This window comes from Ranitomeya variabilis, chromosome 4, assembly GCF_051348905.1.
Source record: "Ranitomeya variabilis isolate aRanVar5 chromosome 4, aRanVar5.hap1, whole genome shotgun sequence".
Lineage (NCBI taxonomy): Eukaryota > Metazoa > Chordata > Amphibia > Anura > Dendrobatidae > Ranitomeya > Ranitomeya variabilis.
In genome coordinates, this window is record NC_135235.1 from 398953340 (window position 1) to 399025428 (window position 72089).

The 72089-nt window shown below is 44.1% G+C and overlaps 1 protein-coding gene across 2 annotated transcripts; it reads left to right on the forward strand.

Annotated features, from left to right (window-relative positions):
* The first annotated feature begins 23731 nt into the window (after window positions 1-23731).
* On the forward strand, window positions 23732-49746 carry LOC143764886 (uncharacterized). 2 transcript variants are annotated; one of them, XM_077250959.1, is made up of 9 exons: window positions 23732-23976; window positions 26368-26500; window positions 26586-26732; window positions 26807-26930; window positions 34567-34656; window positions 39336-40012; window positions 44543-44669; window positions 45675-45769; window positions 47563-49746. In XM_077250959.1, the coding sequence occupies exons 2-9, from the start codon at window positions 26408-26410 to the stop codon at window positions 48976-48978; spliced, it is 2769 nt and encodes a 922-aa protein (XP_077107074.1). In that variant the 5' UTR covers window positions 23732-23976; window positions 26368-26407; the 3' UTR covers window positions 48979-49746. The 2 variants fall into 2 exon arrangements, with proteins under 2 accessions (XP_077107074.1, XP_077107075.1); XM_077250960.1 differs by lacking the exon at window positions 34567-34656 and having other exon boundaries at window positions 23836-23976.
* Window positions 49747-72089: the final 22343 nt, after the last annotated feature.

The window sequence follows — 72089 nt, forward strand, 5'->3', positions numbered from 1 at the left end:
AGAGAACAGTGAGTTCTTTTCCTTAAGCCTCTTGGGGGGTGTAGTCATAGAAAGTGAATGGAATACAGCATTTAAAGGCAGGCTACATTCAGAGATGTCAGATTCATCATCGCAATTGTCATACTCCCCTACTGCTGCTAGCACCTTGTTAGGCCGTCTAGGACACTTAGGACAATTGATCAAGAAGTGGTCAGACTGGCCGCAGTAGAAACATAGACTTACACGAAAGCGATGCTCCCGGCGCTCATTGATCTCGCGCCTCTGAACGGAATCAATTTGCATGGGCACCTCCTCCACCTCCCGAGATGTTTTACCTGCAGGCTCTTTGGAAGAAAGGGAAAAGTTAAAAATACGGTTATATGCAGCAAACGTCTCCTGCCTACGCTCAGTAAGGCAAATGTCAATGCGCACACAATGCTGTATAAATGTCTCTAGCTCTTGTGGTGACTCAGAGCGAGCTAGTTCATCTTTTACAATACTAGACAGACCCCTTTTAAAAATAGGCAATTGTGCATAACTGTCCCAATTGGTATCTACCGCTAATCTCCTGAATTCAGTAGCATACTCAATAACAGAACGTTTTGCCTGGCATAAAGACAATAAAGCAGATTCAGCGGTTGCACGGCAATTAGGATCATGAAACATTAATGCCATAGCGGCCAAGAAATCATCCAAGTTATTTAACCATGGGTCACGAGACTCAATCATCGAATTCGCCCAGGCGAGCGCTCGTGCGGTCAGCAGCATTATTACACACAATACTTTGGATCTATCATTAGGAAAATGGTCAGCATGCACATCAAAATATAGCATACATTGATTCACAAAGCCACGAAATTTGTCGCGATCACCATTAAATCTGAATGGGGGCAACTTAGGTGGGCTAGCTGGTGGTGGTTGCCCAGAGGGAAAAGTCGCTTGTGCAGCTACTTGCGTGCTTATGTCCTGAAAAGCCCGTCCATACTGGGACTCAATGCCAGCAAGTTTGTTTTCCTGGGCTGCCATGCGGGTGCTTAAGTCCTGCAAAGTCTGTCCCAACACTTGTTGATTGAGTTCAAAGCTTCCAAACTTCTTTTGCAGACCTTCCACATCTTTCTGCAGTGATCGAATTATGGAAAACGCCTGCTCTAGTCTGCTTTCTGCAGTCATTGTTCCAGCAGTCTCCTTTTTTTTAGGCTAGAGTATCCAATAATAAATATAGGGGATAACTCAGGAGACTCTTTGTGTGGAACAAGACAACTACAGGACACAGTTTTATAAGTGGTAAAGTCTATATTATCAAACGGTGATTCAAACAGGTGCAGAGAGAAACTCAAGTCCACAACACTTGGTGCAAAAATCAAATGCAGAACAGCAGTCTATAGGAAACTTCAGAGGAAAATGCAATCACGCAGAAAGTCTATGAAGCACAATTATCCTTGAGGATACTTGACACGAATAAGTCCTTCCTTAGTCCACAACACAGATAGATATCCTTATAAGGCAGTTCAAATAATATCTTAGCTCAACCAGGGAGGTCTGGGTAATAGTCTCAGGTTCTTGCAGAGCAGAAACTGCTTACATGTCCAGCAAATGCAGATGGAAGTAAACACAGCAGCAGATGAAGGAGGATTACTGGAACTGGTGTATGCAGCAGGAACTCAGAGCAGAGTAGCAGGATAACCCCACAGGTTCACAGGAGCAGGTATGTAGCCAGGGAGTCACCAGAGGTCAGGAGCTGGATGCAAGACAGAATACTCTAGCACAGACTGAAGGCTGGGGTGGAGTTTTATAGCAGGAAGACACAGTGCACATGAGACCAAAGATGCCATCTTGGAAAAGGGCAGTAATGCACAAAAAGGTAATAAAAAATGTTCAGAGTCCTGACAATACTACTGTATGGGCAGTGCTGTATACTACTGTGTGGGCAGTACTGTATACTACTGTGGGCAGTGCTGTATACTACTGTGGGCAGTGCTGTATACTACTTTATGGGCAGTGCTGTATATTACTGTCGGCAGTGCTGTATACTACTGTATGGGTAGTGCTGTATACTACTTTATGGGCAGTGCTGTATACTACTGTGGGCAGTGCTGTATACTACTGTATGGGCAGTGCTGTATACTACTTTATGGGCAGTGCTGTATACTACTGTGGGCAGTGCTGTATACTACTGTGTGGGCAGTGTTGTATACTACTGTGGGCAGTGTTGTATACTACTGTGGGCAGTGCTGTATACTACTGTGGGCAGTGCTGTATACTACTGTGGGCAGTGCTGTATACTATGGGCTGTGCTGTATACTACTGTATGGGCAGTGCTGTATACTACTGTATGGGCACTGCTGTATACTACTGTGGGCAGTGCTGTATACTACTGTGGGCAGTGCTGTATACTACTGTATGTGCAGTGCTGTATACTACTGTATGGGCAGTGCTGTATACTACTTTATGGGCAGTGCTGTATACTACTGTGGGCAGTGCTGTATACTACTGTATGGGCAGTGCTGTATAGTACTGTGGGCAGTGCTGTATACTACTGTGTGGGCAGTGCTATACACTACTGTGTGGGCTGTGCTATACACTACTGTGTGGGCAGTGCTATACACTACTGTGTGGGCTGTGCTGTACACTACTGTGTGGGCAGTGCTGTACACTACTGTGTGGGCAGTGCTGTATACTCCTGTGTGGGCAGTGCTGTATACTACTGTGTGGGCAGTGCTGTATACTACTTTGTGGGCTGTGCTGTATACTACTGTGTGGGCAGTGCTTTATACTACTGTGTGGGCTGTTCTATATACTACTGTGTGGGCTGTGCTATACACTACTGTGTTGGCTGTGCTATATACTAAGTGGCTGTGCTATATACTACTATGTGGGCTGTGCTATATACTACTATGTGGGCTGTGCTATATGCTATGGGGGTATATTATATTCTATAGGGAGGCTGTGTTATATATTATGTGGCTGTGTTATACATTTGGGGGTACATTATACATTATATTCTATGGAGGAGGCTGTGTTATATACTATGGGGGCCTGCATTATGTTCTGTGGGGGGCTTTATTAGATTTTATGAGGGATGATTGCATCATACCCTTTGATGGGGCTACATTATATTCTATGGGGAGGTAGGCTGTATTATATCTTGTTCGGGGCTACATTATATTCTATGGGGGGGCTGTATTACAGTTATATGAAAAAGTTTGGGCACCCCTATTAATCTTAAGCTTAATGTTTTATAAAAATTGTTTTTTTTTTGCAACAGCTATTTCAGTTTCATATATCTAATAACTGTTGGACACAGTAATGTTTCTGCCTTGAAATGAGGTTTATTGTACTAACAGAAAATGTGCAATCTGCATTCAAACAAAATTTGACAGGTGCATAAGTATGGGCCCCCTTATCATTTTCTTGTTTTAAATACTCCTACCTACATTTTACTGACTTACTAAAGCACTTTTTTTGGTTTTGTAACCTCATTGAGCTTTGAACTTCATAGCCAGGTGTATGCAATCATGAGAAAAGCTGCTTAAAGTGGCCACTTGCAAGTTGTTCTCCTGTTTGAATCTCCTCTGAAGAGTGGCATCATGGGCTCCTCAAAACAACTGTCAAATGATCTGAAAACAAAGATTATTCAACATAGTTGTTCAGGGGAAGGATACAAAAAGCTGCCTCAGAGATTTAACCTGTCAATTTCCACTGTGAGGAACATAGTAAGGAAATGGAAGAACACAGGTACAGTTCTTGTTAAGGCCAGAAGTAGCAGGCCAAGAAAAACATCAGAAAGGCAGAGAAGAAGAATGGTGAGATCAGTCAAGGACAATCCTCAGACCACCTCCAGAGAGCTGCAGCATCAACTTGCTGCAGATGGTGTCACTGTGCATCGGTCAACTATACAACGCACTTTGCACAAGGAGAAGCTATATGGGAGAGTGATGCGAAAGAAGCCGTTTCTGCAAGCACGCCACAAACAGAGTCAGCTGAGGTATGCAAAAGCACATTTGGAGAAGCCAATTTCTTTTTGGAAGAAGGTCCTGTGGACTGATGAAACCAAGATTGAGTTGTTTGGTCATACAAAAAAGCGTTATGCATGGCAGCAAAAAAACACAGCATTCCAAGAAAAACACTTGCTACCCACAGTAAAATTTGCGCTGTAGATTAGTTCAAAATTAGTTAGATGCATTAACTTTAAATAATATACAATGGATATTAGTATTTACCGGGTGATGGCAGCCTCAGTCCCCTGGATGGAACCCACAGTTAGCCGCATGTAGCACAATCAAGGTCTTCTAGAGAAGTGAGCAGCAATAATAATATTTCCAGCGTTCTTTTCTTCCAGAAACCTATGAGGAGCGGGTGTGAAAATCTGTCCCGGCCGGTGACAGTCACCCCTTACCTCGTGAAGAGTGCAGCTGGGTCTTCAGCGTGAAACCGCGCTTCCACACGCTTGTTACCGACGAGGCGCAGAGAATCTGCAGGACCTCGTGTGACGTCACCTGCACGTGATCGGACACGTGAGCGGCTAGAACTTGCACACAGAACCAAAAAGGATCTATCCTATCCTTTGGATAGGATAGATCCTTTTTGGTTCTGTGTGCAAGTTCTAGCCGCTCACGTGTCCGATCACGTGCAGGTGACGTCACACGAGGTCCTGCAGATTCTCTGCGCCTCGTCGGTAACAAGCGTGTGGAAGCGCGGTTTCACGCTGAAGACCCAGCTGCACTCTTCACGAGGTAAGGGGTGACTGTCACCGGCCGGGACAGATTTTCACACCCGCTCCTCATAGGTTTCTGGAAGAAAAGAACGCTGGAAATATTATTATTGCTGCTCACTTCTCTAGAAGACCTTGATTGTGCTACATGCGGCTAACTGTGGGTTCCATCCAGGGGACTGAGGCTGCCATCACCCGGTAAATACTAATATCCATTGTATATTATTTAAAGTTAATGCATCTAACTAATTTTGAACTAATCTACAGCGCAGATATATATTAATATTTATTATTGGTGTTTACTCACTTTATATCGGACTTTTTTGTAGTTTGGCCCGTTTATCTGCAGCAGTAGGAATACCAGTGTGAATACACTGTGTGCAGCGCCAGCAGTTTTTATATAATTTAATACCACAGTAAAATTTGGTGGAGGTTCCATCATGCTTTGGCACTGTGTGGCCAATGCCGGCAGCGGGTATCTTGTTAAAGTTGAGGGACGCATGGATTCCTCTCAGTATCAGCAGATTCTTGACAATAATGTTCATGAATCAGTGACAAAGTTGAAGTTACGCAGGGGATTGATCTTTCAGCAAGACAATGATCCAAAACACCGCTCCAAATCTACTCAGGCATTCATGCAGAGGAACAATTACACTGTTCTGGAATGGCCATCCCAGTCCCCAGACCTGAATATCATTGAACATCTGTGGGATAATTTGAAGACGGCTGTCCATGCTCGGCGACCATCAAACTTAACTGAACTGGAATTGTTTTGTAAAGAGGAATGGTCAAAAATACCTTCATCCAGGAACTCATTAAAAGCTACAGGAAGCGACTAGAGGCTGTTATTTTTGCAAAAGGAGGATCTACTAAATATTAATGTCACTTTTCTGGTGAGGTGCCCATACTTATGCACCTGTCAAATTTTGTTTGAATGCAGATTGCACATTTTCTGTCAGTACAATAAACCTCATTTCAAGGCAGAAACATTACTGTGTCCAACAGTTATTAGATATATGAAACTGAAATAGCTGTTGCAAAAACCCCCCAATTTTTATAAAACATTAAGCTTAAGATTAATAGGGGTGCCCAAACTTTTTCATATAACTGTATATTTATATTCTATGAGGGATGATTGCATCATACTCTATGAGGGGGCTACATTATACTATATGGGGGGGGCTGCATTATATTCTATGGGGAGGTTACATTATACTCTGGGGTGGCTGCATTATACACATGAAAATGAGGATAAAGAAAGAATGCGGCACTCACCCGGTTTCTTCCACTGTAGTTCATTCTTTATTGAGCGTGGCAATCCATGTTAAACACGGCACAATACAGGCTAAGGCATGAGGAGGGAGCAGTGGGGGAGTGTGCAGAGACAAGACGGACCGAAGAAGGTCCGTCTTGTCTCTGCACACTCCCCCACTGCTCCCTCCTCATGCCTTAGCCTGTATTGTGCCGTGTTTAACATGGATTGCCACGCTCAATAAAGAATGAACTACAGTGGAAGAAACCGGGTGAGTGCCGCATTCTTTCTTTATCCTCATTCTCATGTGAATCATTGACTTTAGCTGCAGAGCAGCGCCCCCACTTCACTAGTAGCTGACTCCGTCTGACTTTTGAAGAAGCTATTAGCCTCGCAGCTGGATTGCTTTATGACAGCTCGTTCAGTGCCGATCTGATACTGTCTTTCTTTCTTGCGCTTGTGGCTGCATTATACTCTGTGGGGTGGTGGCTGCATTATACTGTGTGTGGGATGAATTGTACTGTATCGAGGACTATGGGGAATACATTATACTATATGAAGAACTATGGGGTGCATTATACTATTGGAAGGGAAAAGGGAATTGTACTACATGGATGACTATGGCGGTGCATTATGCTATATGGAGCAAAGTGAGGAGTGTATTATGCTATATGGAGGACTGAGGAGTATATTTTAATATATGGAAGACTTTGAGGAGTGTATTATACTATATGGAGGACTATGGGAAGTGTATAATATTATATGGAGGACTATGGGAAGTGTATAATACTATATGGAGGACTATGAGGAGTGTATTATACTATATGGAGGACTATGGGGCACATTACATTATATGGAGGACTATGGGGTGTGCATTTTACAATATGGAGGACTGTGGTGCACATTATAATATGTGGAGGACTATGGGGTGTATTATACTGCTCAAGCAAAATGCTGCATGTTCATTGGGTGATTGGATTGTTTATGCCAGAATAAAAATCATTGTTCTCAGCAGGACATCGCCGGTGTAAACTGTAGATGTGCTGCTGATAACATGATACTGTATGGTGATCTATTAGTGATCGTTCTGTCCCCTTCATTCTTTCTCAGACGGTGGAAAGAGGCCGGGAAACAAGCGTCCAACGACTTCAGTATTGTCGATCAAACTCATTTAGCGGCCTGAGATCAGCGCATGTAAATACAACCGAAATGCTTCCGTATGATGTGCAATATGTTAGGATTTGGGGCCCCATTTTAAACTTTGCCTAGGGCCCCACTTTGCCTAAAACTGGCCCTGATCGGCTAGAATGGAGTTGCTAAAATGAGGTCCTCAAAAAATCCACTACTATCCAATGTTGTAAATTATGAGGACTCTGTTGCTGCCATCGGTTATGTTTCTCCCTGTGAAGTTCCGCTCACTCTTTGAAAAACTTGATTCCAGTGACCTCAGCACCAAACTGTACAGATTGGAGGCTAGAGGGAGATCCACAAAAAATCCACTCCGATCTAGACGGCTCACTAATGAATCAGCTAGAATGGAGTTGCCAAAATGAGGTCCTCAAAAATCCACTCCGATACAATGTTGTAAATTATGAGGACTCTGTTACGTTTTTCCCCTTGAGGCTCCGTCCACTCTTCCAATGTCAGTGCTGCGGCCAGGACTGGTGGTAATAAAGTGAAAGTAAAATTCGGGCAAAAATAAACAATCAGCGCTATGTGTAATTATTTATATCATAAAAAGCAATAATAAAATGCAAGTTTAATCATGAAAAAAAAAATTGCCCTTTGGAAATACATAACAAATATAACAGTTTAAGCAAGAATCTAAAAAATAAAAATATTACATTATTTCAATTATACAGCTGATATATACATATATATATATATATATATATATATATATATATATATATATATATATATATATATATACACAATGTGAGTGTATATAGTCCAATTCCACTACATTGCAGTCTATGAGGCTCCTGGACTCAGCTCCATTCTGAACATTGGAGTTGATTTTTTGAGGAAGGTCACTGTGGAAACTGAACTGTCTAGAATGGAGAAGCTGCAGAGAGATCATCAAAAAATCCACTCCGATCTAGTCACCTCACCAGTGAACCGTCTACAGTGGAGTGGCTGGAATGAGGACCACAAACTATCCACTCCGATCTAGTCACTTCAGTAGTGAGCTGCCTAGAGTGGAGTTGATAAAATGAGGACCACAAAAAATGAACTCCGAATAGACGCAACCATGTCTGTTCTAGCTGCTCTATGGAGGAAGAAGCACCGCCCCTTCTGGTCACATGGGCATGACGTCAGCAGAGGTCCTTCAGCCGACTTGGATTTAGCCTCTACCTTAAGCCTAGCTCCCCCACCTCAGAATGACACGCCCCCGGAAATGACGTCACACCTGGAAGGAGCCCATACAGTCTAGCATTTGCCGTCCTGACAGACCTGGGGCTGCCTCTTCTCTGTTAAATGTCTCCTCCGGTCCACGGGTCGTAAATAGCGGCGGCTACAGGTGAGTGTGGTCGGGGTCTCCTCTGCGCACGGCATGTACAGGCTGTAATGTGGCTCCATCACACTGGCGGACTTGGTACTGCACATTGTCAGCACAGCGGGGGCTGTACAGGTGTCTGTGTGTGAGAGTGTCTGAGTGTGTGTTACAGAATGTGTGTTTCCCTGACCATTCTTATTGCATGGGTGTATAATGAACATTATCTATAATATAATGCTGGGAGCGTCACTCTGTCCGAAGCCTTTATAGACTGCGCAAGCGCCCGCGCAGTCTGGATCCCACAGAGTGACGCTCCCAGGAGATCGCGGTATGCGTAAGCACTGAACGCACACCGCGATCTCCAACGGAGAAGCAGGGACGAGCCAGGAGGGGGTGAGTATGCTATATTTACCTGACTGTCCCGTTCCACCCGTTGCACTCGGCACCACCACGCACAGCCGTTGGCACCGCCACGCACAGCCGCCGGCACCGCCACGCACAGCCGCCGGCACCGCCACGCACAGCCGCCGGCACTCGGCGCTGCCACGCACAGCCGTCGGCGCCGCCACGCACAGCCGCCGGCACTCGGCGCCGCCACGCACAGCCGCCGGCGCCGCCACGCACAGCCGCCGGCGCCGCCACGCACAGCCGCCGGCGCCGCCACGCACAGCCGCCACGCACAGCCGCCGGCACTCGGCACAGCCGCCCTCGGGCAGTAGAGCCGGAGAGAGAAAGATGAGAGCAACATATGGCAGAATGGAAACAGGAACAGGCAGAATGGGTGCAGCACATTACAACAGAATGGGGGCGCAGGATGGGAGCAGCACATGACAGAATGGGGGCGCAGGATGGGAGCAGCACATGACAGAATGATTGCGCACGATGGCAGCAGCACATGACAGAATGGGGGCGCACACATGACAGGATGGGGGTGCAGGATGGGAGCACATGACCGAATGGGAGCAGCACATGACAGGATGGGGGCACAGGATGGGAGCAGCACATGACAGAATGGGGGCACAGGATGGGAGCAGCACATGACAGAATGGGGGCGCACACACATGACAGGATGGGGGTGTAGGATGGAGCAGCATATCACAGGATGGGGGCGCAGGATGGGAGCACATGACAGGATGGAGACGCAGGATGGGAGCACATTACAGGATGGGGATGCAGGATGGAGCACCACATGACAGGATGGGGGCGCAGGATGGAGCAGCACATACCAGGATGGAGACCATATACCAATATAAATGCTCGCCACCCGGGCGTAGAACGGGTTCAATAGCTAGTACATATATATCTCCATACACACAGTATACTGCTCCCTTACATGTGTATATACTGTGTTATTATATGTGTGTATACAGTGTAGGAAACATTATATATTTCTTCATACACACATTATACTGCTCCCTTACATGTACTGTATATACTGTTATTGTATGTGTGTATACATTGTAGGAAACATACAGTATATGCCTACATACACACATTATACTGCTCCCTTACATGTATTTACTATGCTATTATATGTGTGTATACATTGTAGGGGACTTTATATATGTCTCCATACACACATTATACTGTTCCCTTACATGTATATACTGTTATTATGTGTATACAGTTTAGGAAACATTATATATGTCTCCATACACACATTATACTGCTCCCTTACATGTGTATACTGTGTTATTGTATGTGTGTATACATTGTAGGAAACATTATACAGTATATGTCTCCATACACACATTATACTGCTACCTTACATGTATATACTGTGTTATTATGTGTGTATACATTGTAGGGGACTTTATATATGTCTCCATACACACATTATACTGTTCCCTTACATGTATATACTGTTATTATATGTGTATACAGTGTAGGAAACATATATGTCTCCATACATACAGTATACTGCTCCCTTACATGTATATACTGTTATATGTATGTGTACAGTGTAGGACACATTATATATCTCCATACACACAGTATACTGCTCCCTTACATGTATATACTGTTATGTGTGTGTATACCGTGTAGGACACATTATATATCTCCATACACACATTATACTGCTCCCTTAAATGTATATACTGTTGTGTGTATACAGTGTAGGACACATTATATAATAATAATAATTTTATTTATATAGCGCCAACATATTCCGCAGCGCTTTACAACTTATAGAGGGGACTTGTACAGACAATAGACATTACAGCATAACAGAAATCACAGTTCAAAACAGATACCAGGAGGAATGAGGGCCCTGCTCGCAAGCTTACATCCTATGAGGAAAAGGGGAGACAAGAGGTGGATGGTAACAATTGCTTTAGTTATTTGGACCAGCCATAGTGTAAGGCTCGGGTGTTCATGTAAAGCTGCATGAACCAGTTAACTGCCTAAGTGTGTAGCAGTACAGACACAGAGGGCTATTAACTGCATAAAGTGTATAAGAACATGATGCGAGGAACCTGATTATGTTTTTTTTTGTGTTGTTTTTTTTATTAGGCCACACAGGGATAGTTAGGTTAATGCGTTGAGGCGGTAGGCCAGTCTGAACAAATGCGTTTTTAGGGCACGCTTAAAACTGTGGGGATTGGGGATTAATCGTATTAACCTAGGTAGTGCATTCCAAAGAATCGGCGCAGCGCGTGTAAAGTCTTAGAGACGGGAATGGGAGGTTCTGATTATTGAGGATGCTAACCTGAGGTCATTAGTGGAGCGGAGGGCACGGGTAGGGTGGTAGATTGAGACCAGAGAGGAGATGTAGGGTGGTGCTGAGCCATGGAGTGCTTTGTGGATGAGGGTAGTAGTTTTGTACTGGATTCTGGAGTGGATGGGTAGCCAGTGTAATGACTGGCACAAGGTAGAGGCATCGGTGTAACGGTTGGTGAGGAATATGATCCTGGCAGCAGCATTCAGGACAGATTGGAGCGGGGAGAGTTTGGTAAGAGGGAGGCCGATTAGTAGAGAGTTACAATAGTCCAGACGAGAATGAATAAGTGAGACAGTAAGAGTTTTTGCAGAGTCGAAAGTAAGAAAAGGGCGAATTCTAGAAATATTTTTGAGATGCAGATAAGAAGAGCGAGCCAGTGATCGGATGTGGGGGGTGAATGAAAGCTCGGAATCAAGGATGACCCCAAGGCAGCAGGCATGTTGCTTGGGAGTAATGGTGGAACCGCACACGGAGATGGCAATGTCAGGCAAAGGTAGGTTAGTAGAGGGAGAGAACACGAGGAGTTCAGTTTTTGACAGGTTCAGTTTCAGATAGAGGGAGGACATGATGTTAGAGACAGCGGTAAGACAATCACTGGTGTTTTCTAAGAAGGTCTGAGTGAAAGCAGGAGAAGAGGTGTATAATTGGGTGTCGTCAGCATAGAGATGGTACTGGAAAACAAATCTACTGATTTTGTCCAATAGGGGCAGTATACAAAGAGAAGAAGAGGGGGCCTAGGACTGATCCTTGAGGAACCCCAACAGTAAGGGGAAGGGGAGAGGAGGAGGAACCAGCAAAACATACAGTGAAGGATCGGTCAGAGAGATAAGAGGAGAACCAAGAGAGAACGGTGTCCTTGATGCCGATGGAGCGGAGCATAGTGAGGAGGAGCTGATGATCCACAGTGTCGAATGCTGCGGAAAGATCCAAGAGAATTAGCATGGAGTAGTGACCATTAGATTTAGCTGTTAGTAGGTCATTAGAGACTTTAGTGAGGGCAGTTTCAGTAGAGTGTAAAGAGCGGAAGCCAGATTGAAGAGGGTCGAGAAAAGAGTTATCTGAGAGATAGCGGGTAAGACGGGAGTGGACCAGGAGTTCCAGGAGTTTAGAGATGAAGGGAAGATTAGAGACAGGTCTATAATTAGCGGCACAGTTTTGGTCGAGGGAGGGTTTTTTAAGTAATGGATGTATGATGGCATGCTTAAATGAGGAGGGAAAAATACCGGAAGTGAGGGAAAGGTTGAATATTTTTGTTATGTGAGAGGTGACAGCCGGGGAAAGGGACTGGAGGAGATGTGACGGAATGGGGTCACTGGTGCAAGTGGTCGGGCGAGAAGATGCAAGGAGCCTGCTTACTTCTGTAACTGGTTCAAAGTCAGAGAGTGAACTAGATGCAGTGGGGGAGGGAGGACAGTGCCTGGTATGAAGAGATTGGGAGATGATTTCCTGTCGAATGTGGTCAATTTTTTCTTTGAAGTAATCGGCCAGATCGTCAGCGCGGAGATCTGTGGTTGGGGCCTGCTCTCTTGGGTTGAGTAGGGACTGGAATGTGTCGAAGAGACGTTTAGGGTTATTGGACAGTGAGGTGATGAGGGTGTTTAAATAGGTTTGTTTGGAGAGGTGAAGGGCAGAGTTGTATGTTTTTAGCATGAACTTATAATGGATGAAATCTTCGGGTAGATTAGATTTTCTCAACAGACGTTCGGCGCACCTGGAGCACCGCTGCAGGAAACGTGTTTGCAGCGTGTGCCACGGTTGTCGCTGTCTGTGCCGAGTTGTTCTATGTATAGGAGGTGCAGCTTCATCCAGGGCACTTTGCAGGGTTTCATTGTAACGCTTCAGAGCAGAATCAGGACATGAGATGGAGGAGATTGGGGCCAATGAGGACTGCAAGTTCATAAGTTTCTGGTTGTTACTGGCCTGTATGTTTCTATAAGTGTGGAAAGTGGGGGTGACCTGAGCGGGATGGCAGTTCTTGATAGAGAATGAAAGAAGGTTGTGGTCAGAGAGCGGGAGAGGGGAGTTTGTGAAATCATCCACTGAGCAAAGCCGGGAGAAGACCAAGTCAAGGGAGTTTCCATCTTCATGCGTTGGAGAGTTAGTATGCTGCGAGAGGCCGAAAGAGGAGGTTAGAGATAAAAGGTGAGAAGCAGATGGGGAGAGGGGAGAATCAATGGGGATGTTGAAATCACCCATGATAAGGGTGGGGGTGTCACAGGAGAGAAAGTGTGGAAGCCAGGTGGCAAAATGATCCAGGAACTGATGAGAGGGGCCAGGAGGACGATACACCACTTCCACTCGCATGGAGAAGGGGACGTAGAGTCTGACAGCATGGACCTCAAAGGAAGGGAATACAAGTGAGGGTACTTGGGGGATAATTTGGAAGGTACATTTGGGTGAAAGGAGCAGACCAACTCCTCCACCTGCTCTGTTGTCTGTTCTTGGGGTATGAGAAAAGTGTAGTCCACCATATGAGAGAGCAGCAGCAGCGGTGGTGTCTGACTGCTGGATCCAGGTTTCAGTAAGAGCCAGGAGATTAAGAGAATTAGAAAGGAAGAAGTCATGAATGACGGAGAGTTTATTACACACAGAGCGAGAATTCCAAAGAGCACAATTGAAAGAGACAGAAGGCATGCATGGAATATTAATAAGGTTAGAGGGGTTTCTGGGTGTAGCAGTTGGGAGGTTTGACTGGCTATAACATGGGGGGCCGGGGTTTGGAGAGATGTCTCCAGCGACTAGGAGAAGGAGGATAGAAAGAGTGAGCAGATAGTTAAGTGATTTGTGAGAGCGTCTCTTGTGTTGGATGGTGGGACTGAATGGATCTGCACTGTTGAGCAATGTGAACAGAGCATGAGTGCTATACATAGGAGAGGCAAGGACAGAGGGGCCGATATGGATGGAGTGTAAAGCGTTTATGCAAGGGCGGTGAGTGAATGCAGCAGTCAGGATATAGATTATACAGATACAGGGAATGGAGCAATAGACATGCAGGATATTTCAGTTCAGGGAATGAATTATATGTTTACCATCCAAGCCGCTTGCTGTCAGGGAATGGAGCAATAGACATGCAGTATATTTCAGTTCAGGGAATGAATGATATGTTTACCATCCAAGCCGCTTGCTGTCAGGGAATGGAGCAATAGACATGCAGTATATTTCAGTTCAGGGAATGAATGATATGTTTACCATCCAAGCCGCTTGCTGTCAGGGAATGGAGCAATAGACATGCAGGATATTTCAGTTCAGGGAATGAATGATATGTTTACATGTATGAAGAGAAGAGAGATGCTTGTTATATTCTGCCATGTTATAACTGCCGCATACTTAGAAAAAAATAAATAAATAAATATATATATATATATATATATCTCCATACACACAGTATACGCTCCCTTACATGTATATACTGTTATGTGTGTGTATACAGTGTAGGGCACATTATATATATCTCCATACACACATTATACTGCACCCTTACATAGATATACTGTGTTATTACATGACGATGCTGAATTTGGTTTCTTATTCATCAGTTTATTTGGCAATTTTTTTTCTTTTCTGTTTTTTATAGGTTTAACAACAAGAAATAAGCATCACAATAATAACATACAAAGCAGCGAGGTGCCCTGATGTGAATACACTTAAACTGCTACAAAAATTATAAATCTGGCACAAAAATGGACATCTAAGTGGGCACCGAAGGGCATTAATGAAAGGGTTAAATAACTGGGCCACTGGTATCACACTGCAGACATATAGAACAGGGAGCCCCACATCAAAACCAGGTCTTTTCAGCCTGGCCCAAATAGGTTCTGGGCATCAGAACTATCATCAAAGTGGCCAGACTGTCTATTTTGGCCATTTTAGTAAGTAACTGATGTTTTCAGGAGGTTAAATGACTTTGTTCCACTGATCTCACACCAAGAATACACAGTGTCTCAGGGTGCTTTAGATCACTGAAATCAATCTAACACCTGTGACAATTAATTTGCCACGTGAGCCTAATTAACGGAAAGCTATTTAAGAAGGACGTTCCGCATTATTAAACAAGCCACAGGTTTCAAGCAATATGGGAAAGAATAAGGATCTATCTGTTGCTGAAAAGTGTCAAATATTGCAATGCCTTGGACAAGGTATGAAAACATTAGATATTTCACGAAAACTTAAGCGTGATCATCGTACTGTGAAGACATTTGTGGCTGATGCAGAACACAGACGTGTTCGTGCAGATAAAGGAACAACGAGGAAGTTTTCTTCTGGACAAATTCATCAGATTAAGAGAGCAGCTGCTAAACTACCATTACAAAGCAGCAAACAGGTATTCGAAGCTGCTGGTGCCCCTGGAGTCCCGCGCACCTCAAGGTGTAGGATCCTCCAGAAGCTTGCAGTTGTGCATACACCTACTATGCAGCCACCCCTAAGCAGTGTTCACAAGCAGAAACGGTTGCAGTGGGCCCAGACATACATGAAGACTAATTTTCAAACAGTCTTGTTTACTGACGTGTGCCGTGCAACCCTGGATGGTCCAGATGGATGGAGTAGTGGATGGTTGCTGGATGGCCACCATAAGCAAGAAGATGGTGGAGTCATGTTTTGGGCAGGAATCATGGGGAGAGAGCTGGTTGGCCCGTTTAGGGTCCCTGAAGGAATGGAAATTACCTCAACAAAATATATAGAGTTTTTGAGTGACCATTTTCTTCCATGGTACAAAATGAAGAACAGTGCCATTCGTAGTAAAATCATCTTCATGCATGACAATGCACCATTTCATGCTGCAAAGAATACCTCTGAGTCATTGGCTGCTATGGGCATAAAAGGAGATAAACTCATGGTGTGGCCACCATCTTCCCCTGACCTCAACCCTATAGAGAACCTTTGGATTATCATCAAGCAAGAGATCTATGAGGGTGGGAGGCAGTTCACATCAAAACAGCAGCTCTGGGAGGCTATTCTGACTTCATGCAAAGAAATACAAGCAGAAACTCTCCAAAATCTCACAAGTTCAATGGATGCAAGAATTGTGGAGGTGATATCAGAGAAGGGGTCCTACGTTAACATGTAACCTGGACTGCTAAGATGTATTTGATTGTGAAAGCTTTTGATTTCAGTAAATGTGACCTCTTAATGCTGCAAATTCAACAAATAATTATTTTCAGTTCTCTACAACCTATAAAATGTTTGGAAACTCTGTGGTGCATAATAATTTGGAACCATGTATTTTGAGGTTTTTTTTAGTTTTGAAGTTGATGAATTGAACAATACTGACTCATTTGCATAGACCATTTAGGAAAGTCAGAGAAAAATATAATTTGCATAATAATTTGGAATGTGGTTTATAGCAGGGTGGATAAAAATCAATGTTTTTTTAAAAAAATCAAAAAAATCGGATTTTTTTGATTTAAATCGGATTTTTTTGATTTAAATCGGATTTTTTTCAATAAACTGCTTTTTGAGGAAAATATTTTACCATCCAAAGGTTCTTCCATCATGAGATAAAGCTGAGTTGTTTAACTCAGTAGAATAAAGGCTGTATATGTGTAACATTCACAATGCCATGCTCTTCCAGAGGTTTCTGTAGGATGCTGACTATCCAACAAGTTTGGGCATGTCAACTGAATGGAAAAAGAAACTAAACCAAAAGTGAAACCAAGCTAGAAGTGTGGAATTAAAGGGGCAGTATGAACAAAATGTGGAGGCTATTAATAGTTTATACAATTAAGACATGCTGCTTTTAAACACCTACCTATTGCCATATAGTAAAACAAAAAAGATTTTTACTTACTTTGGGGTCCCCCCCTCACCCTGGCGTTAGATCGTTGCCCCTAGTTTCGTCCGTGTAACTATGGGCGCACATGCGCACTGCTCTCACTTCTCATTTTAATCGTGATTTATATTAAAAAAACCTTTTGATTTAAATCAGTGATTTAAATCATGATTAAAATCATGATTTAAATCGATCCGATTTAAATAGAAAAAAATCTTTTGATTTAAATCGTGATTTAAATCATGATTTAAATCGGCGTGATTTAAATCAATCCACCCTGGTTTATAGTTCACATTGTAACATGTGCACATTATTACATGTACAGTGTTTTTTAAACTATAAATTTGGTAGGAAAATGGGGTGGGGGGTGTCTTACAGTCTTACAGTCAAAACTTAGTTTACTGGGGGGAGGAGTTGGCGGCGGTGGAGCAGGGTCACAAGAGGCAGAGTCTCCGGCAGGATTGGGGCGATGCTGCTGGCCCTGGTAAGAGGGAGGTGTCCCAGTGGTGTGAGGCAGGAGCCATTGATCTCCCGGTGGCGGGCTATAGGAAAACGCTGTGGCACATGCCCAGATCTAGATCTCTGCTCAATGACAAGCCGAGATCTCAATCTGTGCATGAAGCCCACTGCCAGGATATCAATGTGCGCAGCGGGGACTCGGATCCTGCCTCACACCGCTGACATTTTCCTGAAGCCCACCGCTGGGAGGGCTCCTGCTTTACACCGCTGGGGAACCCCCCTCCTACCAGCCCAGGGATCACAGCATCGCCCCATTTCTCCCGCTGCCGACTTCCTGCAGTGGCGACCCGTCTCCTGTGACCTCATTCCACCTCCAACCACCCCCCACCCACCAGTAAGCTTAATTCGGACTATAAGACAGACCCCCATTTTCACATAAAACTCTTTTTCTTTTTCCTCCTCTAAACTTGGAGCGAGTCTTATATGCCAAACAAATACGGTGTATATATATATTATTATAAGTATACGTGCTCATTTTATGTTCATATACTATTCAATCTTTATATAACACTTTGGTATTTCATCTTCATTACTATTGGTCACCGTAGTATACTATTCATATACGATGGGTCACAGGTCCTTCGTTGCACATATAACCTGCCTGCATCTTGGATATCATCCGGCCCCTCGGCGGGACCCGGAATTCAACACATGCACCATTGCCCTGGCATCGGTGGTGTGCTTGCATGTCGGCCCTTAGTAGAATTGAGGCACCCGCCTAGGGATTTCTATGCACTATCCAATCCACTATGCACAGTCGTGTGACTAATGGTACACACCACCTTCCACGTGATCCACACACATCCCCATATCATGCCCGTGATTGGTTTAACTACACCATAAATATGTGGCTTTCCAACACATGCCTTCTAAGGAATAGGAGTGTAACGCACATTGGGAAGGTGAGGACGCTACATTTAACCAGCCACTTATCCCATATATTAGTGCCACACTATATTGTTATTTTCAATAGTCGAACAGCCAGGTTAACTTGTGGGGAAAGGTTCTATCCACTTGCATTACAAGGAACTGAATGTCGTCAATGTTACTATAACATGGTGTATATTAGACCAGCTGGTTGATTTTATTAAGCGCCTTGCTTTTATGTATTTTTATGTAATTTTTAATAAAAATGTTGAGCTATAACCTACTTCTTGTTTTGGTCTGTTGTCCTTATGCCTACATGTTGTGTAAACTTTAGTAGTTTGAGTTCAAGCTGATGTTGATGTGCATCTGTAGTGGGAAATTCTTGTGCACATAATATAGGCGTATATGTTATAGTGCACATTATTAAAAAAAAGGTTTTAGTACCATGTTAACCAGTTGGAAAAAAGAGATTGCTCTCAGTGGGAGACACAAAATAATAGTTTTGTAGTGACGATACCTTTATAATGATCAACAAAAATGAAAAAAAGAGATGCTACAAAGCAAGCTTCCGAGACTTCTTAGGCCTCTTCATCAGGCATGGTAAAGACAGAAAAGAGGGCCCCATCCTTAATATAGCCAAGGGATCGACATGTTGCATAATTCAAAATGCACAGAAAATGAGAAGAAAAAGGCAATATGAAAAAGATAGTGATCACCAAATAAAGAAAAAATATTTGACAACACAAACCAAACAAGAAAATAATAAAAACAATTAAAAGGCATACTTGGCTATGCCGATATACAGGACCCAAAGTCAAATACTAAATCTGTAGGAGAATGGGTCAAAATGGTATCGCTGTAATCGCACTGACCCAAAGAATAAAGTCGCATAATCACTTATAACGCATGAGGAATGGCGTAAAAAATAAAAACAATTCTTCACTTGCTGTTTTTTTTTTTTTTTTTTTCATTCTGAAAGAGAGACTGACTTTTTCTTTTCCGGACTTGAAAAATGGTTCCAGGCATGCTCAGAATGAAAAAACGTGATATGTCACTGGAATACTGTGTTTGACCGTCAGCGACGGATCCTGCGTCCATAGGCTTCCATTATAGCCAACGATGGACAGCGCAGGACCCGTTGCTGAGCAATTTTCGTGCAGAAAAAACGTTCCTCTAAACGTGTTCTCCGCCCGACGGACCGCTATTTTCCAACGGATCCAGTGCACGACGGATGAAACGGATGGCCATCCGTCACAATCCATCGCTAATACAAGTCTAAGGGAAAAAGCAGGATCCTGCAGAAAAATTTGCAGGATCCTGTTTTTTTTTTTTTGTTTTTTTTTTCTTTTTCAAAACTCGACTTATTTTGACGGGAGGAAAAAGACGGAAGTGTGAAAGAGACCTTAGGATTGCATAAAAGTGCTGTCAGCCACAGTTTGTGCACGTCTGAAAAGGACACCGCTGAACAGAGTCCAGAGTAACTCTGCTGCCTCATTATAGTGAATGCATCCATCACGGGTTTCATCTGTCACGTTACTCTGACACAGAGATTTAGATGGAAACCTCAAAGCAAGTGGTCAGCGTAGAGTGCTGGATAAAAGCTTCAACTCAATCCACAAAAAAATCATATCCCCACTCAGGTCTGTCATCTATTGGAAATACAGGGCGCTTCCACGTTACTGGTAGCACAAAGGCTCTGGAAAAGTGAAATGACTCCTTGCCTCTATAAAGAAATTCAGTAAATTCTGCGCTCCCAAATCCAAATGCCCCCTCCATTCTGAGCCCTACAGTGTACCTAAACCACACTGAGGGTATGTGTCCACGTTCAGGATTGCATCAGGATTTGGTCAGGATTTTCCATCAGTATTTGTAAGCCAAAACCAGGAAAACCCCAATGGAGTCAATCGTCACTACACCTGTAGATAAATTCCCAAAGGGTATAATTTCCAAAATGGGGTCACTTGCGGGGGGGTATTCTGCAGTTCTAGCAATTAGGGGCTCTGTATATGGAGTCTGCAATCTGATCCAGGAAAATCTGTGCTCCAGGAGGCAAATAGTGCTCCATCCCTCCCGAGTATCTCCGTATGGCTAAGTAGTACTGTACAGCCCCATATGGGGTATTGCCACGTTCAGTAGAAATTGTGGGATAAATTTTGGTGCCATTTTTACTCACTTGTGTGAAAATGTAAAATCTGGGGCTAACACAAAATTTTGGTGGTAAAAATGTAGCTATTTTTCCTTCACTGCCTAATGGTATAAAATTCTGTGACACAATCGTGTTGTCAATATGATAACTGCACCCCTAGATGAATTTGCTGAGAGGTGTAGTTTGTAAAGTGGGGTCACTTATGGGGGATTCTGCTATTCTGGCAACTCGCGGGGCTCTGCCAGTGGGTCCTGGCACCTGCAAACCATAACAGTAAAATCTGCACTATAGTACGGCGCTCCTTCCCTTCTGACCTTTGCACTGTGCTTGAAAAGTATTTCATGATTACATGTAGAGTATTGGGGGAATCAGGAAAAAATTGACCTGTTGGGGGGCGGGGGAAATCCTATTAGCCCTTAGAAAAATTAAAAACCTGGGGCTAAAACAACATTTGTGGTAAAAATGTAATTTATTCTTTCTTCACTGCTCAATGGTATAACATTCTCACTGCACCCCTAGATAAATTTATTGGGGGTGTAGTTTGTTAAATGAGTTCACATATGGAGGGGGTTTCTGTTCTGGCTCCTCAGTGCTCAGTCTGCCAATGTCACATTGCACCAGCAAAATCTGAACTCCACAATGGCGCCTCTTCCCTTCTGAGCTTTGTACTGTGCCTCAAAGAAGTTAACATATGGGGTATCAGTGTACTCAGAAGAAATTGATCAACAAATTGTATGGTGCAATTTCTTCTGTAACCCTTGTTAAAATAAAAAATTGATTCTAAAATAAAATGTTTGTGGGGACAATGTGATTTTCACTATTTTCACGGCGCAACGTTATAAACTGCTCGCCATACATCTAAATACACTCCTTGAGGGGTCTACTTTCCATAATGGGGTCACTTGTGGGGGTTTCCACTATTTAGGCACAGCAGGGGCTCTCCAAATGGGATATGGCGGCTGCTAGTAATTCCAGGAAATTTTACATTCATAAAGTCAAATGACACTCCTTCCCTTCCGAGCCCTGCCATGCGCCCAACCAGTAGTTCTCTCCTACATATAAGGTATCTGCATGCTCAGAAGAAATTGTACAACACATTTTGTGGTCAGTTTTTTCCTGTTACCCTTGTGAAAATAAAAAATTGTGGTCTAAAGTTAATTTTTTTGTGAAAAAAGGTAAATGTTCGTTTTTTTTTTTTCCACATTACAAGACTTCCTGTGAAGCACCTGAAGGGTTAGTAACCTTTTTGAATATGGTTTTGATCACCTGGAGGGATGCAGTTTTTAGAATAGTGTAACTTTGGGTATCTTCTTTCATATAGACCTCTCAAAGTGACTTCAAACGTGAGATGGTCCCTAAAAAAATTGTTTTGTACATTTTTTGGAAAAGGGAGATATCACTGGTCAACTTTTTAACCCTTATAACTTCCTAAAGAAAAAAATTGTTCTGATGTGACGTAGACAGGTGGGAAATGTTACTTATTAACTATTTTGTGTGAAATAACCCTCTGATGTAAGGGCATAAGAATTCAAAGTTTGAAAATTGCAACATTTTCGCCAAATAAACGCAAGTTATCTTGAAGAAATGTTACCATTATCATGAAGTAAAATATGTCATGAAAAAAACACTCAATCACTGGGGTCCGTTGAGGCGTTCCAGAGTTATTACCTCATAAAGGGACAGTGGTCAGAATTGTAAAAATTGGGCTGGTCATTAACGTGCAAACCACCTTGGGGGGTAAAGGGGTTAACGAAGCCTATAAAAAAAAAAAAAAAAAAAAAAGTACAATGAGTGCATGTTTATGTCAATAAATGTAAGGCTGTGAATTATAAGCTGTAAATAAAGCCTATTATAAGGTGCAAATAAATGTATGCATGCATTATAAAAAAAATGGAAGAATGGAATGAGAGACGTTTATATCACTGGCCATATGTACTAAGTGTAATGGGAACAAAAAGAACATGCTATATAAGATGAGTAGGGATACACAGATATATGTATAGAGTCCAAAGTGGCAATAGATGTTAGAAAAAAAATAGTCCTCCAACTCCGTACTTTCCCACAACCCCGTATCTCACATTTATCCATCAGGGAAAATTCGGATGTTGAAATGAGAAAGGGAATAGGAAGCACAAGTCTGTGATCTTTGAACAGCATTTCCAGGCATACACACCCGACCTTTGAGAAAAATCCAAAAGGAAAAAAAAAAATAAGTCACTGGTCTTCGCATGTAAGTTATTCTGACAAAGTGCTTTGTTGCTAGCTTGTAATTGCTGATGTGAGCTGGCAACAGAGTGCGCGCTGTCATTGTGCAGGGTCTCGCCCATCCCTGAAATGGGCGTCATTGATGCCACTTCGTTTCAAGGAGTGGATAGGGGCTGTGGCAGTGACTGCATCCTCTGCCTCCTGATGATGATTCAGTATCCCAGCATGCACTGGGATTCTCAACATGTCATTGAAAAGAAAGTGGAACAAAATAGAATAGCAGTTAGTGTAGATAAGGAAAAATGGGACATTTTTAACGCAAGTATATTAGAAATTAGTTTAGATTATGGTAGTAAATAGGTAGGGCTTTAGAATGGAATTCACTTTGACATTGGACCACCCCTTTAATCCAAGCGATTAACACCTTAAAGAGAAACAAACATTGAAAAGCCAGAACTGCTGTTTATTAATCACTCGCACCTGTGTAAAAACTGCAATAAAGTGAATGAAACATTATACATAAATGCTGCCAATAAAAACACCAGTGTAAGACACAAATAACGAGCCGTCACACATCTCCACTGATGGAAATAAAAAACGACGGGTCTCGGAAAATGGCAACAGACATTTATTTTCTTACAATTTTCCACATTTTTCTTCACCTCTCAATAATAAATGTCTGGAGAATCCTGGTGCCAGGTGGTGCACAAAGAGCCCGCGCTCCCCAAACACATGGCCCAGTCACCAGCTGCCATGACATTTACTGATAAGAATTGCATCTTTCAAAACCACAACTCGTCCCACAAAACCCTCATACAGCGATGTCAATGGAAAAATGAAAAAAGTCATGGCTCCTGAAAGAAAAGAACAAAAGCACAAAGACAAAACAAAAACGCCTGTGTGAGAAGGGGTTAAGCTCACAAGATCTCTAATTCCTCTGCACAGTGTTGAACTATGAGGTAAAATCACAACTAATCTCTTCAGAGATGAGCACAAATCAGGGGCCACACAGTGCAGGTCATGACCCTGACAGGTCAGGTCACTAGTGACTCAATGGCCTTACATGTTACCACAGTGCAGCAGCACGGCCAGGAGTCTGGCTCCGCCCACACAGGTGACTAAACACAGTCCTGACGTCATCAAAGGTCCTTCAGCCCAGCCGCCGTTAGTGGTGGTGAGGCTTGGAACGCAGACAGGAAGTGTATGATCACCTAACATCCGGTGTGTAAGTCCTGACAGACCTGGGGCTGCCTCTGCTCTATTAAATGTCTCCTCCGCTCCAGGGGTCGTGAATAGCGGCGGCTACAGGTGAGTGTGGAGGTCTGCAGCCACCGTACTATGGGCGGGGTCTCCTCTGCACACGGCATGTACAGGCTGTAATGTGGCTCCATCGCACTGACTGGCGGACTTGTTACTGCACATTGTCAGCACAGGGGGGGCTGTACAGATGTGTGTGTATATGTATGTACAGCGAGGAGTCTGTGTGTGTGTGTACAGCGAGGAGTCTGTGTGTGTGTACAGCGAGGAGTCAGTGTGTGTGTGTGTACAGCGAGGAGTCTGTGTGTATATGTATGTACAGCGAGGAGTCTGTGTGTGTGTGTACAGCGAGGAGTCTGTGTGTGTGTGTACAGCGAGGAGTCTGTGTGTGTGTGTACAGCGAGGAGTGTGTGTGTGTGTACAGCGAGGAGTCTGTGTGTGTGTACAGCGAGGAGTCTGTGTGTGTGTACAGCGAGGAGTCTGTGTGTGTTCATCGAGGAGTCTGTGTGTGTGTGTGTACAGCGAGGAGTCTGTGTGTGTGTGTACAGCGAGGAGTCTGTGTGTACAGCGAGGAGTCAGTGTGTGTGTGTGTACAGCGAGGAGTCAGTGTGTGTGTGTGTACAGCGAGGAGTCAGTGTGTGTGTGTGTACAGCGAGGAGTCAGTGTGTGTGTGTGTACAGCGAGGAGTCAGTGTGTGTGTGTACAGCGAGGAGTCTGTGTGTGTGTGTACAGCGAGGAGTCTGTGTGTGTGTGTACAGCGAGGAGTCTGTGTGTGTATGTACAGCGAGGAGTCTGTGTGTGTGTTCATCGAGGAGTCTGTGTGTGTGTTCATCGAGGAGTCTGTGTGTGTTCATCGAGGAGTCTGTGTGTGTTCATCGAGGAGTCTGTGTGTGTGTGTTCATCGAGGAGTCTGTGTGTGTGTGTTCATCGAGGAGTCTGTGTGTGTGTGTTCATCGAGGAGTCTGTGTGTGTGTGTTCATCGAGGAGTCTGTGTGTGTGTGTTCATCGAGGAGTCTGTGTGTGTGTGTTCATCGAGGAGTCTGTGTGTGTGTGTTCATCGAGGAGTCTGTGTGTGTGTGTGTGTACAGTGAGGAGTCTGTGTGTGTGTACAGCGAGGAGTCTGTGTGTGTGTGTGTTCATCGAGGAGTCTGTGTGTGTGTGTGTACAGCGAGGAGTCTGTGTGTGTGTGTGTACAGCGAGGAGTGTGTGTGTGTGTGTGTGTACAGCGAGGAGTCTGTGTGTGTGTGTACAGCGAGGAGTCTGTGTGTGTGTGTGTGTGTGTACAGCGAGGAGTCTGTGTGTGTGTGTGTACAGCGAGGAGTCTGTGTGTGTGTGTACAGCGAGGAGTCTGTGTGTGTGTGTACAGCGAGGAGTCTGTGTGTGTGTGTACAGCGAGGAGTCTGTGTGTGTGTGTACAGCGAGGAGTCTGTGTGTGTGTGTACAGCGAGGAGTCTGTGTGTGTGTGTACAGCGAGGAGTCTGTGTGTGTGTACAGCGAGGAGTCTGTGTGTGTGTACAGCGAGGAGTGTGTGTGTGTGTGTACAGCGAGGAGTGTGTGTGTGTGTGTGTACAGCGAGGAGTGTGTGTGTGTGTGTGTGTACAGCGAGGAGTGTGTGTGTGTACAGCGAGGAGTGTGTGTGTGTGTGTGTACAGCGAGGAGTGTGTGTGTGTGTGTGTACAGCGAGGAGTGTGTGTGTGTGTGTACAGCGAGGAGTGTGTGTGTGTGTGTACAGCGAGGAGTGTGTGTGTGTGTACAGCGAGGAGTGTGTGTGTGTGTACAGCGAGGAGTCTGTGTGTGTGTGTGTGTGTACAGCGAGGAGTCCGAGTGTCTGTACACAGCGAGGGGTCCGTGTGTGTCAGTCAGTGTGAGTGTCCTTGTGATAGAGAGAATGTGTAATGAGGTTTTCTACAAACGATTGTTAAGATTGGCCTTTGAAATGTTGTTCTTGATAAATTTTCTCTTTACATTGGAACAAGGAAGATAGTTTTGGGGTTCACAAATCACACTTGGTGTATTCAACAGACTCCATCCACCAGGCTAGTATTTTTAGCATCCCTTTTTTTACCTATATAAACTGTATAAAAAAGTATAATTTGCTGTATTTTTCTGCACAGATGGATGATGTAAGAAAATGTATACCAAATACAGTATTTAAAAGGCTATGCCTGCTGATACGGTGGCATGTGTTGTAGGTTTTATTGGAGTTCCTTCCTACATATATTACACTGATATGTGAACAGTGACTTACATTGTAGTTGTCAGTCTATACTTGGAATAGTTTCTTCCCGCCTCTGAGAGTAAACTGAATTCCCTTGTGCTCTGTGATCGGTTTACATCTGAGGAAGAAAATGTTCCTCGAATCATTTGTATGTCTGTTGCCGCAAGAAAATGTAGTAAAGGAGGATTTTATATCATCATTAAGTGACAAATTTCTGTTCACAGGGATCGGCTCAGATCTGAAGTTGCATCCTGAATATATCTTATGTGCCCACTGATAATGGACAAGGATGGGAATCATGTGACTAAGAGGATATTGAAGCTCACCTTGGAGATCATCTGTCTGCTGACTGGTGAGGTGAGGGATTCTCATTGACCCAGTGTTTTCACTTACCTTCTAAAATGTAGTGAATTGTACTGATGTCCTTTACCTCTATTTATAGGAATATACACTTGTCAAGAAATTTGGGGAATATGTGTCACTTAAGTCCATAATGGATCCTGAACTTCAATCGTGGGCACATGAGAGGAAGAATGATCAGAAGATCCTGGAACTCACCAAGAAGATCACTGAGCTCCTGACTGAAGAGGTGAGTGCCACAAGGATTGTTCCAGACAACAGTAAGAAAAGTGCCTAAATGGTAATTCTGGTTTTATGTGTCAGGTTCCGTTAAGATGTGAGGACATCATGGTCTGTTTCACTATGGAGGAGTGGGAGTATGTAGAAGGACACATGGATCTGTACAAGAGTGTCATGATGGAAAAACCTGAAACCGTCCCTTCTCATGGTAATTTTTCCCCAATTTAGATCTTTGTAATTGAAGCATCTGCAAACAGAAAAACCTTAAAGGGAACCTGTCACCTCGTTTTTTCGGTATGAGATAAAAATACTGTTAAATAGGGCCTGAGCTGTGCATTACAATAGTGTAGTTTGTGGACCCCGATTCCCCACCTATGCTGCCGAAATACGTTACCAAAGTAGTAGTTTTCGCCTGTCAATCAGGCTGGTCAGGTCGGATGGGCGTGGTGTCTTCCCCCAGATCTTGCGTAGTTTTCCGTTGGTGGCGTAGTGGTGTGCGCATGTCCAAGGTCCCGAATCCTGCACAGGGGTGTGAAAATAGCAGCGATGTCCGTTATTCCATTGGTGGTCGGTGGGCGCGGCCATCTTGCTTTGGCCGCGCGTGCGCAGAAGCGGCGCTCTGCTGGCCGCGGCTTCAGGAAAATGGCCGCGGGCATCCGCGCGTGCGCAGATGGCTATCGCGGCGGCCATTTTCGTGAAGCCGAGATGCGAACTCTGCTTCATGAAAATTGCCGCCGCGCTAGCCTTCTGCGCACACGCGGATGCCCGCGGCCATTTTCCTGAAGCCGCGGCCAGCAGAGCGCCGCTTCTGCGCACGCGCGGCCAAAGCAAGATGGCCGCGCCCACCGACCACCAATGGAATAACGGACATCGCTGCTATTTTCACACCCCTGTGCAGGATTCGGGACCTTGGACATGCGCACACCACTACGCCACCAACGGAAAACTACGCAAGATCTGGGGGAAGACACCACGCCCATCCGACCTGACCAGCCTGATTGACAGGCGAAAACTACTACTTTGGTAACGTATTTCGGCAGCATAGGTGGGGAATCGGGGTCCACAAACTACACTATTGTAATGCACAGCTCAGGCCCTATTTAACAGTATTTTTATCTCATACCGAAAAAACGGGGTGACAGGTTCCCTTTAAGGCCGGCGTCACACTGGCGAGTTTTACGGACGTAAGAGCGCAGAAACTACGTCCGTAAAACTCGCATTACATACGGCACAATTATTCTCAATGGGGCTGCTCCTATCAGCCGTATATTACGGTTCAGTATTATACGGCTTTCTACGGCCGTACAAAATCGCAGCATGCTGCGTTTGTCAGCGTATTGCGCAAATAATACGCCAATGAAAGTCTATGGGGGCGAGAAAAATACGGATTCCACACGGACCAGCAGTGTGACCTGCAAGAAATACGCAGCGGTGTTAGTGAAAAGTCGGTAATTCAATTGCCGGCTTTTTCCTTCTCCTTCACAAACCCGACATGATATGAGACATGGTTTACATACGGTAAACCATCTCATATCCCCATTTTTTTTGCATATTCCACACTACTAATGTTAGTAGTGTGTATGTGCAAAATTTGTGCGCTGTAGCTGCTAAAATAAAGGGTTAAATGGTGGAAAAAATTGGCGTGGGCTCCCGCGCAATTTTCTCCGCCAGAGTGGTAAAGCCAGTGACTGAGGGCAGATATTAATAGCCAGGAGAGGGTCCAGGGTTATTGGCCCCCCCGTGGCTAAAAACATCTGCCCCCAGCCACCCCAGAAAAGGCACATCTGGAAGATGCGCCTATTCTGGCACTTGGCCACTCTCTTCCCACTCCCTGTAGCGGTGGGATATGGGGTAATGAAGGGTTAATGCCACCTTGCTATTGTAAGGTGACATTAAGCCAGATTAATAATGCAGAGGCGTCAATTATGACACCTATCCATTATTAATCCAATTGTAGGAAAGGGTTAAAAAACACACACACACATGATTAAAAAGGATTTTAATGAAATAAACACAGCGGTTGTTGTAATAATTTATTGTTCTCGCAATCCATCAGGAACACCCTCGCTTGGCAAAATAATAAACGCACAAGATACATACCTTCTGATGTCAGATCACGTCCAACGAGGTAATCCATCTGAAGGGGTTAACTAATATTACAGGCACGAGCTGCGATAAACCACTCGCTCGTACCTGTAATCCCCGGGTGCTGAAAGGAAAGCAGGATCTGTACTTACATTGAGTCGCGGTGAGGCGCCCTCTGGTGGATATTCTCATGAACTGCAGCCTGGGAACTTTTTCCCACGCTCCAGGTCATATGAGGACATCCACCAGGGGGCGCATCACCGCGACTGAAGGAAATGTAGGTCATTGACCTACATTTCATTCATTCGCCGGGGATTACAGGCACGGAGCACAGCTGCATTTAGCAGGGCTCCTGCCTGTAATATTAGTTAACCCCTTCAGATGGATTACCTCGTGGGACGAGACGGTTCACCAGAAGGTATGTATCTTGTGCGTTTATTATTTTTCCAAGTGAGGGTGTTCCTGATGGATTGAGAGAACAATAAATTATTACAACAACCGCTGTGTTTATTTCATTAAACTACTTTTAAATCGTGTGTGTGTGTTTTTTAACCCTTTCCAACAATTGGATTAATAATGGATAGGTGTCATAATTGACGCCTCTCCATTATTAATCTGGCTTAATGTCACCTTCCAATAGCAAGGTGGCATTAACCCTTCATTACCCCATATCCCACCGCTACAGGGAGTGGGAAGAGAGTGGCCAAGTGCCAGAATAGGCGCATCTTCCAGATGTGCCTTTTCTGGGGTGGCTGGGGGCAGATGTTTTTAGCCAGGGGGGGGCCAATAACCATGGACCCTCTCCTGGCTATTAATATCTGCCCTCAGTCACTGGCTTTACCACTCTGGCGGAGAAAATTGCGCGGGAGCCCACGCCAATTTTTTCCGCAATTTAACCCTTTATTTCAGCAGCTACAGCGCTGAAATTTTGAACATACACACTACTATCATTAGTAGTGTGGAATATGCAAAAAAAATGGGGATATGAGATGGTTTACTGTATGTAAACCATGTCTCATATCATGTCGGGTTTGTGCAGGAGAAATGAGAAGCCGGCAATTGAATTACCGGCTTTTAACACATATCGCGCTGAATGAAATCTAAATACAGAATATATATATGTGTCTCAATGATATATATATATATATATATATATATATATATATATATATATATATATATATATATATATATATATATATATATATATATATATATATATATATATATATATATATATATATATATATATATATATATATATATATATATATATATATATATATATATATATATATACTGTATACTGTATATATGTTTTCCCGAACATTTGAGCACATAAATCCATTAGATGTCGGTTTTGCAAGCCTGCGCGAAAATCTCGCAGTACGGATGCCATACGGATTACATACGGAGGATGCCATGCGCAAAATACGCTGACACACCCTGACTACGGATCAATATTTTGGGAACATTTCTCCGTATTACGGCCGTAGTACGGACGTATAATACGTGGCGTATTGTCTTACGCCCAGTGTGAGGCCGGCCTAAAGGTGAAGGGATTTTCTAGTCTGAAAATGTGCAATTAAATGATGTATAGGGGTATGTGTTAATGATGGACCAAGAAGTACCCCTCATTAATATCAGCAACTAACTGCACTCAAATGTCCCATTAACCCTTTAATGAAATTAAGTTGGTTGCTTTTTCCTGCTCTATGTTGTACATTTTTGTCCTTGTGATTTTGTTGGTGCACCCACTGGATCAGCAACAGGAGCATAACAATATTAACCCCTTCACGGCATGCGCTGTGCTAGTACTGCTCATGTCGTGTATCCCCCTTTGATGTGGGCTCCGACGGTGAGCCCACATATTTCCCGGCACATGTCAGCTGTTTTGAACAGCTGACATGTGTCCGGAAGAGCCGTGGGTGGAATCGCGATCCACCCATCGCTATTAACACATTAAATGCCGCTGACAGCGGCATTTAACATGCGCTTCCGGCAATCGCGACAGAAATCCGCCCATCAGTGACCCCGTCACGTGGTCGTGGGTCACCGATGGGTTGGCATAACAACCAGAGGTCTCCTTCTGTCCCGCAAAATACAAGCCCTCACATGGGCCATATTGATGTAAAAATAAAAAGTTAAGGCTCTGGGAAGCAGAGGAGTGAAAAACAAACGCAAAAATGAAAAAGGGCACCGTCTTGAAGGGGTTAAACAGCTGTATTTGGCATAATTGACCTTCCAGTGGTCTGATCAAAAAGTGTTGATAGAGTGCGATGACAGCTAGGGGTGTAATAATGGCCCTTTGATCTTCCACCCTAAACATTTGGCCGGGCCTAGTACGATGCAATACAGAAGTACTGCAGTGTATTTAATACCAGCATCCTTGTAGATCAAATATGTAATTCCTTAATGGGTTTAAAAAATAAAATATTGGAATTGGACAGTCCATAAGACCTCAAACTATACAATAATCCTGGGATTTAGCTTTTATTATGGGAAGCAGTGCATGACCACCTGTCCAGTCCATGCTAGCACTTTTCCACTCCATATTCTATGTGTACCCTCTGCAGCTGAAAAAAAAAAAACCTGTCATTAATTAGTGACATACACCCCAATTCTAGAGTGCAATTCGACAAGAAAAATATCTTCAGCTCATCTTAAGTAGTAAATCCATGGTAGTGAACTTCCAATGGGTGGTGCACGGACTACAGTTTCCTATTGGTATCAAGCAGGAGAGATCCAAGTGAAGTGTAAACATCGGGAATCACATCATAATGTACACTACTCTCAAAAAGTTTAGATATTTGGCTTTTGAGTGAAATTTATGGAAAACGTAAAGAGTTCACGCTACAGTGATCTTTTATCATGAAGGTAGTGCACTTAAGTAGAAGCATGCAATGGTGATTTCCTCATCTTAAAAAATTTATTGAAACAAAAGCCAACAATGGTCTGTATACGCCAACAAAAAAGGTGAATATCTAACTTGTCATGTGGCATGGAACATCAATTACAGCTTGACAACAACATCTCATGCTGTTCGCAAGTCGAGTTATTGTCTACTGAGGAATGGCATCCCACTCTTTTTATGAAGGGCGGTCATCAGGTTATTGAGGTTCTGGAGTACAGAGTTACGAGTCTCTACATGGTGACTCAGCTGGTTTACTATGGGAGTCATGTCAGGAGAAAGTGCAGGCCACTCCGTTTGATGTACCACAGTCTCCAGCATCCATTCCCTAGTGATGTGACCTTGAGCTGAAGCATTGTCTATGAAGTTGAAATTAGGTCTGTGTTATTCATGTAGAGGCACAATGACTGGGTTAATTGTTATTCTCTTAGTAGGGGCTTGTCACTGTACCATTCAAAAAGTGTAGGGCTGTTCTGTATTGACCAGACACACCTGCCCACATTAACACCACCACCAAAGGCTCGTCTGGCGACAACAGTGGCTGATGCATAGTGTTCTTGACATCTCCAACATCATTGGCGGCCATCATTCATGCTCAGTGTGAATCGACTTTCCTTCGTGAACAACACTGAGCCCCACTGGTCCCTCATCCAGCATAGATGCTCACTGTGCCTGGTGGTATGGTCAGGTACCCTTATAGGTCGTCTAGCATTCAGACCACGCTGATGTGTTTTTGGTTTGATGTGACATTTGAGTGCCTCTCACATCCCTTAAATGTGTCTGGAGTTGTTTGGCTTTCATCAATCAGTTCCGAAGGGCTTTGTTCACAATGAAGCGATCATTAGTGTGGGATGTGGCCAAAGGATGTCCACTTGTCTGCCTTTCTGTGACTCTTTCAGTCTCTGTATCTATGTTGCAACCTGCCGATGACTCTCTGTGACACTCTAAGCTCAGTGACCACTATCATCTGAGGACATCCTGCTTGAAGCCTTACAATGGCGAGGTACTGTTGATCAATTGTTAGGTGTTGTCTTGGTCTCATGATGTCAAAATGTGAACAGTGTGATGTGGAGGACTGTTTAGATACCAATTCTAATTGTGCCCCAAACTTTATTGACCAATTCATGGATCAAACCCCTGTTGTGAATTTTGCCATTAAACTCCTTGTGATAGAACAGCAAGTTGTGCAAAAACTACTGAAACATTGAAGAGTTGGACATGTGCATTCAGGAGTTTAGAGAAGCTCACATTAAGTTCAACTGAAAGTGTTACAGTACTTTTTATGTTCATCCTGAAATTTCACCTGAAAGCCAAATATCCCTCACGTTTTATTATTGTATAATTTAAAAAGAAGCATAGTAGAAAAGTCTGGGAAACTGGGCTGCGCGTTTTGAACTGAATGTTTTTACTCATAGCACTATTTTATGGTTATAGACTCCTTTTTATAAGGCTAGATGCAGGAAATAACGTTGAGAAACAGCTAAGTTACTTCAAAAACTTATATCAAATACCCACATCAAAGCATCTCTAACCAGAAACAGGTTAATGATATACATCTCATCCAGTTTTCTGTTCATGCCTGTCAACACACGTTTCCAATTTAAAGATCCACAAAGCTTCTCAGTTCCGAAGAATATGGCATCGATCTTCTCCCCTTCTGCGTTGAGGTATTTTATCAATAGCATTAACCCTTAGATGACTGACATCACCGGTATGCACACGTAGAAAGTGTTGTGATGCACCAGATAAGCTGCAAGTAGTAGGGTTCTGTTCATCACAGATATTCTCGGCAATGAAGAGGGGCTTACTCTCCCCAGCTTCTTAGGTGCACTGCACATGTCCGGGGGCACATCGTAACAATGTAATCTGCCATCCACTGAAGACAGTACCCAAAAGGAGAACGCTAAGCATGGCTGTGCTCCTTGGACATGCGCGGTCTGTTTCTGAAACTGGAGAACGCATACCCAGCTTCATTACACACGGATATCAAAGGACGAAAGTAGAAGTTTTAAGTACGGTATTTGCAATAATGTATTGTTATATTATAATATAGTTTCCTGCCTCTAGTCTTATAAAAAGGAATCTGTATCCATAGACCTAGTGCTATATTCAGTTGGAAACGCGTAGGAATTTTCCCTTGAATTTCTTTTTATTATGGTTTTTTTTTAATTATATGCTAGTAAAGGTTATTTTTCTACTGAATATCATGTCTGGACGCGATGCTGGAGTTTTACACTTTACCCCATTCTAAACTGGTATTACTGGTAGTTTTTTTTTTTTGTTTTTTTGTTTGTTTTTTTTTTCCCCCAGTTTTCATAAAATCCCTAGTTATCTCCTGCAGGATTTGACTCCTCATATATTCTCAAGCTGTGTTTCCAGCCGCCCACACCCCTGCAATCTGACAACCATACTGTACATAAGGAAAACGCTGGAATGGTGAGCACCAGCTCATGAATTTCAAAGACTTCTCGGTTTTTGCTCATAATGGAGAGGACTGGTCACTGCAGCTAATAACAACCAAAATGACAAAAAAAAAATTCAGTGTTGGAAGCACTTCTGAAACTTATTTTGATAGAGTACCTTTTAGCTACACCATGTGCACAGGTGCGACTGAGTATGGAGGGACAGCTGACAAGGATATGCTAGAAGATATGGTCATCGTGAAGTAAGCAGAAAGTTGGCATCATGTGCAGACACACAAATTTCCGAAGTGCTGCTCTAATGAGGGCAGCAGTCCATAGAAATACAGCTCCATTGACCCAAGCATTGTATTTTGGTGCTCTGATTTCTGAAGTCATAGTATGGAAGGACTATCTTTTACTCTGGTTATCGTTTTGTGTATTGATAGTGAATATAACCTCTGTGGATACATCTGAAACATTGAAGGCAGTTCCTCCATGCCCAAGCATCAATGACAAGGAAGGTGCTACTATAGAGGGTAAGAGTTCAGGGATAATGTGTGTCTAACGAGCTTTGTCGCCAATGTACACGTTAACTAACAGGTGCTTACTTACATTCACCTGCGGCAATTACTGTTTGGTTTACATCTGAACGATTGTTGGTACGGACATTGTTTCTGAAAATGGAGGTCTTCAGTCTGCTCTTTTCTAGGCGATACGTACCACTGTAGGATACTCCTTTATTGCATTTTCATAGACTTTTTGTCACTCTGCACTATATTTGAATAGAGACAATTCATGTTATAGTAATACATGCCTCTTTTTTCTTCCCCTATACAAGCAACACTCCCCTGATGACCTCTCATTATTAAGAAAAAAAATGCCTTGGGAGGGATTCTTTTGGGGTGGCTATCAGAGCCATATTTGGGGACTACCCTTGTTAGAGCGGGAGCAAATATATGGGTCACGATAGGGTAAACTAAGGTGAAAATGGGATCCTGCTATCCCTAGAATTTTGCAGAACTGGATGTCCCTTGGCTCAAATGGGTGAGATATGAATATTTTATGTACACTGGCACTTTTTCATTTAGTTTGTCTTATGTATTTATGGCACTAGATAACTATGTGCAGAATTTAAGTGACAGGTGTACTCATTATTGTTGGTTGTTTTTATTACAGAAGCAATAAGTTATGTTTTTAATAGAGTTTTTATATGCTGGTTATAGGACATTATCCATTATCTGGATGGTTTGGTCTTTGCTAGGAAGGCTCTGCATCCACCTTACCCTGGTATTGCTCCTGCATATATAAAAACCTACCTATGGGTAGGTTGTGGTCTTCTTTCAAGTATATCTCACTTGTCACGGGCTTACCACAACATAGAAGAGCCAGAAGACCGCAGCGTCTTTTTTTTCTTTTCCTCCTACTCCAGCACTGGTTAGAAGCACTTCACCGTCGTCTAAAACAGTGTAAATTTCTTCTGGCAGTGCAGGAGTTAATCTTTCCTGTTGAGAACTCCCTGGAGCTAAGGCTCTCAGCTGTGCAATGTTAGCCACTACCATCTCCTATGTAATCTGTTTCCTGGCTAGCTCTCATTGTCAGACCTAGCTTTTGCTGCATGGTTGGTGGTTGTTGGTGGTGGTTATTAGGCTGGGGTCACACATGGCGTAAGACAATACGCCACGTATTATATGTCCGTACTACGGCCGTAATACGGAGAAATGTTCCCAAAATAGTGATCCGTAGTCAGGGTGTGTCAGCGTATTTTGCGCATGGCATCCTCCGTATGTAATCCGTATGGCATCCGTACTGCGAGATTTTTGCGCAGGCTTGCAAAACCGACATCTAATGGATTTATGTGCTCAAATGTTCATTAAAACATATATACAGTATATATATATATATATATATATATATATATATATATATATATATATATATATATATATATATATATATATATATATATATATATATATATATATATATATATATATATCATTGAGACACATATATATATATATTCTGTATTTAGATTTCATTCAGTGCGATATCTGTGAAAAGTCGGTAATTCAATTGCCGGCTTTTCATTTCTCCTGCACAAACCCGACAGGATATGAGACATGATTACATACAGTAAACCATCTCATATCCCCATTTTTTTTTTGCATATTCCACACTACTAATGTTAGTAGTGTTTATGTGCAAAATTTCAGCGCTGTAGCTGCTAAAATAAAGGGTTAAATGGCGGAAAAAATTGGCGTGGGCTCCCGCGCAATTTTCTCCGCCAGAGTGGTAAAGCCAGTGACTGAGGGCAGATATTAATAGCCAGGAGAGGGTCCATGGTTATTGGCACCCCCCCCCCCCCCCCCCGTGGCTACAAACATCTGCCCCCAGCCACCCCAGAAAAGGCACATCTGGAAGATGCGCCTATTCTGGCACTTGGCCACTCTCTTCCCACTCCCTGTAGCGGTGGGATATGGGGTAATGAAGGGTTAATGCCACCTTGCTATTGTAAGGTGACATTAAGCCAGATTAATAATGGAGAGGCGTCAATTATGACACCTATCCATTATTAATCCAATTGTATGAAATGGTTAATAAAACACACACACACATGATTTAAAAGTATTTTAATTAAATAAACACAGCGGTTGCTTTAATAATTTATTGCTCTCTCAATCCATTTGCAGGCCCTCGCTTGGCAAAATAATAAACGCACAAGATACATACCCTCAGCTGAACCGTCACGTCCCACGATGTAATCCATCTGAAGGGGTTAAAATAATTTACAAGCAGGAGCCCTGCAAATGCAGCTGTGCTCGTGCCTGTAATCCCCGGCGAATGAATGAAATGTAGGTCATTGACCTACATTTCCTTCAGTCGCGGTGATGCGCCCCCTGGTGGATGTCCTCATATGACCTGGAGCGTGGGAAAAAGTTCCCAGGCTGCAGTTCATGAGAACATCCAGCAGGGGCGCATCACCGCGACTCAATGTAAGTATAGATCACTGCTTTCCTTTCAGCACCTGGGGATTACAGGCACGAGCGAGTGGTTTATCGCAGCTCCTGCCTGTAATATTAGTTAACCCCTTCAGATGGATTACCTCGTGGGACGTGATCGGACATCAGAAGGTATGTATCTTGTGCGTTTATTATTTTGCCAAGCGAGGGTGTTGCTGATGGATTGAGAGAGCAATAAATTATTAAAACAACCGCTGTGTTTATTTCATTAAAATACTTTTAAATCATATGTGTGTGTGTGTGTGTGTGTGTGTTTTTTAACCCTTTCATACAATTGGATTAATAATGGATAGGTGACATAATTGACGCCTCTCCATTATTAATCTGGCTTAATGTCACCTTACAATAGCAAGGTGGCATTAACCCTTCATTACCCCATATCCCACCGCTACAGGGAGTGGGAAGAGAGTGGCCAAGTGCCAGAATAGGCGCATCTTCCAGATGTGCCTTTTCTGGGGTGGCTGGGGGCAGATGTTTGTAGCCAGGGGGGACCAATAACCATGGACCCTCTCCTGGCTATTAATATCTGCCCTCAGTCACTGGCTTTACCATTCTGGCGGAGAAAATTGCGCGGGAGCCCACGCCAATTTTTTCCGCCATTTAACCCTTTATTTTAGTAGCTGCAGCGCTGAAATTTTGCACATACACACTACTAACATTAGTAGTGTGGAATATGCAAAAAAAATGGGGATATGAGATGGTTTACTGTATGTAAACCATGTCTCATATCCTGTCGGGTTTGTGCAGGAGAAATGAAAAGCCGGCAATTGAATTACCGACTTTTCACTAACACCGCTGCGTATTTCTCGCAAGTCACACTGCAGGTCCGTGTGGAATCCGTATTTTTCTCACCCCCATAGACTTTCATTGGCGATTTTTTTGCGCAATACGCTGACAAACGCAGCATGCTGCGATTTTGTACAGCCGTAGAAAGCCGTATATTACGGATCCGTAATATACGGCTGATAGGAGCAGCCCCATTGAGAATAATTGTGCCTTATGTTATGCGAGTTTTACGGACGTAGTTTCTGCGCTCTTACGTCCGTAAAACACGCATGCGTGACCCCGGCCTTAGAGTTGGTGGATTTATCTGTGACTGTTGCTAGCTTTTAAGTGTGTGTGTTAATCTTTCTTCTCCTACTTTGGTTTAACCCCATCCTCCACTCTCCGCTGCATTCCTCTGTCATTTGTATGTGTGTGTATATTTGTATGTTTGGTATTTTTTGTTACCCCTGTTCGTATTGCCTTGTATGTCTGGTAGGTGTATTACGGTACACTACTACCCTTCCCCGGGTGGGGGAAGGCTACAGACTGAGGGAAGATTCAGGAGCTAAGGCAAGGAAGAATCAGGAGCTAAGGCAAGGTATGTGGCCCTGGTGTCTTCACCAACAGAATTAATCTGGGGAGCAGGGCGAGCTGGGGCGCTTCTACCATTAGGGACAGGGAAGGAGCCCCGGGATACCCTCAACAGAATCGTGACATCACCAGTGTTCTTCCTCAATGGGGCCCAAATTTCCCTCCCACTTCTTTGTAATACAATGCGTATTGCTCCAATTTTCTTCTCTCAAGATGTATCCTTACTTCTGGATTACTATACTGCAGTACTGCAAGTTGATGCTTTTTTAGAAGCCGCTCAGCGAGATCTCAACACTATATACAGTCTTTGTACAGGTATTCCTCTTAGTACAGCATGAGCAGCAGTGAGGGAACGTCCTGCACACAGACTTTGTGCAGCAGTTGATGAGATACTAAAGGTACATGTACTGGGCAGTTGAAACGGCAAAGCCTTTGGGATGGAATTAATCAAAGTAAGAAATCATATTCCAAAAAGTGATAATTTTTAATGTCTGGAGGACAATTTAAAAAAAAAAAAAAAAAAAAAATGCTTTAGCTGCTCTTTAAGCAAACATGCTATCTAATCATGTTTTTGTTTCTGTACAATGGTACTCATGCCCGCTGCGTTGGTTTCTTCATTCTCAGTGTCAATTGATTATTGGGTAACTATATATTAGGTGTTTTTCCAGGATATGCTTCCAAACTCCGCTCTTGCCCCTTCAGCTGGTCTCTCTTGGTATCTATATTTTGGCACAATGATTTTTCGTTTATGAAGATATTGCACGACTATTGCACTCAGTTGTAGCTGGTCGTGGTTACATTTCACTCATTCAGTCTTTCTTTCTGGTATTCCAATATAGATGAATCAAGGTATACAAGTACGTCAGATACTTGTGAGAGTCCATCCTATTCACTTGATTGTACAGAGGACGACTTTGACCTTTCGCAGGACAGTAATGAAAAATATGGAGATGGACCATATAACCAAGAAGAAGTTGACGATAAAGAGATGGAAGAAAGTGATTATGTATCCCAACAGAACAATGAAGAGTATCACACTGCTTCCGATGGTAGTGGAGAAGATGAGACAAACTCTTGTGACTGGAAACTGGACGTTGATTATATTTCAAAGGACTGTAAGGAGGAAACTGGCGATCTCACAGAGGCCTATGAAGAGGAAATGGACGATCTCATGGAGGCCTGTAAGGCAGAAATGGATAATTTCACAGAGGATTGTAAGGATGAAATTGATGAACTCACAGAGGACTGTAGGGAGCAAATGGAGGCACTCACAGAGGACTGTAAGGATGAAATGGATGAACTCGGTGAGCACTGTAAAGAGGCAAAGGAGGATCTCCCAGAGGACCGTAAAGAGGAAACTGAGAAACTTGGAGAAGACTGTAAAGAGGAAATAGAGGATCTCAGAGAGGATTGTAAGGAGGAAACTGAGTATACCAGGAAGGATTGCAAACAGGAAAAAACAAGAAAACGAAGTCACTGTAAATATGAAGATGATCGGGTTCAACAGTATTTTGAGGTAGGGAGAAATGCAGAATATATTTTTTCTATAGTAATGTACCTTGTTGTCAAATGTGATCTGCAGGAAAATATCATTTTAACTATGTTTGTCTGTGTAATTGGAAGAACAGTTACAGGATTGGAGGGGTGCTGGAGGCTATTATAGTCACCGCTCACTACACTGCCTATATGTGCATATATATACAAGCAAGCTGTCCACTAAGGAGCAGGGGTCGTGATAACTAGAGATATGCGAATATCTTCGGCTCCCTCCTTATTCGGCAAGCTATAGTGCCTACCGAACAAGCTGCCCCGGGAACCCGGATACCTGGAGCTCTCCGGCTGATTATCTGTTCTGCTCCGCAGCTGCATATGTCGGGCTTTGTGACACTCGCAACATGCATGGAGAGCCCAACAATCAGGCTCTCCATGCATGTGTTGTGACTGTCACACAGCCCGACACATGCAGCTGCGGCGCTGATCAGCAGGAGCGCTCCAGGTATCTGGGTTCCTGCGGCAGCTTGTTCGGTACGCGCTATAGCTTGACGACTATGGACTGAGCCGAAGATATTCGCTTATCTCTAGTTATCACTGTAGAGTGAGCTGTGACTGTTACAGCCCCCTGCACCACCCTGGTGACAAAGAGCAACTGCAGGGAGAAAATAACTGCATTTTGTCCCTTTAGCCGCCTTCTACTTACCCTGCCAAACATGATTAAAATGCTGTTTATCTGCAGGTTACGACTAAATCTCCAAGTAAATAGAATAGGTGACTGGTTCCCTTTAAGTCCTTAGCCATTCACTTGAATTTTTTGGGTGTTTTAATGTAGGGATTATGGTGCAGCAGGAGTTTGGTTACTGGATCTCATAGATTCCTATGAAATCTCTACTCTTGAAAAAACTTTTTTTTTTTTTTTTTGTGTCTTCTGTTTTCATTTTAATAACCCGTTTGGTATTCAGTTGTCATTGTAGCCTTCATAATGGCAGAGGATTTCTGTTGCACACACATTTATTTAAAAATTCTGTTGCTTAGATCTCCTGACTTTTATTTTTTAGTAGATACTTGTAGCCTCAGGAACTAACAATTCTGGAACATCTGTCTTAGGTGTTCCTCCGTTAAGCCCCGCCCACTGCCGCACCTCTTCCTTCAGCTCCGCCTACGTCGCTATGCGTCCTGCATACCCTATATTTACATTGGCTACGCGGATGCCTCCGCATGTGTCGTCTTGACGCTGCACTGACCTGCGTCAAACGCAACATGTTGGGATTTTGTTGCGGTCGGCGCAGCTTCAAAACGACGCATGCGGAAGCAACCGCATACATCCGCATGGCCTGCGTACCCACTGTTAAAGATAGGGTACGCATAACGCATGCAGATGTAGGCGGAGCTGAAGGAAGAGGCGTGACAGTGGGCGGGGCTTCACAGAGGAAGAAGGCTGCCATCCGCAGCCCTGCCAAACGCTAGTGTGAAACCAGCTTTAGAAGTCTGTGTTGGGCTGTTTGTCTGTTATTCCTGTTAGAAATGTGTAAGTAAATTGGCAAATGGTCTTCACCTTGGGTGCCCAATCCGGGCTAATAATTGAAATGTGTATGGAGACACCCTTTTCAAGGGAAATGTAAACGTGCTCTTTGTATTCGGGAAGAACGGCCGGGTAATAACAGGTATACGAACAGATTGTGTAATGCTACAATTTACTAAAAACGGACATAGGGGGGGGAGGTGACAGATTCTTGTAAGGAGGGAATACAATCCTGGACCACTTCACAGCCTGGCTGCCGCACTTCATGTCCTCAGAACTACCAACCCTTATACTGGGAGACTTCAACATTCCCATCAACAGCCCCACTTCCACATCTGCATCCCAGCTTCTATCACTAACCACTTCTCTCGGCCTCTCACAGCTCTCAACCTCTGAAACACACAAAGACGGTAACACCCTGGACCTGGTCTTTGTCTGGCTCTGTTCAATCTCCCACCTAGATAACTCACCGCTTCCCCTCTCTGACCACAACATTCTCTCCTTCACACTCACAATTCCTCACCCACCCCAGCACTCTCCTACCTACCACACACTCCGAAATCTCCAAGCCATTAACCCTCATACACTTTCAGACTCCTTACATTTATCACTGTCCCCAATCTCCTCTTTTTCCTGTCCTGATCTGGCAGTACATCACTACAATGACACTCTTAGAAGCACCCTAGACCAAGTAGCTCCCCTCACCATCAGAACCTCCAAACACAGAGTGAAACAGCCCTGGCTCACATCGCAAACCCAATTTCTCCAGCGATGCTCTAGGTGTGCTGAACGCTTATGGAGGAAAACTCGCACACCAGGAGACTTCATACACTTCAAATTTATGTTAAGGACCTATAACTCTGCCCTTCACCTTGCCAACAGTCCTACTACACCACCCTGATCTCCTCACTATCCAACAACCCCAAGAAACTTTTTAACACCTTTCACTCCCTCCTCAGGCCAAAAGCACAAGACCCTATCACAGACATTTGTGCTGATGACCTGGCCTCCCACTTTATAGAGAAAATAGACAATATCCATCAGGAAATCCGCTCCCAGACACCCAGTGCAATGACTCCCATCCCTCCCTGCATCTCCCCTGGCTCACTCTCTACATTCGATCCCATCACAGAAGAAGAAGTCTCCAAGCTCCTCTCCTCTTCTCGTCCGACTACATGCACCACCGACCCCATTCCCTCACACCTCCTCAAGTCTCTCTCTCCAGTCGTCACAACTCACCTAACTACAATTTTTAATCTCTCCCTTACCTCTGGCATTTTTCCCTCCTCCTTCAAACACTCTATCATTACTCCATTACTAAAGAAACCCACCCTTGACCCATCATGCACAAATAACTACAGACCAGTCTCCAATCTCCCCTTCATCTCAAAACTCCTGGAGCGCCTAGTCTACTCCCGCCTTACCCGTTACCTCTCCACCCATTCCCTTCTAGACCCTTCACAGTCTGGTTTCCGCACCCTACATTCGACAGAAACTGCACTCCTCAAGGTGACCAACGACCTTCTGACAGCAAAATGTAACGGTGACCACTCTCTGCTCATTCTCCTCGATCTTTCTGCAGCTTTCGACACTGTTGACCACCCTCTCCTACTCTCTAGGCTCCAGTCACTAGGCATTAAGGACACTGCTCTCTCCTGGTTCTCCTCCTATCTTTCTGAACGCTCCTTCAGTGTTCTGTTCTCTGGCTCCACTTCATCTCCTCTTCCTCTCACTGTCTGGGTACCCCAGGGCTCAGTCCTTGGCCCCCTTCTCTTCTCCCTCTACACGGCCCCAGTTGGACAGACCATCAGCAGATTTGGTTTTCAGTACCATCTTTATGCTGATGACACACAACTATACACGTCATTCCCTGACCTTACCCCCGCTGTACTACAGAACGCCACTGACTGTCTGTCTGCAGTCTCCAACATCATGTCCGCTCTCTATCTGAAACTCAACCTCTCCAAAACTGAACTTCTTCTGCTCCCGCCTTCTACTAACCTCCCTAAATCTGACATTTCCCTCTCCGTGGGTGGCACCATCATAACACCCCGGCAGCAGGCACGCTGTCTGGGTGTTATGTTTGACTCCAATCTCTCCTTCACCTCCCACATACAATGTCTTGCCCGCTCGTGCCGCTTACACCTAAAGAACATCTCTAGAATCCGCCCTTTTCTCACCATGGAGACAACAAAAACTCTCACTGTCGCCCTAATCCACTCCCGTCTGGACTACTGTAACGGTCAATTAATTGGCCTCCCCCTCACTCGTCTTTCCCCTCTCCAGTCTATCCTTAATTCAGCAGCCAGGGTCGTCCATCTGGCTAATCGTTACTCGGACGTGTCCGCTCTTCGCCAGTCATTACACTAGCTGCCCATTCATTACAGGATACAATTCAAAGTACTTGTTCTCACCCACAAAGCTCTCCATAGTGCGGCACCCCCTTACATCTCCTCCCTCATTTCTGTCTATCGGCCTAACCGACCTCTGCGCTCTGCAAATGACTTTCGACTAACCTCTGCACTAATCCGTACCTCCCACTCCCGACTCCAAGACTTCTCCCGTGCTGCGCCAATCCTCTGGAATGCTCTACCCCAAGACATTAGGACCATCCACAACTTGCATAGTTTTAGGCGCTCGCTCAAAACACATTTGTTCAGAGCGGCCTATCACGTTCCCTAATCAAACTCATTTTATGTTTTTGTGCGTGTGTAACCCATTCACTACTTCCATCTACCCCCACCCCCGGAAGATGGCTGGACCATCACTGTAAATACACCATTGTAAATACACACCTGTGCTTTGTATCTCCCCACCTCATTGTAGATTGTAAGCTCTCACGAGCAGGGTCGTCTTATTTTGTCTTATTTTTGCTTTATTACTGTATTGTTAACGTTGTTACCTATGACTGTTGTGTTTGAAACTGTTAAACTGTAAAGCGCTGCGGAATATGTTGGCGCTATATAAATAAAGATTATTATTATTATTAATACAATTGCAAGCCTAACGGTACATTTTTATAATTATTAGGAAGAGTTGTTAAAAGATGTGAAAATTGAGGTGATATCGGATGGTGAATGGGAGGAAGAGACTTCTTGGTGGGGTGAACCAGGAAGAGATATCTTCATGGAGGAAAGTCCTGAAGACATCCGCCCGGGTAAGAGGTTATTTTATTACTATATATGTCTTTGTTACGTGTTCCCATGAACCTCCTTCATGATTGGCTCCGAACATAATTAAAGGGAAGCTGTTGGTAGGATCATGCCTCCTAAACTGTATATATTGGCATATAGGTCACAGAAAGTTGAGTAAGTGATACCTTGATATCTGCGATCCAATGTCTCATTGCATAGAAATACATTTGTTTTTCCTATTATGTAAATGAACTGTTGAGCTCTATGTGCCGGACACTGATGTACCTGAGAATCTGCCTCCAGAGTTTATTAGAAATGAAAGGGGTCATTACCAGTGTGAGACATGTAATGACTGACAGTGTGCTCTCTTGATCTACATGCCTTTCACTGGTAATTCCTTGTTTTATTTAAAATAAGCTCTGGAGGCAGATTCCCAGGGAGATCTGTGTTCGGCCCATAGATTTTAACATCTCACTTAAATGTTAAGAAAAAAATGTGAATTTCACTGGAGTAAAACGTCGGTTCTTCGGTATCATTTTATTCAGTTTCCTATGACGTACAATCCCATATAGACGCCTTAGGAGGGTTGATCTTACTCACCGATTCCCCTTAAGAAGAGTACGTAATTATGAGGGAATAACTGCTGATATACCAATTGATGTCTTCAATAATGAGCTATCCTCATCTGAAATCTCTAGAATAGGACCTCCCTTCCTTATTTTGTGGGGGTCCACCATTGGGACCCCTTACAGTGATATAGAAGTTGAATTTCTTTTTCTTTTTTTTTTAATTGTAAGAATTTCATAAGGTTCAACCTGTTGGATAAAGAGCCAACCAAATAATAACCCTTTTCAAAACCTTATGTTCAAGGTTTGACATTCAGGTATGTGGACTGCAGCCTCGTGCAAATGTCCTAAAGGAAAAAGGCACACAAAAATGTCAAATTCATTTGTCAACGCACAACAGAAGTGAATATACCAAAACCTAGGTGTTATCAAGCTAAACTAAGTGTTTTTTTTCTTATACAGATTTACTGAAAAACAGAATGATTGCTGAGCCGCATCCAAGCACATTTTATCCTCACTCTAAAAAAGTAGATGGCGGTGTATCTCAGGATTGTCAGGTAAACCTCTTATCAAGAAAATTGTCACTAGGGTGGCTTTGACTCTCATAGCATCCAGGCTAATGTGCCTTAACCTTGACCACCTTCGAGGACACTTTTTATTCTTTCTTAAAATTCAGTTTTTGTAGTTACTTTTTATTAAAAAATGTTTACAATTTGCCTTCTATAGCCTCTGTAGTGCACTTGTCTTTTGCTGGCTGCAAAATGAATTCAGTGACAATCCGTCAGTGAGCTCATTCTGATGGTTTTATTGGAACGTTTGGAGCTTATACCTGTCTTTTCTGAGCTCCTCTCAGCTGATTTATGTGGACAGACCACATGACAGTTGAATGTGCAGGAAAACAAAAGCCTGTAAAAGCCAAATGGTGCGACATTTTTTATGAAACACAATTTCAAAAATATTTATCTCAAACAAATATATTTAAAGGGGTATTCTCAAGTGGTCTATTGATAAACTCAGTTTTGCAGTCTCCTTATTTCCTGTTTTTTGGGGTTAGGCACTACTCTTTAAGTTAAAGTTCTCATCAGTAGCACATCCGTAGGACTGAGCTTTATAGTTTTACTGTAACACATTCAGTTTTGAATCTATTGTTCTGGAGTGCACACTGCTATCATTATATTTATGCATAAAGATAAAAGGGCACTTATAAGCACACAGCTCAGGAAAGGGAGAGCCATGATTAGGAGGATTGCTATGGAATCAGATGATAGAGGTGGCTGGTGATTTTTCAAGATTTATAACAGCAGCTTGTCAGGAGCTGATGGAAAGGGAGGTCAGCAGCTAACCACTGTACAGAAATCTGTTTGCTGCAGAGATGTGGCTGAGATGTTAGTCTCAGCTGATGCACACATTATTATGACAAACTCATTAGCCAATGTAAATCGACAGCATGGCAACCAATCGGGCAAATCTGTTGAGTACACTGATTGGCTGTCAATTTACCTTCAGAGTCTTAGCCAATGCCAGAAACTGGAAGCATTGGTGGAGACTCGCTGGTGGGCCTGAGAGAAGGTACAGCAGTGTTTATTTCTAGTGATGAGCGAGTGTACTTGTTGCTTGGGTTTTCCTGAGCACGCTCGGGTGACCTTCGAGTATTTAAGTGTTCAGAGATTTAGTTTTACAGCTATTAGCCAGGCTGAGTACATGTGGGGGTTGCCTGGTTGCTAGGTAATCCACACATGTAATCAAGCTGGCTAATAGCTGTAAATCATGCTGATGAGGCGATGAAAACTTAATCTCCGAGCAGTCCTAAATACTCGGAGACCACTTGAGTGTGCTCTGGAAAACTTGAGCAACGAGTACACTCTCTAATCACTATTTATTTCATAATTATAACCTGCAGCAGAGCGCATTCATTTAACGCCTTGCCTGTAGTGTAATTACTGGGCTGACTTGGCCAGGGTCTGGGCAGGCACTAGAGACCGAGCTCCTTGGAAACCAGCTGTACACTATGTAAGATGAAAGTTGTCATATCAGGAGAACCACAGCAGATGGAAAAACAAGTTCATTGCAGACATGCTTATTTTCATTCTGGCTAATAAAAGCAATGTAATAACAAAATGCGAATATTCTTTTTAAATTTAAAAAAAAAAACAACCCCTTTACATAAGCCTTCAGCAGTACAATAGGGTGAGAATTGACAGTGCAGCTGAATCTTTGCGCAAGTGCAGTGGTGTAGACATTGATCACCTTGGTGAGAGTAGTTTTAACCACTTGCTGCCAGTTGCATAGTGTAGTATTGCGTTCCAGATCTTTAATATGATGATTCTTAACCCCCTTTTGTTTCTAACAGCCTCCTGTTCTGCCTGGAGAACGAGCAAATAAAAGCAGTCCACAAGCTATGCTTAATTGTCACATTAATAATGGAACTGCAACACTAAATGTTAATTCAAGCAATTGTACAAAAACTTTTCCTCCTTGTCAACGTGAGCTGATGTCCCAGTTCAACGTTCCTGCCTCTCAAGAACATGTCCAAATCGGGCAACTGCAAAAAAATATAAACACTGCCAGGAAAACTACCTCTGATATTCAGACACTACAAAATTTTTTGAGTGAAAGGAACGAAAATAGAAGAATTGAAGAAATGCCTCACACAGAGTTGGATACTCTGCTCTCAAAATTTATTCTGGTGGTGAAGCGAAAAGATGGCAATGAATATGAGCCCCACACCCTCCGCTGTATGGTAGGAAGTATTGACCGCTACTTGAAGGAACACAGCTACAACCACACAATCATTTATGGGAACAGCAAAGATTTTCCACTTACAAAACAGTCACTAAATGCAAAAATCAAATTTCTAAAAAAAATCGCAGAGAGCAATCCACCAATCAGGCAGGAGGCTTTAACCGACGACGACATTAACAATCTCTACAAGACTGGAACTCTGTCCTTGGATAATCCAACGAGTTTACTAAACTTGGTATTCTTCAATAATGGCATTCATTTCGCTTTACGGACAAAGGAGCAGTACGCCCTCCAGTGGGGCGACATCAAGTTAAAAATTGATTCCAGGGGGAACCAATACTTAGAGTATTCCGATCGGCAAACTGAAACTTTAGAAAATCGCAAGAATGTAAGGCAACTGAAACCCAGGATATATGCAACTCCCCATATTCCAAGCCGGGACCCCGTAAATGCCTACTTAAAATATCAAAGCTTCAGGCCGGGTGTCATGATGACACCAGATTCTCCATTTTATTTGGCACCAAATGTGAACTACAATCCAGCATTTTCTGAATGGTACAGGTCGACAAAAATAGGAATACAAAAAATTCGAGCCATGATGTCAACTATGAAGATTCGGGCTTCATTGCCAGAGTCAAAAAAGAAAGTTAGCTACATAACAAAAAGAAGGCTAGCCGAAAGATTGACACAGCACACATTAGCCTCAGGGGCAATGGTGCCGACGAGTCTACAAAATCACTTGCATAGCTTTAACAACAAACCGACTGTTATGGACATGAAGCAACATAAGCCAGGAATGATTATAAATAATTTACACTCGACCTTGACACGGCCATCACAAGAAAGGCTACCCATCGTGAGCAGCATCCAACCCCACCCTTCAACCAGCAGATATGGAGAATTACCTGTTCATAAAAGAAGCTTCTTGGCAACACAGATTGCCCAACAGGGTAACTCGAACATGTACCTAAACTACCGGTACTTGACTTCTGAGGAACCAGCAACAAAGCGCAAGCCTATGTAGTTTCTCACTCTCACTGTAATGTAAGCGTCCGGCACATCTGACCTTTTAGAAGGAACTTTTGAAAATAGCAGTCATCTAAACTTTTTTGACTTTTCTATTTTAGTCTTATTGATGTTTTTTCACAAGGCTTTTTAAGCTATATTTATTCAACTTTTTAACTAAGTTGTTCAATACTTATTTAAAAGAAATTTTACTTCTACACATTTTTTTTTTTGAGTTTTTATTTAATGGAATTTAAAATTGTAAACTTTTCTCAGGCATTTAGATTGTTCATTTTTTTTCCCATTGTAATATAAGTTGATAAAATGTAAGAATCTATTTTTCCATGATTGGGACTTGAAGTAAGAACTGTCCTGTATGAACCGCAGAAGTATGAGTAAAAGAAATATGAAAAAGTAGTTTGTCATCATACAATAAAAGTACAGCTTTTCATGAGCAGTACAATGAAGGAAGGTTGCGATAAATTAGATTACTTGCAAAATTTAGTGTTTTTCTTCCTGACTCTGAAGAACAGGTATTTTACAAAACTCTAACTACTATGTAATACAGGGATTGTTCCATTTAAAAAAAGTAAATTTTAATTAATAGATCTTGGAATAATAAGTTCCACAATTGGCTGATTTAAAAAAAGTTCCTGTGCAGAGATAATCTTATAGTTGTGCCCTTCTGTGCTATTTTGTTTGCTATGACTAACCTTCCAGAGCTGCTCCAGTATATCGTCAGCAGTATACCACAGCTCCTTGCCGAAGGGCCGAGCATAAGGGTACCGTCACACAGTGCCATTTTCATCGCTACGACGGCACGATTCGTGACGTCGCAGCGTCGTATGATTATCGCTCCAGCGTCGTAGACTGCGGTCACACTTTGCAATCACGGCGCTGGAGCGATGCCGAAGTCCCCGGGTAACCAGGGTAAACATCGGGTTACTAAGCGCAGGGCCGCGCTTAGTAACCCGATGTTTACCCTGGTTACCAGCGTAAACGTAAAAAAAACAAACAGTACATACTTACATTCCGGTGTCTGTCCCCGGCGCTGTGCTTCTCTGCACTGTGTAAGCACCATAGCCGGAAAGCAGAGCGGTGACGTCACCGCTGTGCTCGCTTTCCGGCCGGCAGGCGCTCACAGTGCAGAGAAGCTGAGACGCCGGAGGACTGACACCGGAATGTAAGTATGTACTGTTTGGTTTTTTTACGTTTACGCTGGTAACCAGGGTAAACATCGGGTTACTAAGCGCGGCCCTGCGCTTAGTTACCCGATGTTTACCCTGGTTACAAGCGAACACATCGCTGGATCGGTGTCACACACAACGATCCAGCGATGTCAGCTGGTGATCAAGCGACGAAAGAAAGTTCCAAACGATCTGCTACGACGTACGATTCTCAGCATGATGTCTGATCGCAGTAGCGTGTCAGACACAGCGATATCGTAACGATATCGCTAGAACGTCACGAATCGTGCCGTCGTAGCGATGAAAATTTCACTGTGTGACGGTACCCTAAGTCACGTATGATAAGTGAGTATACAAAAGAAACAGCAGGGGCTCACAGCTGCTATTTCCTGAGGTAACCTATTTCCCTTCATGATGTAACACATTTACGTGCCTGAGGTAACACAGGAGTCAGTGTTTCTGCCTTCTCTCCAGCCCTCTGAGCTCATCATAAAGCATTTCAGTGAGGTAGGAGCTTCAGCAGCCACTTGTGTATCAGTGGTTTGATTTCCGATGAGCTCACACAAAGGGTATGCATCAGAAACCTTCTTTCCTGTGCTAAAACAGGGAAATGTGTTACCTCAAAAAGTACCGTATATTTCGGACTATAAGACGCACCGGACTATAAGACGCACCCCAAATTTGGGGTAAAAATTGCAGAAAAAAAGATTTTTTATAAGATGGGGGTCCGTCTTATTGTCCGAATTTACAGTATCTTACCCGAGGGCTGGCGGTGGCAGAGCAGGGTCACAGGAGGCATGGTGTCGGCAGAGGAAGGGGTGATGCGGTATGGCGTGCACCTGAGCAGGGTCCCTTCCTGCTTAGGTGGGCGACGCCACGGCCTGGTGTCCATGGGGGGGTTGCAGTAGTGGTGTGGTGACGGCAGAGATGCGGTATGGCATGAGCAGGGTCCCTTCCACAGGTGAGGTGACGCAGCGGCCTGGTGTCCATGGGGGGGGTTGCAGCAGTGGTGTGGCGATGGCAGAGGTGCGGTATGGCGTGCGCAGGGTCCCTTTTACAGGTGAGGTGATGCGGCAGCCCGGTAAGCGGCAGAGCCGGCTGAATTATGTTATCGGTGGTGGCGGCCATCTTCCTGAGGTCGCGCGTGCGCAGATGGAGTGCTCTGCTTCCCGGGCTTCAGGAAAATGGCCGCGGGAGGCCGCGCGTGCGCAGATGGAGATCGCGGCGGCCATTTTCCTGAAGCCGAGATCTAAATCTGCTGCTTACCGGGCTGCTGCATCACCTCACCTGTGAAAGGGACCCTGCGCACGCCATACCGCACCTCTGCCACCGCCACCACACCACTGCGGGTAAGCCTGCATTACGACTATAAGACGCACCCCCTATTTTCCCCCCTTTTTGGGGGAGGGGAAGGTCCATCTTGTAGTCTGAAAAATACGGTATCTGCTGTTTCATTTGTATACTTACTTGCCATGAGTGACTTATGCTCTATCCCGGCTAGAATCCATGCTAGGAGCTAACCATGAACTGGAGCAGCTCTGGATGGTCGGACATGGCCATTACACAGTACGTATCTCAGCACAGGGCAATTTGTTTTGTTTTTTTAATACATCCAATTGTTGAACTTGCTGTTATTCGAAGAACTATTGATTAAAATGTACTTTGTGGGACAACTCCTTTAAGGGTCATGGAGAGAGAGGCCACCAGTCAAATATATATATGTCAATCTGGTTTTTTTTTTCTGGATATCATCAACTTTGTGGGCTCTTTAAAGGGACACTCTCATCACAGAATATCTGTTCAAAGCGAGTACAGGCGCTTAGTGTGCCTTGGCTGGGCCAATCATTTAAGTTCACGTCCTCACTTGTTTGTATTTCTTCTATTTCCACCCCCACCCCCCACCCCTTTTTTTTTTTTTTTTTTTTTTTTTTTAATTGATAGCTCTGGCTTCATAGAATGGAGCAAACCAAAGGAAACCAAGTAGGTGGGAAGGTGTATATAAATGATTGGCTCAGCCATGACGCACCGAGCTTCTGCACTTAGTCAACACAGAATGACTGTTCAAAACCAGTCCCTTTTTTAGCATTTTAAAATTGTTAAAAAAAGGATCTATTTATTCACCCTTGAAATTGCATGGGTGACTAAGGATACGTTCCCACTATCAGTAAATGCTGCTGGTTGGACGCTGCGTACATCGGCAGCATCCTACCTGCAGCAGCCAGATATTACAGCATAGTGCATGGGATTTCAAGAAATCTCATGCCCACTATGCGTGCATCGACGCCCGCTGCTTACCTTTTGGAGACGGACATGCAGCTCGTCTTTCCAGGCTGCAGCATATCTATTTTGAGTAGATGCGAGTCTCTGCAAGATAAATATCACCTGTACAATGTATTGGATGTAGAGAAAAATTCCAATATGCATTATTAGCGGCACATATAGTTAATCAAAAAAGGCAATCCTAAATAGTGTCTAAATGTACCACCCATGCATGGACATAAGGATAACTGCACCAATGTAAGTCAAAACAACAAAAACCAACCATGCAGTCGTATAATCCAAAACATATAATACTTTATTCAAAATTGGCATAAAATTCAGACAGACAATGTGTAGCAGGGCTACCAGATGGAAATAGCCATCAGCATTATGTAAAACAAAGCCCAAGGTTGGTAATCCCCCATACCAGAAAACAGGCAATACATACATGTTGTAATAAAGTGCAACATATAGTGGCAAACAGAAATACTGAACGCCACCCAATGAGGTAATATTACAGAAGATAGTATCTCCATTAAAAGAATAGCAGCCAAAATAATGGCTAAATATACCTACAGACAGTGATGTGTATGTTTAGTTCTGTCTGTAGGTATATTTAGCTGTTATTTTGGCTGCTATTTGCCTGTTTTCTGGTGTGGGGGATTACCAACCTTGGGCTTTGTTTTACATAATGCTGATGGCTATTTCCATCTGGTAGCCCTGCTACACATTGTCTGTCTGAATTTTATGCCAATTTTGAATAAAGTATTATATGTTTTGGATTATACGACTGCATGGTTGGTTTTTGTTGTTTTGAATGTATTGGATGTGGTGATTCTGCACGGTTCAGCAGACATCTGCGTCCAAAGCGTTGCCGATTATAGATCGTGGGAACGTACCCTTAAAGGTCTTGTTCAGATCTACAGTATTGATGCCCTGCTGTTCTTGGTATAAGTCATCCATATTAGATTGGTGGGGACCCTACAGCCAATAACCTTGTTGATCAGCTGTTAGAAGGTTCAGTGACCACCAGAAGTTCTCAGAACTGGAACACTAACCATTCCATACACTGTAGTTGAACTACAGTACCTGAAAACAACCATTAAACAGTCTGCAGAGGATTTGTTCAAGTAGTCATCCAGAACTATGCTACTGCTCACCTTAGGACAAGGCATGGATATAAGTAAGCAATTGATGTACACAGTGTACAGAGCTGAAGTACCGCAGCTCCATATTCTGCAGAAAAACATAGGACAAAGTAAAAACTAATATGCAGTTGCATGTACGCTATGGCCATTATTGATACACTATTAGTCGGGACACTGCGATTTGTAAATTAATTATTTCCACTGTTGTGACACAGGTAAAAAAGAGGTAATCACAGCTATACTACCTAAATAGGAGCTGCCAAGACCAGCCACTACACTGTCTACAGAACTCTGGTCTACTAAGATCATAAGTCTTAGTCCTGGATCACCACTTTAAACTTAACACATCCTCCTTTTTCACGATAGCAGAGTCCTGCCTTTCTTCCACTTATTTCCGTTTTTTTTTTATATCCTACTTTGGCTAGTTTTATTTAGAAGTGTTTTGAAAAAGGGAAAAAAATGCATATTTCCGTATGTAACTTGCTAGTTTAACCAGGCAAATTTATGCCCCCAAATAATCTCTACACCAGGAATGGACTCTGACTTAAATTCAGTCCTGGCACTTTAAAGCATACAGTCCCATGTTGTCCCTGCCTCCCTGCCCCAGACTGGAGTCTCTGTTAATCATATTACCCTGCCTGGAGGAAATAAAAATGTATTACAAAACCTATATTTCCAATAATACCACCATATAAGTTTTAATAGTAAATATAATATTGCAATATAACATTTTACCAGCATATACAGCAGTGCTAATGCTGTCATACTGATCATTAACCAAAGCCACTGTACTATGACTGATTACCACCACACAGGGACCATATAAGGGTAATGTCAGATTTACACCAAGGCTTTTCAGACCATATATGCATGTACTGTACAGGTTCTCACCAGTGACTTTCTCGATTGTATTCATTCATTTTCACTTTTCTTTACCACTTGGCCCAGACCTCCATGACAACATCTGCCCATAACTCATCCCTCCAAAGTGTAACACCGAGACATCTTTGGCTTACTGCTTCCCAGCCCCCTTCTCACATTCCCCACCTCTACACAAACCATATAATGCTAAAACCAGTGCCCCCGGACAGTAATAATGCCTCCTCTGTGTTCTGCACAGTAATTGTACCATCTTTTTATGCCTCCCACAATAGCAGTGCCTCCTCTGTGCCTCTACACAGTATTAATGTTCCCTCTGTACTTCTTCATAGTAAGTGCCTCCTTATAATAATAATTCTCATGTGCCTCTTTAGTACCCCCCTTGACCAGTTATACTAATGAACCCCATACATCTTTATAATAAAAAAAACTGTGTATTCCTATAGTAATGCCTCTCGTGCTTCCCCCTATGATGATAATGATCCCCCATAGTGCTTCCTAATAATATTACCCCTCAGTGTCTGTTTATTGTAACAATAGCCCTCATCAGTGGTGTATACAGAAATCACAGAACCCCTTTGATAAACTTTGATGACCAACAGCACCTTGCACAATATGATAATGACCGAAGCTTCCAATATAGTAGCAGGCTGGAAATGGCTTGTGTCCTGCTGGAGCAAGCGGCCGAGAATGGATTCGGTGACTCTGCTCTGCCACAGCTGTTAACAGTACTGGCGTCCTGTATTTGGCAGATTTGCCCAATGATCAGCCCAGTCCTACGCTCTTTGTTGTATAGCAATATATGTGCATTGCCCAACCAATATAATTTCCAATGTAATCATTAATGAGCAAGAGGAAAGGTATCAGATTTTTACAGTCCAGAAAGGAGTTGGTCTTCAAGATGGCTGCATACAAACAACCCCTTCACTTTTATTTTACTCTGTAGCCAATTCCTTCTTATATTTCTGCTTCTTTAAAACCAGACTCATATAGTACATTTAAATCCTAAATATGTGCTATTATACTAAACTTTAAAGAGGACCTATCACCAAAAAAAGTTTTACTAAAAATAGAATTGATTATTTTAGATTTCATTTTATTTCAAATTTACATATTATAGATTACATTTTATTTATATTAGTGCCGCAGTCTCAGAATCATTCAACCCCTTCATGCCAAGCCTGTTTAATACTTCATAGAACTCTTTTGGCTGTCATGTCCTGCTGCAAACCTGATGTATAGCCATACACCAGCTTATGGCAGAGTGATTAATCTTCCTCTCGGGGCAATAGTCTCCAGTTCCACTAATAAAACCCCTGGCAAAAATTATGGAATCACTGACCTTGGAGGATGTTCCTTCAGTTGTTTAATTTTGTAGAAAACAAGCAGATCTCAGACATGGCACAAAACTAAAGTCATTTCAAATGGCCACTTTCTGGCTTTAAGAAACACTAAAATAAATCAAGAATAAATAATGTGGTAGTCAGTAATGGTTACTGTTTTTAACCAAGCATAGGGAAAAAATTATGGAATCACTCAATTCTGAGGAAACAATTATGGAATCATGAAAAACAAAAAAAACACTCCAACACATCACTAGTATTTTGTTGCACCACCTCTGGCTTTTAAAACAGCTTGCAGTCTCTGAGGCATGGACTTAATGAGTGTCAAACAGTACTCTTCATCAATCTGGCTCCAACTTTCTCTGACTGCTGTTCCAGATCAGCTTTGCAGGTTGGAGCCTTATCATGGACCATTTTCTTCAACTTCCACCAAAGATTTTCAATTGGATTGAGATCCGGACTATTTGCAGGCCATGACGTTAACCTTATGTGTCTTTTTTTTCAAGGAATGTTTTCACAGTTTTTGACTTTTACAGGATGCATTATCATCTTGAAAAATGATTTCATCATCCCCAAACAACCTTTCAATTTGATGGGATAAGAAAAGTGTCCAAAATATCAACATAACCTTGTGCATTGATTGAAGGTGTAATAACAGCCCTCTCCCAAGTGCCTTTACCTAACATGCAGCCCCATATCATCAATGACTGTGGAAATTTGCATGTTCTCTTCAGGCAGTCATCTTTATAAATCTCATTGGAACGGCACCAAGCAAAAGTTCCAGCATTATCACCTTGCCCAATGCAGATTCACGATTCATCACTGAATATGACTTTCATCCAGTCATCCACAGTCCACGATTGCTTTTCCTTAGCCCATTGTAACCTTGTTTTGTTGTGTTTAGGTGTTAGTGATGGCTTTCATTTAGCTTTTCTGTATGTAAATCCCATTTCCTTTAGGCTGTTTCTTACAGTTCGGTCACAGACGTTGACTCCAGTTTCCACCCATTTGTTCCTCATTTGTTTTGTTGTGCATATCCTGTTTTGGAGACGTATTGCTTGAAGTTTCCAGTCTTGACGCTTTGATGTCTTCCTTGGTCTACCAGTATGTTTTCCTTTAACAACCTTCCCATGTTGTTTGTATTTGGTCCAGATTTTAGACACAGCTGACTATGAACAACCAACATCTTTTGCAACATTGCGTGATGATTTACCCTCTTTTAAGAGTTTGATAATCCTCTCCTTTGTTTCAATTGACATCTCTCGTGTTGGAGCCATGATTCATGTCAGTCCACTTGGTGCAACAGCTCTCCAAGGTGTGATCACTCATTTTTAGATGCAGACTAACGAGCAGATCTAATTTGATGCAGGTGTTATTTGTGGGTATGAAAATTTACAGGGTGATTCCATAATTTTTTCCTCAGAATTGAGTGATTCCATAATTTTTCCCCTATGCTTGGTTACAAAAGTAACCATTACTGACTACCACATTTTTTGTTCTTGATTTCTTTTAGTGTTTCTTAAAGCCAGAAAGTTGTCATCTGAAATGACTTTAGTTTTGTGCCATGTATGTGATCAGCTTTTTTTCTAGAAAATTGAACAACTGAATGAACATCCTCCAAGGCCGGTGATTCCATAATTTTTGCCAGGGGTTGTATTCTTCGGTTCGCTTGCTGCAACCTTTTTCACATCACACCAATGACTTTCTATGAGGTTCGTGTATGGCTACTGTTGAGAGCCACTTCAGAAGCATCTAGAATTTCTTCTGAAACCCAGCCTTGGAGAACCTTTTGGTATTTTTATTTTGGAAGGTCCAATACCAACTAAGTTTCAGTTTGTTTCCTAGGATTTCCAGATATTTGACTAAATCCAGCTTTTCCTCCACACTCTGCAGCTTTCCAGTTTCAGAGGAAGCAAACCAGCTAGGGCATCACCAAGCCACCACCATAATTCATTGTAAGCAGGGTGTTCTTTTAAGCCTATGCTTCATTCTTCCCCCTTCCTGACATACTGCTGATCCATATGCCCAAAGAGAGTTCCAGCTTTGTTTCATCGCTCCTCAGAACATAGTCCTAAAACGTCAATGGATTATATGGTTTTGAGTATATTGGAGCTTTTGTGGATCTGAGTCTGCAGAGATGTATGTCCTGGACTTCTGGCATTGAGATCTTCAATGTTTATTATGCACCTTCCCGTGCAAACTAAAACCTTAGTGCCTGGTGCCACCAAATCTTGTATGTCTTTTGTAGTCAATTAATATGTAGTCAGTCACTGCTATAGGTGGTGACTGTAGCCACCTCTGACTGAAAGTCGGCAGCTCTGTTAGGGATAAAGATAATTTTCTCCCAGGCTGCCACTCAGCGTGGGAACGCTAGTAATCTGCTGTTTAATCCTATATTTGCAGGTTAATAATGTTTTGAGACATGACGGATTCATGCTAATGTTTTGGACCACTCTCTTGACATACCAAGAATACGAATGCATTGGAGGCCATTGTTCATGAGAAATGGGCTGATTCCTCAAGAATGTGGCAAGAAGCTGTTGTCTTGCCTTACATCATTTTTGCAACAGGTCATAACAGCTAAAATGGCTCTACTAACTAGTGACCAGTGAGCAAAGGTGAACAGTTTGTAGAAGTACATTAATTCCTAAGGTTTAGTATATTTGTATTTAAAAATATAGGACAATTGTAGGGGTCAAGCACTAAAGATGGTTCAAGGACCATACAGTTGTGGCCAAAATTATTGACACCCCTGCAATTCTGTCAGATAATACTCAGTTTCTTCCTGAAAATGATTGCAAACACAAATTCTTTGGTATTATTTTCATTTAATTTTTCCTAAATTAAAAAACACAAAAAGAATTGTCCTAAAGCCAAATTGGATATAATTCCACACCAAACATAAAAAGGGGGTGGACAAAAGTATTGGCACTGTTCGAAAAATCATGTGATGCTTCTCTAATTTGTGTAAGTAACAGCACCTGTAACTTACATGTGGCTCCTAACAGGTGTTGGCAATAACTAAATCACACTTGCAGCCAGTTGACATGGATTAAAGTTGACTCAACCTCTGTCCTTGTGTGTACCACATTGAGCATGGAGAAAAGAAAGAAGACCAAAGAACTCTGAGGACTTGAGAAACCAAATTGTGAGGAAGCAGAGGAAGCAGAGGAAGCATGAGCAATCTCAAGGCTACAAGTCCATCTCCAAAGACCTGAATGTTCCTGTGTCTACCATGCGCAGTGTCATCAAGAAGTTTAAAGCCCATGGCACTGTGGCTAACCTCCCTAGATGTGGACGGAAAAGAAAAATTGACAACAGATTTCAACCCAAGATTGTGCAGATGTTGGATAAAGAACCTCGACTAACATCCAAACAAGTTCAAGCTGCCCTGCAGTCCGAGGGTACAACAGTGTCAACCCGTACTATCCATCAGCGTCTGAATGAAAAGGGACTGTCTGGTAGGAGACCCAGGAAGACCCCACTTCTTACCCCGAGACATAAAAAAGCCAGGCTGGAGTTTGCCAAAACTTACCTGAAAAAGCCTAAAACGTTTTGGAAGAATGTTCTCTGGTCAGATGAGACAAACAAAAGTAGAGCTTTTTGGGCAAAGGCATCAACATGGAGATTACAGGAGAAAAAAAGAGGCATTCAAAGAAAAGAACACGGTCCCTACAGTCAAACATGGCGGAGGTTCCTTGATGTTTTAGGGTTGCTTTCCTGCCTCTGGCACTGGACTGCTTGACCGTGTGCATGGCTTATGAAGTTTGAAGACTACCAACAAATTTTGCTGCATAATGTAGGGCCCAGTGTGCGAAAGCTGGGTCTCCCTCAGAGGTCATGGGTCTTCCAGCATTACAATGACCCAAAACACACTTCAAAAAGCACTAGAAAATGGTTTGAGAGCAAGCACTGGAGACTTCTAAGGTGGCCAGCAATGAGTCCAGACCTGAATCCCGTAGAACACCTGTGGAGAGATCTAAAAATGGCATTTTGGAGAAGGCACCCTTCAAATACCCGGGACCTGGAGCAGTTTGCCAAAGAAGAATGGTCTAACATTCCAGCAGAGCATTGTAAGAAACTCATTGATGGTTACCGGAAGCGGTTGGTCGCAGTTATTTTGGCTAAAGGTTGTGCAGCCAAGTATTAGGCTGAGGGTACCAATACTTTTGTCTGGCCCATTTTTGGAGTTTTGTGTGAAATGATCAATGTTTTGCTTCGCTGTAGTTCTGTAAGTGGTTCTCCAAGAGTGAGTTAAAATGGCATACCTGATATAATTCAAACTGCAACCAGACCTAGTCATGTGGATGCAGATTGATACAGCTCTTGTCAGTTGACAAACAGGTCTTAGGAGCTGTATGTTTTCACACATACCTCAGTCGGCGACCAGGAGAACTTTAAGGGCATGTGCCAGTAGGACCAACCTTCTTAAGCTATCTGTATGGGCATTTAGGTCATAGGAAGGTTAATATCTGAGAGCCTCTGGGTCCAGAGAAATCCATGTTTTTCTTTATATGTAAATAAGCTGTTCAAGGCTGTGGGCTAGACACTGATCTGCATGAGAACCTTCCTATAGAGATTATTCTATATGAAAGGGGAAGTTACCAGTGTGAGACATGTAACTTACACAGAACAGTAAAACTTAACTTTGTATCAAAAGAAACACATTAGCAGCTGCAGCTCTCACAGCTCTGCTGTACGGCAACCCTGTCTGTCTGTGAAATGGAAGCGGAATCTGAGAGAAACCTGCAGATTTGTCAGTTAGGCTGGGGTCTAACTAGCATAGAATAAGGACGAGTGCTATGGGGCAGCTCACATCACCTTTTTTTTTTTTTCTCGAGTTTATTCAGCGTACAGGTGAAATCGCAGCATGCTCAGATTGTATGCGTATATCGCCCGAGTCTCGCCGATGCAAGTCTATGGGTGCGAGAAAAAAATTGGACACCACATGGACCATCAGTGTGACTTGCGAGAAATATGCACAAATTTTCCTCATTTCAGCCCATTGAGCCATTAAATTCAATTAGCAAAAGCAGTGAGAAATGTAAAGCCATACACATGTCTTACAGATATGTAGGTGCAAGAAAATAGCATCATTGCATTGCAAACACATTACACATGGATGATCATACGGAGAACACTTGTGCGACTCTTGGCAGGGAGACTCGGACCAATTTTTCCATACGGCAAGTGTGACTCCGGCTTTATAATCACACACAGCTCTGCAGTGAGATCAGTAGAGCAGAGAGCAGCTCTGCCCCACCCAGAGCTGTTAGAGGTGAGATCCTGGCTGTAAGGCCAGGGTCACACTTGCGAGTGCAATGCGAGAAATTCACGCGAGTCTCTCGCATAAATACCCGGCACTGCTGCCGGTGCGGCTTCATAGAAATGCATGCACTCACAAGTGTGACCCCTAATAGTCCCGCTACTAACTTTCGCTTTACATATACGGCAGATGTCGGTAAGGTTTTATATGTATTTTTAAACACTGGGTCTTTTTCTGTTGATGGCTTACTTTTAAGTGTGAGTATAATGAGTGAGTATAGGATTTAATTTATCCTATAATGTCCATGTAAAGCAACTATGGCACTTCAAACAATGAATAACCAAAATCGGACTAGCATAAATTGGTAGCCAGAAGAAGAGAACCATATATGAAGATTAAAATTAGAACTTTATTATCAATCCATAAAAACATTAATAGAAAGTAAAAACTAACACAAAATAAGTGTGGTTAATAGGGTCACCTATACAACAGCATAGTAAAAGGATGAGTATCCTGAGTACAGCCACCTGTAGTTCGCCGTCGGAAAAGGACAACTTAGGCTTCTTTCACATGTCCGTCTTCCTCCTCACGTCGAAATACATCGGTTTGTGAAAAAAACAGGATCCTGCAAATTTGTATGCAGGATCCTGTTTTTTCCCATTGACTTGAATTAGCGACGTATGGGTACACGTTATGTCCGTCGTGCACTGGATCCTGTTCATTTTGGCGGACCATCGTCTGCTAAAAACGTTCAAGGGAACATTTTTCTGTACGTTGCATCCTGTCTTTCCTACTGCGCATGTCCGGCAGGAAATCTCTCTCTTCTCCCCGGGATTTTAGACTTTAGCATTCCGGACAGCTGACCGTTGAAACACTGCATCCGCTGCCACTATTTCCCAAACGTCCGTCGGTACGTCGCGTCGACGCTTTGTGACGGGCGACTACGGAAATGTGAAAGATTCCTTAAGGGCTTCTGAGTCAGATTTTGATAAGATGGGTAGGCCTGACTTTGAATGTGGGTCAGTATTTTGGGTGGCTGGGTTCATTGAGTAGAGAGATATAAAAATTTTTAAACCTTTTATCAGGCAAAAGGTGCTTGAGTCACTGCAAGTGGTCCAGGTTTTGAGGGACATGAGTGTTATTTCTCTGCTTTCAAGGCCTGAGCTAGTGACTTGTCAGTTTTGTTATCATGTTCATAGTAATGACGATGACATATGGAGAAATCGGCTTTCACTTTAAGAGTAAAGAATGGAGAGATTCACGTTTAGTTGTAAGGGACTTATCTCCTCAGAGGGAGAGTGCTTATGTAATCTTTCCACGCCTCCAATCTTCCCCAGAAGACAAGTAATCTCATGGGTGCATTCTCGGTTTACACGTGTCCTACAGTGATGATCAAGGCAAATAGCCCTATGTTCCGCCCGAGTCTCGCCAAACCAGTACTGTACAGCCACATATGGGGTATTTCCACATTCAGCATAAATTGTGAAACAAATTGTAAAACATGGGGCCAATACAAGATTTTTGTGGTAAAAATGAAGTTATTTTTTCTTCACTGCTCAGTGGTACAAAATTCTGGGTGGCACACGTGGTGTAAATATGATCACTACACCCCTAGATGAATTAATTGAGAGGTGTATATTGTAAAATGGAGTTACTTGGGGGATTCTGCTGTTATGGCAGCTCAGGGGCTCTCGTAGTGTGTCATGGCACCCGCAAACCATAACAGTAAAATCTGCACTATAATGTGGCGCTCCTTCCCTTCTGATCTTTGTACTGTGCCTGAAAAGTAATTCCCGATTTAAATGTAAGGTATTGGCGCATTCAGGAGAAATTGCACAACAAACTGAAAGGCCTATTTTTTCTTATTAGAAAATTTTAAAATTAGGGGCTAAAACAACATTTTAGAGGTAAAAATATACCATAATTATTCATTCTTCTGGGCACTCTCTCTATATCCACCCCTCCCTTCTCCCCTCTCCCATGTATAACTCTGAGGCTCTACTGACATTTCTTACCCACTCCAAACCAGCCACTACCGCCATGCAGCACTCAAAACGTTCATACAAATCATTCCACCACCTGCTCTTTCTGTTTTTTCTCCTTCTACTAGTTGCAGGTGACATCTCCCCAACCCTGGGCCTCCCTCCACCAGCATACATTACTCTCCTCAAGCTACATATAGAAACCCTGCTAATCTTATTAACATTCAGTGCATGCCTTCTATCGCTTTCCACTGTGCTCTCTGGAATGCACGGTCTGTGTGTAACAAACTAACTTACATTCATGATCTTTTCCTCTCTAATTCCCTTAACCTTCTGGCTATTACAGAAACATGGATCCAGCATTCAGACACCACCGCCGCTGCCGCTCTCTCGTTTGGTGGGCTGAAACTTTCACATACCACCAGACCTGAGAACAGACAGGGTGGAGGTGTTGGTTTGCTCCTTTCATCACAATGTGCTTTCCAGGTCATCCCCCCAGTTCCCTCACTCACATTTCCTTCCTTTGAAGTCCACGCCGTCAGACTCTTTAAGCCCTTCTTGCCAGTGGCGGTTGTTTACCGCCCTCCAGGCTCCTCCCGCCAGTTTCTAGACCACTTTGCCACCTGGCTTACTCACTTTCTATCCTGTGACATCGCCGCCCTCATCATGGGAGACTTTAACGTCCCCATCAATGATCCCCTCTCCCAATCTGCCTCTCATCTTCTTTCTCTAACTTCTTCATTCGGCCTCTCACAGTTGACTAATTCTCCTACGCATGAGGACGGGAATAGTCTGAACCTGGTTTTCTCCCGTCCCGGCTCGCTATACGACTTTACTAACTCCCCTCTCCCGCTCTTGGACCACAACCTTCTTTCCTTCTCTGTCAAGAATTGTCTCCTCACCCGTGCACGTACCATTAATACCCAGCAGCTTGTGGACAATCTCCACACATCTCTAGCCCCCATCTCCTCCCTCTCCTGTCCAGACTTAGCATTGTCACACTTCAATAATACACTGAAGATTGCCCTAGATGAAGCAGCACCTGCTAAACGCAGAAAGACCCGACAGACAACACTACACAAACACGCTTTCTTCAGCGTTGCTCAAGGTGTGGAGAGCGGCAGTGGAGAAAATCTCTCTTAGCAGAAGACTTCATCCACTATAAGTTCATGCTCAAAACCTATAACTCTGCCCTTTATATGGCCAAACAATCCTACTTCACCACCCTCATCACCTCACTATCCAACAACCCAAAACAACTTTTTGAAACCTTAAACTCCCTCCTGAAACCTAAAGTACAGACCCCCATCACCAACCTCAGCAGTGAGGATCTGGCCACTTATTTCTTAGAAAAAATCAACCACATCCATTAGAATATCTCAGCGCAATCTCCTCAGTGCCTGGATCCCCTTCCCTGCCGTACCTCAAGCTCACTAGACATCTTTGAGCCTGTTTCAGAAGAAGTTGTTTCCAAGCTCCTCGCTTCTGCTCGGCCTACAACCTGCAACAGTGACCCCATTCCTTCACATATCCTGCAGTCTCTCTCACCAGTGGTCACCACTCACCTGACTAAAATATTTAACCTCTCTCTTTTTTCATGTATCTTTCCCTCCTCATTTAAACATGCCATCATAACCCCTTTACTTAAAAAGCCATCCCTGGACCAGAACTGCACTGCTAACTACAGACCTGTCTCTAACCTTTCCTTCATCTCTAAACTCCTGGAACGTTTGGTCCACTCCGGTCTAATCCGCTATCTCTCAGATAACTATCTTCTTGACCTCTTACAATCTGGTTTCTGCTCTTTACACTCCACTGAAACTGCCCTCTCTAAAATCTCTAATGATCTAATAACAGCTAAATCCAAAGGTCATTGCTCTCTGCTGATTCTCCTGGATCTTTCTGCCGCATTTGACACTGTGGATCACCAGGTCCTCCTCACTATGCTCCGCTCTATAGGCCTCAAGGACACAGCCCTCTCCTGGTTCTCCTCCTACTTCTCTGACCGCTCCTTCACTGTATCTTTTGCCGGGTCCTCTTCCGCTCCTTGTCCCCTAACTATCGGGGTTCCGCAGTGCTCAGTCCTAGGCCCAGTCCTCTTCTCTCTTTACACAGCCCCTATTGGACAAACAATCAGCAGATTTGGGTTCCAGTATCATCTCTATGCTGATGACACCCAATCATACCCCTCGACATCACCCCCACCCTAATTCAAAAAAACAAGGATTGTCTGTCTGCTGTCTCTAACATCATGTCCTCCCTCTACCTGAAACTAAATCTCTCCAAAATGGAACTTCTTGTGTTTTTCCCTTCTACTAACCTCACTCTACCCAACATCAAAATTACCCTGGAGGGTTCAACCATAACTCCCAAGCAGCATGCCCGCTGTCTTGGGGTCATATTCGACACCGAACTTTCATTTTACTCCCTATATCCGATCACTCACTCGCTCTTGTCACCTGCATCTTAAAAACATCTCCAGAATCCGACCTTTTCTCACCGTTGAAACTGCTAACTCTTACTGTCGCTTTTATTCATTCTCGTCTGGACTACTGCAACTCTCTTCTGATCGGTCTCCCTCTTACCAAACTTTCTCCTCTCCAATCCATCTTGAATGCTGCAGCCAGGGTCATATTTCTGTCCAGCCGCTTCACCGATGCCTCCATCTTGTGCCAGTCATTACACTGGCTACCCATTCGCTACAGGGTCCAGTATAAACTCATCTCTCTCACCCACAAAGCCTTCCACAGTTCTGCACCACCTTATATCTCCTCTCTCATCTCTGTCTATCGCCCTACACGTGCCCTCCGTTCTACAAATGACCTAAGACTAACATCCCCTGTAATCCGAACTTCAAACCTCCATCTCCAAGACTTCTCTCGTACTGCGCCAGCTCTCTGGAATGCACTTCCCCAGACGATCAGACTGATACCTAGCCCCGACCTATTCAAGCGCGCTTTGAAAACCCATCTCTTCAAACAAGCCTACCACATCATCTACTCAGTAAACTAACTGTGCCCTGTTCCTTCCTTCCAAATATTACTCTGAATCTGCACCCTACTATTCATCTGTCTCCACACCCTCCATGCACATGATAACTGTACTTGATACTTGACTATTGCACTTAAACACACGGGCTGATGACTGGATCATGCAGCTTTGTATGAAAATCCCTATTTATTATAATTGCCAGACCTGAAATAACAAGCACTTTTCACCTATTGTATCCCCCCATTTCCTTGTAGAGTGTAAGCTTGCGAGCAGGGACCTCACTCCTAATGTCACTGTTTAAATTGTCTTAACTTGTATTGAATTTATTGTCTGTACATGTCCCCGCTTAATTGTAAAGTGCTGCGGAATATGTTGGCACTATATAAATGAAAATTATTATTATTATTCTTCACTAGTGTTGAGCATTCCGATACCGCAAGTGTCGGGTATCGGCCGATACTTGCGGTATCGGAATTCCGATACCGAGATCCGATACTTGCCGCGTATCGGATACCGGAATCGGAAGTTCCCAGGATTCAAACTGCACGAATTCAGCCAATGAGGAATGATTCTGAGTGTGGGCACATCCTGTTCAGCATGGTGGGCATGAAACTACTGGCAAGGCTGTGATTGGCTGCTGACATGATGTCATGCTGCAGTTTAAAAGTCGCTGGCGCCATTTTGCTCTCACTCTGCTGTGAATTCAGTTAGTGACAGGACGCTGTTTGCTGACTGAGGGCCAGTTTAGAGATAGCGATATGCTTCATTGTTCTTTTCCAAGGCTAATTTAGCAACTGCTGTGTTCACCTACTAATCACCTTGCTTTTGCCTTGCAGCGCTGTTTTCACAGCGATCTGCAAGGTCTGTGTGTGTGTGTGTGTGTGTGTGAGTGCAGCCTACTCTCTAGTCTGTGTGCAGCCATAGGCCATAGCTGGTTGTATTCAGTTCAGGGAGGGTGGTTCACTGCCTCATACTATTCTATTTTTTTTTTTTTTTCAAGTAGTGCAGGCTGCTGCACATTTTTTCAAAAAATTCCTATTAGTGTCTTTCCACCCGTATCCAGCTAACTTGTGGAAAAACACTACATAGGATAACGTAGAGGAGTGTTTTTGGGCCTTGCAGCGCCGTTTATGGCTGTCTGCACGGTCTCCGTGTGACTGCAGCTCGCCCTGTAGTTTGTGAGCAGCCATAGCCGGTTGTATCCAGCTCAGGGTTCTTCACTGCGTCATACCGTAAAATCAATTTTCCTTTTGTTTTAAGTAGTGCAGGCTGCTGCACATTTTTTCAAAAAATTCCTATTAGTGTCTTTCCACCCGTATCCAGCTAACTTGTGGAAAAACACTACATAGGATAACGTAGAGGAGTGTTTTTGGGCCCTGCAGCGCCGTTTACGGCTGTCTGCACGGTCTCCGTGTGACTGCAGCTCTCCCTGTTGTCAGTTCAGCCCCCAAAAAATAAATAAATAATAAAGTTCACCAAACACACCACTTTACATTTGTGTAGGCCACATTAGCTCATATTAAAGTCTAGTCCACACTTTAGAAAATTAGTGTTTCTTATACCTGTTAGGAGGAGTTGTTCAGGAATAAGCACACAAAGCCGTTAGTACTTTTCTGCTTATCTTTATCAGTCAACCAAGATGAAGAAGGCAGGGAGTAAGGCACGTGGGCGTTGGTGCGGAGCAGGGAGAGGACGTGGGGATTCTGTGCCTGCTGCGGGCACCGGTGACTCATCAGCACCCACTTTCAGCAGGGAACAGTCGTTCATGCGCAGCTTTGTCGGAGAGCGCCGTACACCGCTGCTGCGTGAAGACCAAATTGAGCCGTTGTTGGATGGATGGCAGCTAATGCATCGACTTCAATTAGTGCCACATCCTCTCAGACACAGAGCACTGGAGAGCACCCATCTGTCTCTTCACCACCTGCCAAATTGCCCAGGCAGACAGAGAGCCCAGGACAGGAGCCATCTCTACTTCTGTTCTCTGAATCTCTTGGCTTGGAAACAGGGGGCCAGCCAAGCAGCATTGGAGAAATGGAAGAAGAGGCAGGGTGCAGTGATGCCCAACAGCTTTTTCTCTCTGAGTCTGAAGAGGCGGGTGGGCCAGTGCCTCCGGTCACCACATCGCAGGACGCATCCGCTGATGACACTCAGGTGCCACTTTCTGGTGCGTGCTCTGCTGCTGAGACTACCCAGGAGGAGCAGTTGGTGGCAGAGGGTAGTGTAGATGATGAGGTCCTTGACCCATCTTGGCGTGAGGGACAGGAAGGTTGTGGGAGCAGCTCTGAGGAAGAGATTCCCCGAACGGGCCAAAGAGGGAGAGGGAGGGGGAAGACTGCGGATCCTGCAGCCTCCACTTTGGCACCCGTTAGGAGCATGTCTCTTTCAAAAGCCAAAAAGGGCGCTCCCAAGACTTGCAGTGCCTGGTCCTTTTTTGACACAGTTGCAGATGACATTTGCTATGTCAAATGCAAGGTGTGTCATCACAAAGTCAAAAGAGGTCGAAATGTCAGCAACCTCAATACCTCCAACATGTGGAAACATGTGCGGACCAGGCACGTGGCGGAGTTAGAAAAACACACTGAAGAGCTAGGCCAATCAACAGCGGCAGCTACCACCTCTTCAGCTCGTGTTGCCTCTACCTCCAGCTCACACGCAGCTGGTTCGGCTTCCTCCCAGGATCGCCGTGGAAGAACCTCTGGCCCTGTTGTCCAGAGACCCACTGTAATTCCACCCGCAGCACCACATTCCCAGGCATCCTCACACTCCCAGCCCAGTCTACAGCCATCGGTAGTACAGGCATGGGAGAAAAGGCGGCCTTTCTCGTCAAACCACCCACGAGCACAGGCTCTGACTGCAGGCATTGCCAAACTTCTGTCACTGGAAATGCTGTCATTCAGGCTGGTGGAGACTGACAGCTTCCGTGACTTGATGTCATTGGCAGTCCCACAGTACAATGTGCCCAGCCGCTTTTACTTCAGCAGGCAAGCTCTCCCTGCCCTGCACAAGCATGTGGAGGGACACATAAAACGCGCTACTGAACGCCGTCAGTAGCAAGGTCCACCTCACCACCGATGCGTGGACCAGTCAACATGGACAGGGGCGATACCTTTCCCTCACAGCCCATTGGGTTAATGTTGTTGAGCCGGGTACAGATCGTGCGAGTGGCGCAGGACGTGTCCTGCCCACTCCAAGGATTGCAGGAATCCAGTCTGTACGCATTGACTCCTCCTCTTACACCAGTTCCTCAGAATCATCGCTGCAGGAGCCGTCACAGTCCACCTCCACATGGACCCGTGAACGTTTACCTGTTACGACCGACATGAGCACAGCCGTGGCCAAACGTCAACAGGCCGTCTTGAAATTAATTTCTTTGGGGAATCGAAGCCACACAGCGCAGGAGCTCTGGAATGCCATCAAGCAGGAGAGCGATGTGTGGTTTGTGGCAGCGAATCTCCAGCCAGGCATGGTAGTGTGTGATAATGGCCGAAATCTGGTGGCAGCTCTGGGCCTCGGCAACCTCACTCACATCCCATGTCTGGCACATGTGCTCAATTTGGTCGTGCAGAGTTTTTTGAGGGACTATCCGGATCTTGATGCACTGCTGCACAAGGTCCGCCTAGAGTGTGCTCACTTGCGGTGTTCCAGCACGGCAAAATCGCGCATTGCGGCTCTGCAGCGCCGATTCCACCTTCCGGAACATCGCATCATATGTGAACTACCTACCAGGTGGAATTCCACGTTACATATGTTGGAGCGGTTGTGTGAGCAGCAGCAAGCAGTAATGGAGTACCAGCTGCATCAGGCGCAAAGAAGTCGCACTCCGCGCCGTTCAGACTTCACAACCACAGAGTGGGCCACTATGAAGGACGTCTGCCAGGTTTTGCATCCCTTCGATTATTCCACGCGGATGGCGAGTGCAGATGATGCACTAGTCAGCATGACTGTCCCCCTTATCTGTCTGCTTGAAAAATCACTGCAAGCGCTTAAGGGATGATGTTGTGGAAGAGGTGGATGATGAGGATTCACCATTTCCATCATCTTCTGGACAGTCAGCGCCACGTGGTTCCTCACAAACGCGTAGGCAGGGGATACTTTGTGAGGAGGATGAGGAGGAGTCAATGGAGGAGGAAGACATCCGTCCAGAGGAGGGAGTTACACAATTTTCCAGTAGTCAGTGTGTACAGCGAGGGTGGGGTGATGACGAGCGGGCATAGATCACGCCTCAAGCAGGGGACAGCGTTTCTTGGCCAGTTGGCAGTCTGCAGCACATGGTGGATTACATGCTGCAGTGCCTGAGAAACGACCGCCGCATCGCCCACATTCTCAACATGTCTGATTATTGGGTGTTCAGTTCACCCTCCTCGATCCTCGCTACCGGGACAACGTAGAAAGCCTCATCACACCGTTGAACCGGGAGCGAAAAATGCGGGAGTACCAAGAGACACTGGTGAATTCCATCATCTTCTCCAGTCCAACTGAGAGAAGTGCTGCTAGTGCATTACAAAGCAGCTCAGTGCGTCCAGGCAATGGAGGAGGCTCTGCACAAAGAGGGAGCAGAAGCAGTGCCTCTGCCCAAGGCAAGACCAGTATGGCCCAACTGTGGCACAGTTTTGTGTGCCCGCCACAAAAGTCTACACCATCACAGATGGCTGCAGTCAGCAGGAGGCAATGGTTCCGTCAGATGGTGACAGACTACATGTCTTGCCCTCTTGCTGTACTCCCAGATGGCTCTTCACCTTTCAGTTTTGGGTCTCACAGCTGGATACATGGCCAGAGCTAAGCCAGTATGCATTGGAGGTGCTGGCTTGCCCTGCGGCTAGTGTATTATCGGAACGCGTCTTTAGTGCTGCAGGTGGTGTACTAACAGACCGTCGCATGCGACTATCCTCTGATAACGTTGACCGGCTTACTTTCCTGAAAATGAACCAGGCCTGGATCTCGCAGGAATTTGCCACTCCTCTTCCTGATTAAATAATTAGGTGACTGTCTACAGTATCCAGGTCTCCAGTTGTGTTCATCTTTCTACCACCTGAACTTTAATTCCTGGGCTCCAACACCGCCAGTTGAGGCTCAGAAGTGCCGTCTGCACAGTCAAAACATACGACCCAGTGTTATTGGGTGTCAGTAACGTCAGCTGATCCCCAGCTGTGTAGCCGGCAATGTGTCCTGCGACCGCCACGCTGACACAACAACTGAAATGTAAGGGAACCTGTCCCCCCCCCCCAAGGCGTTTGTTACTGAAAGAGCCACCTTGTGCAGCAGTAATGCTGCACAAGGAAAAGGTAGCTATTTTTGTTTAGCTCCTTGCACACGCAGAACTTAACACTTATAAAATGTGTTCACTGATACCGTAAAACCGTCCCGGAGGTGGGACTTTCCTTCGTAATGTGACGCAGCACAGCCGTCATTCTTACACCCCCCGGCGCCGTGCGCCGGCTCTTCAGCGTTGTTTGATTCTGTCTCGAAGCCTGCGCTGTTATGTTATCCCTTGGCCAGGCACACTTAGCGCTGCCCCTCTTCTGACATCATTTGGTGTCATGCTGACTGCGCCTGTGCGGCCGCGCTGGCCGAGATCCCGCCTCGCAGTGTCTTCTGATTTAATCACACTGCGGGCCTGGGATCCATGGGCATGCGCAGTGCATATCTTCACCTCCGCCTCTCTCTTCGCCTTCTTCAGACTGTGCGCCGTCAGCTGATCCCTAATAGCATGCCACGGCCGTGACACCGCACAGTCTGAAGAAGCCGGAGGGAGGGGAGTGAGAGGCGAGGATATGCACTGCGCATGGCCACGGATCCCAGGCCCGCGGTGGGATTACATTAGACGACACTGCGAGGCGGGCTCTCGGCCAGCGCGGCCGCACAGGCGCAGCCAGCCTGACACCAAATGATGTCAGAAGATGGGCAGCGCTAAGTGTGCCTGGCCAAGGGATAACATAACAGCGCAGGCTCCGGGACGGAATCAAACAATGCTGAGGAGCCGGGGCACGGCGCCAAGGGGGTAGGAATGACGGCTGTGCTGCGTCATATTACGAAGGAAAGTCCCACCTCCGGGACGGTCTCACGGTATCAGGGGAC

Excerpts from the sequence above, each read along its gene's own strand:
- LOC143764886 (XM_077250959.1), top strand. The coding sequence starts at position 26,408 with ATGTGCCCACTGATAATGGACAAGGATGGGAATCATGTGACTAAGAGG. Across the intron at positions 26,733-26,806 it reads CTGAGCTCCTGACTGAAGAG|GTTCCGTTAAGATGTGAGGA; the intron begins GTGAGTGCCACA and ends TTTATGTGTCAG. Across the intron at positions 26,931-34,566 it reads TGAAACCGTCCCTTCTCATG|TGAATATAACCTCTGTGGAT; the intron begins GTAATTTTTCCC and ends GTGTATTGATAG.